This window comes from Dipteris shenzhenensis, chromosome 25, assembly GCF_047967505.1.
Source record: "Dipteris shenzhenensis isolate YYH24624 ecotype China chromosome 25, Dip_SZ_1.0, whole genome shotgun sequence".
Classification (NCBI taxonomy): domain Eukaryota; kingdom Viridiplantae; phylum Streptophyta; class Polypodiopsida; order Gleicheniales; family Dipteridaceae; genus Dipteris; species Dipteris shenzhenensis.
This window is the reverse complement of record NC_141620.1, coordinates 34,798,568-34,870,656: the sequence shown is the minus strand read 5'-3', so window position 1 is coordinate 34,870,656 and position 72,089 is coordinate 34,798,568. Positions and strand designations below refer to the sequence as shown.

The following is a 72,089-nucleotide window of genomic DNA, read 5'->3' as shown; positions in this document are numbered from 1 at the left end:
AAGCAAGCTCAATAAAGATCAACCAGAAAATGCCAGTCCCAGCAAGCTCCATGCCACATGAACTGGTACATATGGCATCGAAACGTAAGTCTCGACCCATAACCCCGATCTCTTCTCAGCCTCAGCAACCATCCCTCGACCTCCTCATCCCTACCGCCCTCTTCGACTTGGACATGGCTCCTAAGAAGAAGCTGATGAACCCCGCATGAAAGAGCCCATGCCAAAGCCCTACTGTAGAAAAATCCATCATGGTGGAAGCAAACGAAGAGACTGAGAGCGACTATGAGATGCCACAACCAGCACCAAAGAAGTAGATAATTATAGCTACCTTCCCCAGATTCAAAGTATCTCTAGACATGCAGAAGAACCAAAAATGGCTAAAAAAGGTCGGCTTGCTGCACTATGCGACACTGCCCTAGGCGGCTTCGAAATCCTTACCCAATGCTCTCAAACAGTACGAGTCTTTCCAAAAAACGGGAGGTAAGCTGATAAATACATTGATGGTTACCCCCAAAGTCATTGCTAAAGTTTTTCAATCACCATTGATAAGGGAGGAGGTAACATATCAAAAGGATATTGATTAAGAGATGCAGCAAGAGTTTGGTCTACCTGAGACAGCCAAAAAGTATTTTTTTTCAGTAATGTGCAAGACAACGAGAGAAGGTAGCAATTAATGTGGTATTTGGAGAGAATGCAATTGTTGGTCAAAACCAATACAATGAGCCGTGACTCATATGCCTTGCTCAGAGCAGCCAAAAAGAGGACCAAAATCAATTGGGCTCATATCCTGCATTCAAGGACTTAACGTTAACAAATGCACACTCGAAGATTTCGCCAATCATCACCGCTCTATTCGAATTTGTAGCACAAAGTTCGACTAAGAAGCCTCATGTGATTATCTAATATAGGGAGCAAAGGACAAAATGTGGCACAGCCAAGATACATAGCAAGAGAGCAACAGCCCGGTAAAAGATGCCTTGGTACAAGATTTGGAGGCAACCAACTATTCACATGAAGAGAGCATGCAAGCGCGGTGTATGGAACATCACTAGCAGAATCGTTATGGGATACTCCCATTGCCAAAGAAGTAGAGCTCCTAAGCAAATCAGAGAAGCCAGCAACAAGGAAGATTAAGCTAAATCCAAAAGCAAACACAGTAGCAAAACAACCATGGGTGCAACTAGAAGATGACCTCCCGAGAATCCTATTCAATACTCCTCCACATAGCCCGGTAGGTGGTTTCTCACCACTATGAAAACTTACTCTTCTTTCGGATACCCTGATCTCAGCAAAGAGGACACATGAGGATGTGTCAACAATGGAGGTAGACCATGCCTTAATCACAATGAAAGACTACTGTGATCAGCAAAGAAAAAAGAATCGGGAATTGCAAAGCAAGTATAGGAGTTACAGAAAGAAAAAGAGGCAGCAAAGAGTTTCCTTCTCAAACAGACAAAACTTGAGAAAAAGCTGGCTAATGCACATGCAGAGGTTGCAGAGATGGCTAAAGAATACCACAGCTCCAAGGAACAGCAAAACAAATACTTAGAAAAAATGACAGGGCAGGTCAAAGTACAACAAGAATGCATGCCTACTATCAAACAATGGCTGCAAGAAATGAAGGATGAGTTTTTTATTCAACTTGACAAAATGGGAGCTGATCAGAGAGAATTACAGATTGTGAATACACTCCTAAAAGACCATATCTACGCCCTTGAAAATGTTGAAGTACAACTTAAGGAAATGGTAGAAGAAGTAGACGGTGTGCTTATGACAACAGCAGATATTACTAAAATGAAGAATCAGCTCAGTAGAACTTCATAGGAAGCATGGGCCAATCTTAAAATTAGGCTTTTTGCGATTGCTACATGTTGGGGAAACTGAAAGGAAAGGAAAGAGTGGACACAAACTCAGAATACTTGCATTACTTGGTTGTTTGTAGAATGAAGAAGAGTGAGGTCCTTAAGTAGGCACCTCATACATGCTCACTGACATCACTGATGACTTCAGAGCTCCACAATCATCTCCTCAATCTGCTCCTAGATTCTCTCAATCATCCTATGTGGCTCTCCACCACCTAACTGTGCTTGTGGGCACCTAATTGTGCCTCTAGCACTCACACATAGAAACATAAGGTGTGCCTGAGGCATACACCTTGAGATATCCCAACAAACCCCCCCTCAAGGAAATGCCTCAGGCTATGTCAAGGATACATCTAGTCTCATAGTTTCTCATGCCATCTCACGGTGGTCAAGGATAAATCTATGGCTAGGTTCTCATGCTAGCAAGGGTTCCCTTGGGTGTAAGGTAAACAAAAGGGATACAAAAAGACCTTCCAATGGTTATCTCCCCTGCATGTACATGCACACAATGTCTGCAGGAGGTACCATGGAACAAAACATACACATGGCCTACATCATAAGGTGACCAGAGGTGTTTACAAAACACACAAAACACAATAGTTTATTTTCATTCATTTTGGAGGACTATCCAGGCTGAGTACCTTGACATAAAAAAGAGAGATCTAGAGCATACATAGAGATGATTTAAAATGCATAATCTTCATGGGATGCCTCATCTTGTGGAGGCAAAATATCCATGTCAAGGCAAGGTCTTACCACATGGGCAGTGTCTAATGCCTTATAAGATGGTACTATGATAGAACAAGTGGATCTGAAAATCATATCCTTCAAGAGAACAATTATCTTGTCGTCTCCATAGTTGTGTAGAGAAGCATATCTTAGGTATCTGACCTTCATCTTTTTCTTGTACTTGGAGTCAAATAAAAGTGCCATGAGAGGGTAGATCTCTGTAGTTGCTTCCTTTTTGGCAACCATTGTCTTGGCAATCTTCAAGGAAGTCAGGTTGGCATTTTCATCCTTTGTAGCATAACAAGACATTGCTTTATGTTTTGGCTTTTCACATATTTTGCATAAGCAAGCCATGAGAGGGTCTAACCCAGGTATTGGGCAGTGTCTTCTCTCTTACAGGGCTTAGAATAACAACTGAAATGCTTCAAAATATAAGCATTTAATGTAGCAAAGTCTTGTGACCAAATTTCAATCAATGATGCTTCTTCTTACATGCTTCATAGAAGAGGCTAAAATGAATACTTTCCAATCAAAAATAGGTCTAACAAATCAAAGCAAAACTGAAACCACACTTGTACTGAAGTTATTGAAAACTTCAAAAGACCAGAAATGCTAGAGTAGCATTTTATGTAGCATCATCTTCAAAAGCTTGTCAAAACTGTCAAAAACTAAAGAGCTGAACTTGGAGGGCTTATAGCTCACTCTTCAAAGCAAAAGAAAGGGGGCTTTCTAAGGCAAAAGAAAGCTGGTATACCACAGTAGATCCTCTGGGAAGAAGAGGCGCAAAAACGCGTCAGGTCGCCTTCTCTTCCTTCTACAAATTCGACTGGTTTTTCTCTGTTTTCTCCTTCAATATGCAGCCATTGCTGCTCAGATTTCAGCACAAGGTAGCCCAAGGTATGGAGAAGCTTCCCCTGAAAGGAATTAGAGAAAGAAGGAGCAGGCGCAAAGAAAACGCAGGAAGAGAAATCGATGAAAAACGTGTAATGGCGACCAGCAGAGATGGAGGTTCTTCAATTCCTTGCAGCCAGAAGTTTGCCCCTTCAAGGTGGATCTCTAGCAGGAAGGGTGTGGGAAATAGTTGAGAACCTGAGGAGAACAGGCTTAAGCAAATTTTGGGAAGAAGAGGGAGAGATGGTGAAGAAGAAGAAGAAGATGATGATGATGATGTGGCAGAAATGGGCTCAAGGGGGATCAAATGGCTCTGATACCATGTTGGGGAAACTGAAAGGCAAGGAAAGAGTGGACACAAACTCAGAATACTTGCATTACTTGGTTGTTTGTAGAATGAAGAAGAGTGAGGTCCTTAAGTAGGCACCTCATACATGCTCACTGACATCACTGATGACTTCAGAGCTCCACAATCATCTCCTCAATTTGCTCCTAGATTCTCTCAATCATCCTATGTGGCTCTCCACCACCTAACTGTGCTTGTGGGCACCTAACTGTGCCTCTAGCACTCACACATAGAAACATAAGGTGTGCCTGAGGCATACACCTTGAGATATCCCAACACTACACACCCATATGAAGCATTTGCATTAGCTGCTTATGCATATGAGGCTATGGCACATGAGCTAAAGGGTCTCAGGGCAAGAGTGAAGGCGGGAACTAAAAGACAAATGCCATTTGAGCAGAATTTTTCCATACTAGGAGAAGAACCTGTTGACACCTTAGAAACTCCTATAATGCATGCAAAAGAGGTTAATCAGTATGCCCAAGTTAAAACAAAGATGCCTGAATTATTTGAAATGCTGATGCTATGAGTAGCCCAACTCAATCATGGTGTGCTAGTCCACCTTTGACAATAGAAGTAGCAAAATATACAACAGATGCAAAGAAGCATGACAAACAGGAAGATCAGCCCACAGCTGACCCTATTGTTATTCAAAGTATACAAATTGACTTGGCAGTGACACACAGTTGCAAGCTTGATCTGAAGGATTATTTCCTGTAAAGGGTTTGAGTCTCCAACTTTTTGAGAAAAAGTCTCTCCACCGGAAGTGCCAAGTGTTGAAGACTCAATCTCCACCTATGTGGCCTATTCCCAGGGTTAGCATAGGTTAGGATAAGTAAGTCCCATTTCACAAGTCAGTTACAACATTAGCGGCAGCAAAATGACCTATAATTCCAAAGTGGGCTTCCACGAGCGAATCGATGTATTCATGTTTGCACACACATCTTCGCAGGATGTCTTCCTTGCCCCTTGTTTAGAGTGCATTCAATAAATGAAAACACAGATCACATGTCAACTCAAATGCAACAGGTGCAAGGAGTTGGACAAGAGCTGACAAGAGTCGGATTGCATGTAAACTGAGCTAAACAATGAACGAATAGTAGAGAACTCGTGAATTTGCAAAACGGATATATTGTATTATTCTTCAGCAGAGATAAACGACTCAACCTCAAAATGGGTTGTTACAGGACTTTTATAGCTGTCCAGATCCATTCCGACTATTATAAGTCTGCAGTCACTTATATCTTTTAGTAAAATAGCCCTTGTTACAAAACATCATACTATTGCATTAGCCCACTACTTATCAATTAATAGAAAGTGGTATCCACTACATACTTACAGCATGTAAGGTGCTCCAAGCTGGCCTTTGGTGGTCGAATCTCTTTGGAGATGTGGCCAAATTCATCAAACAGTGCAACCCCTACTAGCATGTCCAAATCCCACACAAGGTGGACATGATGCCCCTAGCTGGAATCTTAACCATGATCAACCCTTTGAGAAATGGGGCATCAATTTTATTAGACCCATAAGTCCAGCAGCTAAAGAAACCGAGGCTAGATATGTCATCTTGGCCACATATTACTTCACCAAGTGGGTAGAAGGGAGAGCTACCATGAAGGCAGATGCAAGATACGTTGCCAAATTCTTATATGAACAAGTTATCACGAGGTTTGGATGTCCCTTAGAGTTAGTCAGCAACCAAGGAACTTATTTCCTCAACGAAACGATAGCAATCCTGATTAGTGAGTTTATGATTATACATAGGAAGTCAACACCATACTACCCTAGAGAAAATGGCTTGCTGAGAGCTCCAATAAAACTTGTTGTAAGATCATAACCCATATAGTAGAGGCCAATCGTACCGACTAGGAGCATAAGCTAATAGTAGCATTATGGGCCTATAGGACCTCCTACAAAGTGGCCACGCAATGTATCCCCTTCAGCCTAGCCTTCGGGGTGGAGGCAATGATGCCAATGAAGTATGTAGTGCCTAGTCTCCATCTTACCATTAAGGAAAGGCTTACAAAAAATGCATTGGCGGAAAGGCTAGTTGACCTTGAAAGGTTAGAAGAGACAAGGTTGCGTGCAGCCTACTTTCTCTGGGTCGAGAAGGCTAGATGCAAAAAGTGGCTCGATCGCAACCTCAAGAACAAAGACCTGGTAGAGGGAGATTTGGCACTCCTCTACAGTGTCTGTAATACCAAGCACAAGCTCAAGTACCGAGGTATGGGTCCCTACCAAGTGGTTGAGATCCCTCCATAAGGGTCGTGCTGAATAGCCACCCTTGATGGGATAGAAATGGATGGCTACATTAACGAGAGCAAATTAAAAAGATACTATGGACCACTTACACTATCTACCCTTCAAGTCATCCATAGAGAAAAAGAACTCAAGGCCGAGGTAGCCAGGATGAAATGCCAGGCCATTGAAGAAGCCAGACCATAATGCTAAGCTCAGATAGCATAAGCAAATGACAATACTTAAGGCAATGACTAAATAGGTGGAACTAATGGATGAGCTAATAGTAGAACCAGCTAGATCGCTTGTTCAACTGCAGGTTCCGTGCATGCGCATCAGAGCACTCGTGGATCTAGGAATGAGCCACAACTTCATCTCCCGAGAGGTATGGGAAAAGCTACAGGTACCCCTAACCCTCATCGTCACTTTAGTAAGAGCTATCAATGGCCAACTCATACAAACCTTGGGTTTTGTGAATTTAAGTCTAACGATTGTTTGCCAGGTAGTAGAAATATGCTTTTATGTCCTCCCCACAGAGGCCACTGACAAACATATCATATTAGGAAGAACCTGGTGCTACTGTCAAATCAACTGGCACACTCGAATTGCTTCACTTACAAATGGTGGTAGAACAGCAATAGTCTCGCTGTGTGGACCAAGTCCTACTCCTTCAGGTCCACCCTCATCGGCCCACGACAACGAAGTTCTACAGGAGGGCGGACCGGAAGCCCCATCCACCTCCAACCCACCGACAAGAGTCCAATCCCAAAGGGAGAAGAAGGCCAACTACTGTGGCAACCCAATGCCATTGCCCATTTCACCACAATTGCCGTCCCCCACATAGGAAAGTCATGAATAGCAAGTACAAGTGGCCATCCTCTGTGCTCAATGCTACTTCAAGCAGAACCCACAACCCAAGGGGGTCCAAGCAACACAGAATTTCCTAATCAACTCCAAAGATGTCTCTTCTGAAAGCATCCATGCCAAAAAGAAGGACACGCCACCATCCTACGCTTTGGACTCCAAGCTCCAATCCACCTCCTCAACCGCAACATTCCCCCAATCGTTGGGGCCCCACCAAGCACTTGGGAGACCGAGGCAAGCAGGTCGCTTGGGTGCCGAAGCTGAAGGTACAAACCACGCCGGTTCCAAAGGTAGCAATACAAGAACCTATATTGACTGAAGATGCAGAACCACAATACAACCTGAATGTAGAAGTAAACCAGCCCCAATTACCATAAATGGTGTCAGCTCAACACAAGGGTCGCTAAAGGCAACGAAGGAGCAGCACAAGAACCAACCATTACAATGTGGGGTGTTACACAAGAACCTCCCTCCAAGTCTGAAGGCGAACCCTCGAGGGTGATTGGGATCATACCATCTCCGACGGTACCATCCTTCTCACAAGAGCAAAAGTCTATGCGGAAGGTGGTCACACAAGAACTCGCTTCCCCCGTGACCAAGGGTCATTCTGCAACAACTAGTCATAACAGCAATGTGCCTCTAGCATCCAAGGTAAGACACAAATTGGACACTTACTCTACATGGCTTTTAACATGCTATGTGGTAGCACGGCGTCCATCTACACCGCATTCCTCATAATCGTCAAGTCTAGGTCTAGGTGAGTCGATACGATAGGCATATCACTCGACGCACCCACATCCCATAGGTCACTGCCAAACACACACACACACACACACACACATCCACGATCAACACTAGGTGATTACGTCCCTTCTATAATTTTTTGCCATCTTGCACACTGCCCTCGCAAACATACATTGTAGTACGTGCACAGCCTTCCAATATAGAAGGTGTAAGATGACCCATCCCTCGCAAATGTATAAAAGGCACACAAGATTCATTTTTGTAAGCAAAGAAGAGTGAATAGTAAGAATCTTCACATGATAAAAGAAAAAAGGTAGAACTAGTCAATTGAATTGAGATAAGGCCGAGAGGACATTATAAAGAAAGTAGGCTAGCAGTTATCTCATAGAAAACAAAGATTAACTAAGCTTAAGTGCACCAAGAGGTTAACCTTATTCCATCAGTTTTTGCTACAAAATTGCATAAAGAGTTGTGTGGAAGATAGCAGTTAAAGCTTGCTTTGAATGACTAAATTTGACACTCCCACTTGAACTTTTTTCTCCTTTGGACAGATACAAAAGATTCATCAAAATTAGCTACGTACACAGGCAGCTCTATGAAAGATAGCAATCAATATTACAAGGGACATTTTTGTCTAAACTTTACCTTCTCCATCAAACTGCTTCCTCTTTTGGTTTAGCTTCCTCCTTCAATTTATTACTTTGCACTTGCCTCTTGATCGATTTGAGAATAAGAGTGTATGTTATGTTGGGGTCTTTATTTGTGGTCTAGTCCACAACATCGGAAATACATTGAGCAAGATTGATTTGACATGCTCCTATTCAACACTTTGTTTGTTCATTGCATTAGGATAAGCAACATATTCTTGTAGCAATCTTCATAAGAGACCTCCAACTAGTTGAGGCATTCATCAATGGCTATATGTACAACTACTTGTGGCCAGGAAGACGAAGGAGTGTTTATCAAGCACACTAAATATTAAATCTGAACTGCTATAACTAGCTTGTAGGCTTTAAGGAGCATATTTTTTACAAATTGGGGATTGAAGAGCTCAAGCTCCTCCTTCCACAAATCTCTTTGAACTTCAAGGATAATACTTTGAGGATCCCAAGCCGGGCGGTTATGTTCAAGCTAGGCATGCCCTCGTGGGAGGGAGGGCAGCCGATGATAAACCAATAAAGCATCTGATGAATCATATTGTTTCGAGCAACCATTCGAGCAAAAAGGACGTAGGGAGAGTAGAGAAAGAGAGGTGGTGAAGAAGATAATGGAGGAGAGAGACGGTTGCGTTCATGGCAACTGCTCCATTTGTGATCAAAGACGACGACATAAAAACTTACCTTACCATGTGATGGCGGTGAGCAGCACACACGAGTTGAAGGGTATGCAACATGTGGCTACTTATTAAAGAGCAAAAGTGCAGGAGGTTACTAATACTAGAAAAAGCAAGGGAGATAGAAGTAATAAGTGAAAAACAAGGGAGAATGCAATAATTGTATATCCATAAATTGCTAAGGAATCCATTGCAAATTGAAGGCAATTGTTTTTTGGGATCTTCATTGTTTGGCAACAAAGTTTCCACTTTAAAAAAAATATTGTAGGCCAAAATTCATGTGTTATGGCACTCATCTTTGAGCAACTTGACCTTTTTTGTAGTGGTCGACATAGAGTCACCAAAAGGAGGGTCTTGAACACTCTTATGTGTCTACTCATATACTTAAATGTTTATATACCCATGTATGAAGGTTTGGCATACCACTATGCCATTCCATTTCAATAATTTTAATGATGGTGGTCAACTTTCTCTCTGCAATCTCTTCATCTTTTGGCTGTATGATAGGTTTTCCTGCCAAATGAATTTGGACCACAAATTCCATGACAACCTTCTTCAACAATTCTAAGAGCCCCTCCAAGAATGTGTTTGAAGCTAGCTTGTGTGATTTTCTCTTCTTTCTTAGTGAGATCACCTATCTTGGCTTTTTTTCTATGATGTTCTTAAGTAGGATGTATCAATTAGATTGCCTCTTTTTGGCCTATTTCTTTCTTACTGAAGCCAGAACCAAAACTTGCGGTGTGGGACCTTCGGAAATGATATGAAAATAGCATCGACTATTTGTTTGGAGGGCCAAAGAATAGGAGGACCTCGAGGTGTTTGGTGTAGCCATCATCCCTTGATGCACCATATCTGTTAGCGTCTTCCTCTTTGAAGTCTCGAGGTACGCTTCCAAGAGAACCCTCGCATCCTTCTCGCATCCTTGTGGTATCCATTAAGTAGAGATTTTATGTCAATGAGTGGATCATCTCCTAGCCCTCTGTACTGATCATCTGAGTGAGGCTCTTGTGAGGCTGTGAACTTGAGGGAATTGTCCCATCACCACTTGGAGTTGGGACAACACCAAATTCTATCCCTTAGAGCATGAATATACAAGTCAACATTTGAGTTTCTCTAGGGGGTAGGGGGAGAAGACCAGCTATCCCATTTGTGTCTACCTCCATCCCCGTTAATAACATTCCTAAAAGAGCTAGAATTGGTATTACACTTGCAAGAATTTACCTTCAGCCTTTGGAAGCTTTGTAAAGACAACATGGTAGTAAGTGAACATGTAAGCATTTGTTAAACTCAATTGCATTTCTAGATCTCTAGTGGTGGGGTAGTACTAGTGCTCCTTTATAAATTTGCCTAATACTCATTTAATATATAGATAATGTTACACTACATTGTTATCTTGTTCTTGTATTTGTATCAACCACATTTTTAGGTTTACCACAAAGGCCGAGTATGTTGCAGCCATAGAGGGTTGCAAGGAGGCTATATGGCTTGCTTGGCTAGTGAGAGATTTGGGGATTCATGAGTGCTATTCAGTTATAGCACGGAATCCGGTCTTTCATGCAAAGACCAAACACATTGAGGTCAAGTACCATTTTATGAGGAAAGATAATCTCAAATGCATACAAAAGGAAGTGATAAAACTTTGAAATTTAGAATGGCAATTCAATTTTACAAAAAGTAAAATGATAAAGACAAGCCATTACAAGAACACCTTGAGGAAAATTGGCACTAATGTGTAAAATGCAAAACGAGAGACAAAAAAAGCCTAGGAATGGAGCAATCTCAAGTCCCACTTTCTTCAAGACTCACAATTTTGGTCCAAAGAAAGATGAATTCTTAAACAAATTTTTATCAAGATACATAGCAAGAATTGTGAGGACACAACGGAAGCTGAGAGGGTGAGAGGGAGCTTGAGAGACACAAGTTTTGGTGGGTGTTGAACACCCTAATCTTCTATTTAATCCATATTTATATGTGTTTGAGTATTGTACATAACCGGGGTTAAGGTACAGTGGCCTTTAACCCCCACAACCTCCCACTTAAAGGCCAATGTGCCCTTAAGGGAGAACAACCAATGAGCATACTATCCAATGCCCACCATCAATACATGACAATACTCAAACCGCTGACTAGGTAGACTCTTTGTTAGCATATCTGCAAGATTATCATTTGTATGAACCTTGACAAGCTCTATGTGCTTGTCCTCAAGTACCTCCTCTCTCTCTCTCTCTCTCTCTCTCTCTCTCTCTCTCTTTTGAAATGTTTAACATGTCAAAAGTGAGAAGTCATATGCATATAAATGTTGTAATTTTTCATTTGTTGAATACGAATTGAATTTATGCCTTCTCATAAAAGTTCCATTTAGGATGGAATAAGTAGTCTACAATGTTGAACCTCTCTTTGACAACATCTAATGTGTGGGCGATTCTAATTCAAAGATTTTTATATGATGAAAAGGTTAAATCACGATTCTCATTCAAAGATTTTTCAAATAATGATTTAAAGATTAAATCTCCATCTTTTATACTTCCTCAAATTAAAAATTCTCGATTGCTTGTCATAAGCAATTGATTGATGTTAACAATCAAGCTTGTCATGTCCTTTCATACACTTTTACAAATCAAGTGTTCTTGTACTTTCCAGCACTTGTTGTGCTAGCATTAGGGCTTACTATTTACTCTTTCTTATAATGTTGACTTCATATTCTACTGATTAACATGATTTTTAAAAGAATTGTTAGTTCATATAGTTGCTAGCATACATTCAATGTGTGCTCAATGTTACTAAGTAGGCATGCATTTCACTTGAGAGAGTACAAGATCACCTAAGCTAAGCCATAAAAGACTACTAATTCTCCAAGTATTACTATTACCACATTTCTTGACAAAGACTTGAATGTAGACTCTATTAGAGAATGCATGTCATTTTTGGTTTCTTACCCAATTCACACCCTCCAACTATATTCCTAGAGATGTGGGTCAAAGAAATTGGGTGCAAAAGGCCTTGGTGGTCACACATGTATGTCTATGCCTCCTTTCTCAATTGCAATTGCTTTGTGAGTGATTTATTGTAAGTATTTATTGGGTAGGTTATTTTCATGTTGCATAACTCTGAGCCATCCATGAGGCCACTCATCAACCAAGATCACGATGTTTGCATGTCGTATAACACCCTCATTCATGGTGCAAGATTGTACATGTATTTACCTGCTCATTGATTTAGTTAGCGAGATTCACCAACAAGACATTCTTAAGACATTTTCTTTATTGAATTCATGCTAGAACCTTTTGAGGAACCAAGTTTCAACTCACTCCATGTAGCAAAAGTGCTCCTTGGGATATTGGTCATACGACCTGATGACTTTGTTCACAAATGTGGTGGCAAAGTATATTAGGCACTTTTCCTCCATATTGACTTGCAAAATTGCCACCGTTCATAGAAAACTTGGTATATGAGATCAGGGATTCTCTCCTGAGTGATTATCATACACACAAGTAACTAGACAAATGCAAAATGACATGTTATATAGAAACTTATCACTAGAGCACTAAATGTGCTAACAAAAGTAGGGAAATTTGAATATACCCAATTTAAATAGGTTCCTATTTATTTTTAATCATTCCACTCTCATTGTGGGGACGATTTCATCCATGATGTAATTACACAAATATTGTGGGGACGATTTGGTCCGTGACTTAGCATTATTGTTACCCATTCATGGAAGGAAAAAGTACAAGCACCTAGAGCATGGTCTGACAAGATAGGACAGTATCTTGTCACTATTGGCTTTTAAATTTTCAAGGTAGAGTTCTCACTCTGGCTTGTCTAGTGCGTCTTCAAAGTACACTGGCTCTTCTGTAGCCATGATGGTAGTCATAAGAGCATAGTTGGTGGTTTCCACCTGAGTTGCTTTGCCTTTCTGAGCATATGTCAATCTGGCTGGTGGTCTGCTTTCCCTAGTACAACCCATATATTCTTGTCCCCTTCTACAACCTCATCAGTTTTTGGTGGACTTGATGGTGGAGTGGCTCCAAACAAGACCACTGTAGCTTGTGCTACCAGATTTGATCTTTTCCCTATGATAGTTGTGAGGATTTGCTTCCCGATTCTTCCCAAAACTTGTGTGAATTCACTGCGTGTTGGGATCCTTGATTCTCCTAGTCATTCCCTTCTTTCTCTCTTCTTTCAACATTATTTCTAGTGTACTTCCGAGCCTGATCACTTTCATTAGTCAAGGTTTCTTCTTCAATCTCACGATCCAAAAGTCATCTTGCTTAGTATTCATTCCCTACAGTCAACTTTTGTCTTTGTTTTTGTATTTTTGCTAGCACTGAGTCCTTGCATCTCTTATTTTCAACATTCACACTACAAGGTGGTTTAATACTACTCCCACCGCTGTCTTTTCTAGCATAAACCAACTCCTTCGTCAATAGGATCACAGAATGTTAACACAAAATTGTGGTTAAGCTTGTTGGTGCCTTGATTTGTCCCTTCACCCTTTGCTTCACTTCTGGCATGATGGGGCGAATTGTCTTTCCCAAATGACCAGGGGATGGTTTTGCTTTGCAGCAAATGAGTCCAAGGGGATGTAGTATATGTAAGTCACATGGGGGTGAGAGGGAGCGCACAACTTAGAAAACAAATTGAAAGAGGAAATAGAGATGCACACCAAATTGGAATTGATCTTCTTCTATTATTTAGCCAGATTGCACTCTTTGCACACATGTTGCATTGGCAACTTCTAGGACTCTAGGACTTTATATACACGACTCTCCAACGTGAGGTGGGTACTACCCACCTCCATTTACAATCACTTACATCTACCCATTAGAAGGGTAGGTGCCATTACATGTATCCATTTAGCTCCAACACTTTTAACGTTCATAGATCCTATGTGCACTAGCATCCTCTAGCGTCTATTGAATCCCCACCACCTCACCCTTGTCTTCTAGTGCATAGAATGTCGACAAAGGTCTTAACACCGACCACCAATGGCTCTTTAGGGGTAGTGTTTTGAAAGGTTAATGTAGCATGTTTAATTATCATATACACTAATATGACTCATGCTTCCATCTAATAAGGTTTGGGTTTTTTTTTTTCATTATGCACCTAAAATTGTCCATAATAGCCCTATTTTTTCCCTTTGCAATTCCATTTTTCTTGCAAAAATATATTTGGATCTTTTGATCCAAAATTTTTGGCAATAGACATCAAATTCATTTACTTTGTCCTATTGTCACATTGGACGACATCAAACTTTTGGTCTGTGCCTTCATGAGTACTTCAAACTTTTTGAATAAATGAAGGGCATTTGATATTTACTTGAAGAAATAAATCCATGACTTTTTTGAGTAATGATCAATGAATGTAATGACTCACAATTTTATGCATTTCGTGAATCAATGCTACAAAAGGCTAACGTGACCAAATCTTTCATGCCATTGGTGCTCACATTGGCATGAGCAGTGTAAGATGAGAGTTTGATATGTTGTTGCATCACGTGCCTCTCCCAACAATTGTGCCACTAGAATTTAATATTTTCGTGTCATTCTTCTCAAATTGACCTTTGAGATCCTAATTGGTGATCATTGTAATAGACAACAAGCTCCTCTTCATATCTAGCACATAGAGGACATTAGACAACTATTTAAGTTATATTCAATGAAGCATAACCACATATTTGAGAATGAATGATTTAGAGCATGTCCGTGCTCCTAGACCATGATGTGGAAAAAGGAAGGTGAAATTGATTTCCCATACAACAAGACTCACATACATCCCTTTGAAAATAGATCTATACAAGACGCTAAACCATGTTTGATCTTTTGAGAGTAGCTAAAGTCCTAAAGTTATCTCTTTATACCAGAAAGATCTCAAATTGGCATCTTGATTCTAAATTTTTATAGTATGATCTCTCTAATAAAAGATTCTATGCCATTGACAAAGCAGAGAAAGCGTTTCCAATGTTAGTTACAATTATTTCATTGCTCTGAAGTGGCATTATTCCTATGGCTTAAATTTTGTATAGGTATTATCACCTACAATTACATTTTCCTTTGCAATTTTGTTTAAGTGTGTGTCTAAAAGCAAATCCTTCTCATGCGCCATTTGGTTGAGCTAGCACATAGATCAAACCAACAATTTCTAATTAACGAGTGCTTTATTTTCTATATACTAAAAACTATAGACTTGATGCTAAACTTGACCTTTAGATTGATTCCAATTTTGATCATTGGCATTATGCACTAGCTGTCTTTGTTGCTATTGTTGATCTAGGCCTTTACAATTTTTATTTCCAATTTTGTTATACTACCCATTTGCTACATCTCTTCTTCCTGAATTCTCATTCCCAAAGTCTTGGAATGCCATAGTAATTGCAATTTCTTATTCTATTTGGAGCATTCTGTTGATAAACTCCTCTATCAAAGCTACCGGTACCTCTAGGGCTACATGTTGATAACCTCCATTGTTCTCTACTATTGATAACCTCCATTTACCTCAACCTCTAGGCTTCCATTTCCCCCTCTAATAAATATTGATGTTGATTGGAAGCATACCTACCAATTTCATGAGAGAAATCATTTTTGGCTGATTAATTGTCACGTTGGCCAAAATTGTATTGATTTGTACCTCTTCCTCTTTGAGAACCTTTTCTTGTTGTTAAGAAATCTTGCTCATGGCTATGTGCATTATACTTGAACTTCTCATTTTCTTTTGTGATAGCAAATCTGACATGATCTCAAAAGTAGGTGGTGTGTTTTTGTGATAGCAAATCTGACATGATCTCAAAAGTTGGTGGTGCGTCCCTTGTGACCATTATCAATGCAAAACAATCCTAATCTTTTCGAAACAATTCAGTGCAACTTGAACTTACCTTTGGCTTGATTTTTCACCAACGAAAAGCTAATTAATTTTTGAACCCTTTTGCAAAAGTCTCGTAGTCTTACTAAGTCATCTACAACTATTGTAGGTTAAGGTTCTTTGCCATATTCCATTGAGTTTTTAAGCATGATAGCCCGTAACATGTTTTTGGCATTGATTTTTTTTTAAATTTATTTCAATTATCAGAAGCTATTTTCTTATCTTTGATTATTGGATACATCACACTCTTGATATCGAAGTTACCCATGTTTAGTTCATCCAAGTAAGTCTTATTTTCACATAATGTCATTAATCTACTGAGGCTTTAATTGAGATGTTAGTAGATGATGCTACTGGTATTTGTAGTATTTTTAAAACTTATATTCAACTAGAATATATTTATTCAATTTCCTTGGTCGTTATCATCAAACTTGCTCTTCCAATCCAAATATGAAGCCATCATTAGATTTTGCCATAGTCTTTCCAATTCCCATAGGTGATATCATCAATTTTGCTAATTTAATCCAAAACTATAATTCTAACATGAGAATTTTGCATAATTTTTACGTTGACGTAAAATTGATCACTAGCTACTTTTTAAGTTTATAAAGGGTTAGCTCAATAAATGAAGGATACTGATGAAGGAAAAACTAAAAATGGATGAAAACTGATCAAGATATGGACAAACTACCCAAAATAGTGCTACCCTCGAATAGGCATGAATAATGATATGCAAAACCTACCCAAATTGTCCACAATATCTTGAATTGGGTTCAATTTGTGTAACAATTTAGACTCCAAAGAATTAGGTATGGCCCCAAAATTGACCCTTCCAAACTGTGGTTTGCCCATTTAGGTTACCATAGCACTAGGTTACGATAATTCGGGTCATTATGGGCCTTATAACATGGATGGATCATGGAACTAGCATGGGTTTAGGATGGGAATTATTTTGTCATCATCATTACTCCCATCCTAGACCAAGTGGGCAAAGATGGGTTTAGGATGAGAATAATTAGTTTTTCTCCCATCTTGGACCATGGCCACAAGAACTTGGGAGCTAGAATGGGATTCCCTCTTTTAAGGATTTGAAAGCAGTGAATGATGATATGTGTCCTTGTCCCCACCTCCTAAACACATGAAATGATGCCATATGCTCACTGACCCATCCCTAGTTCTTTGGACTCTTAGCACAATGTGGGAAGGGAATCTATACTTTATATGATTGACTCTTAGCACATGGTGGGAAGGGAATCTATACATTATATAATTGACTCTCTCTCTCTCTCTCTCTCTCTCTCTCTCTCTCTCTCTCTCTCTTTCTCTCTTTCTCTCTCTCTCTCTCTCTCTCTCTCTCTCTCTCTCTCTCTCTTTGTCTCTCTCTTTCTCTACACATGTCACCTTCAAAAAGCTCATTAAAAAAAAACAAAGAAATTTCAAGTTACTTGGCAAGCAAGAGGAGATGCGGACCATGTAGTGATTAGTTGTGCATAGGGACTAGTGTAGACAAGGTAAATGCATTAGCTTGCCACGTGGTTGCGTGCCACTCACCAAAATTTGAATCGCCATGCACACCTTTAAGGATCACTACATTGTAGGGCCATGACCACTAGGCTAACAAAACAAAAGTGATACTCTCATCAGCCATGCAACCTATAATGCAAGGCCATCCCTTCATTTTGTACATCCTTCACCACGGAACTCCACTTGCCACCATGGTACAATCATGTTGCATCGCAACAACGTGCAGGTCATGTACTAGTAGAATAGAAATACATTTGAATATGTATGGGACCACTTTTTCCCATTCCCATCTTATTTCCTCACATGTGCTAAGGGTGGTTACACACCTAAAACTACTCTAGTTACACACCAAAACCACTCCCGCTGCGCCCATGCCTCAATAATTTGGTTGTGGGTAGGCATGGTCGCATACACATCGCCACAACTTGGTGGCCAAAAAATTCTTTACGTGGTAGTAGGAGGTGGGTTTGAGTCAGGGTAGCTACAATCAAATTTATGGCGCATTGATATTTTTACACGAAGAAAACCCCCACCCAAGTGCATGGGTATGATTCTTTGGTGATGTGGGTGGGCATAGCCTTGATATCTAACCAACAATGTGCAAAGACCCTATAACTAGACTAGTGAGACTAAACTCAGGTTTGGTCAATTGACTTGCATTGTAGTTTGTATACGACTTAAAGATCCAACAAACTTCTAAATTTGGTCTATTCTGGCATTTCACTTTTGTATGATCCATACTTTGTACCAGGAAGTTGTATTTGTACTCTCTTGTGTTGATTCTACGGATGCTTCATCCGGTTCTGCATCTTCACCAACAAGACTATTGAATCTAGCATCCTCTGGCATCTATAGAATCTGAGGATCCTATGTGCACTAGCATCCTCTAGCGTCTGTTGAATCGCCACCACCTCACCCTTATCTTCTAGAGTAATCACTATTTTTTGATTTGGCATCATGTAGACTGTGCTTTGACTCCCACTTTGCCTTACCATTTGCCCATTTCAGTCCTTCACTCTTTGGTTCGTCATTCTCTTTTTTCTCTCAAAATCACGTTAGTTCAACCCCCCACACATCAGTTATGGGTTCAACACTTTGCTCTATGTAGTTAGCATAAATAGACATTGTGATAAATAAATCCTTAAGATAACTGGAGTAGAAAATATAATAGACATTGAAATAGGTATAAGTTGATTAAAGTATTACAATGGTTCATCAATAATCATGCCTCTAGAGACAACCCTTTTGCACAAAAGTCTTCTAGTCTTACTAAGTCATCTAGACTTATTATAGTTTAAGGTTCTTTGCCATATTCAATTGAAGTTTTAAGCACGGCATTGAATATTTTTTAAATGTATTTCAATTATAAAAAGCTATTTTCTTGTCTTTGATGAGTTGGAAACATCACATTCTTGATATTGAAGTTAACCATGTTCAAAGCATCTCTGCAAGTCTTAGTTTTACAGAATGTCATTAATCTGTTGAGGCTTCAATTGAGATGTTAGTGGATGTTGCTATTGGAATTTATAGTATTTTTTAAACTTATATTTTACTAGAAGATATATATTAGCTTGAAATTCCCAATTTCCATGGTTGTTATAATAGTGCTACCTTCTAATAGGCGTAAATAATGATACACAAAACCTACCAAAATTATCACAATATCTTGTAATTTCAATGCTTGAAAATTGGGTTCCATATGTGTAACAATTTAGACTCCAAAGGATTAGGTATGGGCTCAAAATTGATCCTTCCTAATTGTGGTTTGCCCATTTAGGTTACCATACCGCTAGGTTACGATAATTGGGGCCTTATAACATGGATGAAACATGGGTTTAGGATGGGAATCTATTTGTCATCATTACTCCCATCTTATACCAAGTGGACAAGGATGGGTTTAGGATGAGAATAACCACTTTTTCTCCCATCTTGGACCATGGACTCATGTTTTGTAAGGATTTGAAAGCATGGAAGGGTAGCGCGGAAACAAGCCCTAACTAGAGGGGAGACTAAACTCAGGTCTGGTCAATTGACTGGCATTGCAGTTTGCATCCGACTCCGATCTTTGGCTCAAAGATCCAACAGACATCTAAATTTGGTCCCTTCTTTTTTTGTACGATCCATACTTTGTACCAGGAAGTTTGATTTGTGCTCTGTTGTGTTGATTCTGCGAATGCTTCATCTGGTTCTGCATCTTCGCAGCAAGACTATGTCATTCCTCAACCAAGTATTGTTTTTGTGTTAAAGCCTGCATTTTATTGTGGTGGTTTTGCTTAGGGGACGATGATAGAGTGGCGATCAAAGAATTCGTGGTTTTTATGAGGGAATCGTCTCACATTTTGCTTTGTATCGTCTCTCATTTTGGATGAATTTTCTATCGGAGTTGTCCTAGTTCACACTGTCATGTTGACATCCTTTCTCACAGTACGATGTTGCTACAGTTCAAGATCGTTTTCCTGCGACAGAGCACGAGGCAGTGCCTATGCTGCCCATAGCATGCACTTTTTCGGGAGAAGGATGCAAGGCCCAAGACAGCGTTTTTTACAGTGAAATTGATGAGAGAACATGCAGGTCAAGTGGTTGCTTCCAAGTTGGCTGTTGCAGTTCTTGCCCTCTTCTGAGCTCCCTACTCAGATTAAATCATCGCACAGCTCTACCACTCCCAGTTCCAGCAGTTGCTTCAGCTCTCTCAAATTGATCGAACACCAGTGCAAATCAGTGCAGACGTCATATTTTAGCTCCGATCGTTATCATCTTCTAGGAAACGTGAGAGGGGCATGGACAGCTGCTGTACAAGCTGCTGCAGGATTACTGCCATGGCTAGGAATCAACGGAATATGTGGGAAAGGGCAGAGGTATGGGACTAGCAGATCAAATCGGAGGAGTTGGAATTTTCCCATTGTTGGGCAGAGGGCTCTTTATGGAAATATAGTGCCACCGGTGTCTTTGGTTTATCTGCGTTTCTTCTTCACGATCTTTGAACGTCTATTAAACAAAGCAGATCGGCTGTGCTTTCCTGCAGTCTTGGCCGTGACTACTGCAATCATGCCATCCCTTGAGAATTCGTAAGTAGGTCCCTTCTGCACTACTGTGAGAAAGTTGTGTCATGTCATACTGATGTGAAGCTGAAGCCAATCAGAAGGTGTAAGAATCTGGTTTATGTTGCAAGATAAAAATCAGCGTGAGGCTTCTGAGCATTGTAATACAGGTGATGCCTTTTTAACATAAGTAAACAGTTCTCCAGGCATTGCTGAGCTGTAATTGCATCTTATAAGATATTTTATCAGCCATTGCTGAGCTGCATCTTCCATAGATGAAGGTATATTGAGTAGAGGATGGCTTAATTTAAGGATGGTTTGCATTTTGATAATATACATGTGTCTCGTAGGCCTTCAAAGTTGGTTCCTTCTCATGTTGATGTACTTGAAGATGGGGATCCGGATAAAGAAATTTCTGTTAGCCGGGCAGCGATGATGGGTCAGGTTGGTGAGCTTCAAATATGTCATAGTGATTATGGGCTGAAAGCTGACAGTCTGGACGATGTGGTGGAACCAAAGACTGGATTCAAATTTCCTATGGTTCTATCCCGTGATATATGTGAAGACCAGACCTTGGGTGCGAGTTCACAGGTTTGAGTCTTAACTGTTCCAAAAGTTTGAGAAATACTGTTGCAGGCTTGTGGGTCTCTGTCTTTTAGGTGTGCATTATTCCAGGGCTAGGCCTGCTCATTTGGCATAAATGGAACTCTAGTAATAGGGTCAAATAAATTTGTAGTGCCTTCATTCTAAGAAGTTGCTTAGCGGACCAGACTAATGATTCTTGGATTGTCTTATGATTTTGGGTAAATTTTCTATTAAGGTTTTTGAAAGATATGATATTAAGGTTCTTTTGGAACTTCTATATCCTTTGTAAAACTTCTTTGGTCAAGATATTCATTTGAGAAATCGACATTGCATTCAGTTGAAAATATTGTTAGAGAAGTTTCTAAAGTCTCAAGTTCTTAGTCTTAAAGCGCTCACATTTTACAGAAAGAGGTTAGTGATCACCTTAGCTTGACAAGATAGGCTTAAGTTCTATATAGAAGTCACCTCAAGTTATGAGTGGTCTTCCTTAGTGGGTAAGAGGACTTTGGAAGCATCCTATGATTGCTTGGAACACGTGAAACATTAGGACAAAAGGCCTTCATTTATGCAGATATTGGTAGAAACCCCACAATGCACTAGGAAGTAAGCCATTCTTAGTAGCCCATCATCCATGTTGCACTTAACAAGTCCACCTTTGGCAGCACTTGATGGCACTACCACTTTCAGTCACGAATGCGCCTTTGAACTCGAGCACTCCAGGTACCAATACCCTCCAATTGTCCCCTCATGATGCGTGAACAGCCTGAAGTCCTCCAAGCACCAAGCTCTCAGGGTCTGTTTCAACTTGTCCTCTGTCTGGCTAGGTCTGCAACCAAATCACATACACGAGACATCATATCCCATGCATAAATCCAGATTACATGGACCGTGAAGCTATGTGTGGTTCTGTGTTGTGCCTCTCTAAGTCACAGCCTCCACCTGACTCTGTGCAATGAAAGGGGGCAGGGACAGATTTGGTGAAGGGCCAGAGATGGCAGAAAAGGGGAAGAGGGTAGGGGAGAGGATGGAGGAGAGAGAGAGAGATAGGAGGTAGAGGCAGAGGAAGAGATAGAAAAGGGGGTGGGGGGAAGAGAGAGAGAGAGAGATTGGGAGAGAAGAAGAAGAAGAAGAAGAATATATTATCGTCCTCTGAAGACCAAAACCGGCCTATGGGACCTGAGCAATACAATATCACAAGTACATGAAAGCTCCTCCCGAAGATGGGAGGGTGGAAAGAGAAACCACCTTCTAGGATTCAGGTGGATTCCTATGCTTGAAGAGCTTATACACAAATGTTCCTAAAGCTGAAGGTGACCCTTTATGCAGCAAATCAGCCAGTTTGTTATGTCCCTCAAGGAGGTGATTGAACTCTTCCCTAATGTGTGCATAGTGAGGGCATATCATTACCATGTGTTCTTCTGTTTCAACCATACCTTGATCACATAGTTGGCATATTCTACTCTCCCTTGGCATCTTTTTCCATCCCCCTGTTTCTATTTGCAGCTGGTGTGATCGGGTGCGAAGTGAGGCTAAAGCCCTCCGTTTATGCACTGCTATAGGTGTACATATGTACTTCTGCGTTGTTGTCTCCCTTCCTGTATAAATTGACCAATATTCGGGGTTGATATATGTGCGATAGTACTCAAATTTATCTTTGTTTTCTGCTGTTTGCCATTTCCTGTGTAGTGCATTCAGCAGGTCATAATGAAAAGCCTCTTCATCAATCTCCTCTGAAGAGTAGTTTAAATACTCTTCTACTTCCCACTTCTTGAACCATTTTTTTAGGTCCTGTGCCCATCCGGATGTCAAAATCTTGCCCTTGTTTGTCTTTTGAAGCTTCTGACTTTCATTCCATGCTCTCTTTGGTAGCCTTTCATTATCCATGCACTTGACCTTTGTGATGTATCTGAGTACTCTCTTCAGAGAGTGTAGGCAACAGGAGGAAGGAGGTGGGAGTAGATACGATTAGATGTCACATCAAAAGTTTACAATAAGGGGTGGATGGGGATTTATATAGTCCCTCCACATTTCCCACCTAAGAGGCCTCTAAAGGTCCTCTAAATTGGCCCCCTTTCCCCCTTCATTACAGCCATCCCTTCCCATAGAATTTTGCCCTCAAAATTTCACAGCATGGCTGTCCAAAAAGTGCAGCAAACAGCAACTACTAATCAGCCTGGTAGGAGATGGGGGTGGTCTTGGACAATGCTTTCTGGGTGCCATGAAGTCTCATCCTCAAGAAGTCCCCGCCACTTGATAAGATACTCTATATTGACCTTGTTTCGGAGTACACAGTCTCTGAAACCCATGATGTGCTCTGGAACATAGAGGATGTGGCTCTCCTCATCCATAGGTGGCAACTCAGGAAGAACATGGACATGCTGTCCCACATGTGGTTTCAGCAACGACACATGGAAAACATCATCGATCTTGGAGGTACTGGGTAGCTCCAACTGATATGTTATTTCTCCAACCTTGCGGATGATCCTATAAGGTCTGTAATACCTATGAGCAAGCTTTGTGTTGGTATTACCTTTCAGCAAGGCATACTGGTTCTTATGGAGACGCAAATGCACATAATCTCCCTCTTTGAAAGATAAATATCTTTTGCGTTCAACGGCATATTTCTTCTGCTTGGCTTGGGCATCCTGCATATTCTTTTTAGCCAACTGCAGAATGGCATCCATCCTCTCCAAGTCATTCCATGCTTGCTGATTTTTCACAGCCATGTCAGCAATTGACGAGGGCATCTCGACCTTGCATCCGTACATTGCCTCAAACGGGCTCATGCCAATGGAGAGATGCTTGGTACTGTTGTAGCAAAATTCAGCAAGTGCCAATCATTTATCCCAAGACTTGTGAGTATCATGACAAAAGTGCCTCAAATATTCCTCCACCCATTTGTTCACCCTTTCTGACTGTCCATCAGTCTCAGGATGGTATGTAGTGCTAGGTGTGAGTTAAGTACCCACTGCTGTAAATAAATCTTGACAAAAGTGACACATAAATTTTGCATCTCTGTCATTGACAATTTCCTGAGGGAAACCATGATACTTAAAGACATGCTCAATGAATTGCGAAGCAACCTATGATGCTAAATACCGGGTCTGAGTGGGTATGAAATGGGCGTGTTTTGTCATTCTATCCACCACAACATAGATGCTGTCCCCCTCTTTGTAGAAGGCAATCCTGTGATGAAATCCATTGCTATGTGCATCCATTTGCCCTCTGGAATGGGTGATGGCTGTAAGAGACCTGCGGGTAATTTGCTGTGCACTTTATTTTGTTGGCAAGGCAAGCATTCAGTCACGTATTTAACCACATCTCGCCACATGCCTTCCCAAATTTCTTTCATATGTTTTAGTGACACCTGCATGTCCAGCCATGGGGGAGGAGTGCATTTCTTGCAAAACCAACTGTTTATATTTTGAGTCTAGCACTAAATAAATCCTATCATGGCACCACAACAGCCCATTATGCAATTTGAATTCCGGATGACCTTGACAAGAAGGCTTCTGCAAATCTGAAAATATGGGAGCTGCCTTAGAATTCTGTATTTTCTTTTGTTGAATGCCATGAATCCACTGCTGACATATGGTAGAGATAGTAGACAAATTGCAAGCCCACATCCTGGACAAGGCATTTGCAACCACATTTTCCTTTCCTTTTCTGTACTCAATGTCAAAATCATAGGATTGGACTGCAGTCAACCACCTCTTCTGCTTATATGACAAATTTGGCTGGTGAGGAAGAATTTGAGTGTCCTATGATCTGTTTTCACCTTAATTTTACTCCCGTACAGATGCCATTTCTTGAAAGCATGCAAGATAGCCAACATCTCCTGATCATAAACATGGTAATTGAGTTCTTTGGCATCAAACTTCTTGCTTTCAATGGCTATTACCGCGTGTTCCTGCCTTAGAACAACCCCCAATCCTTTGCCATTGGCATCTACTTCCACAATGAAAAGACCTGAAAAATCAGGGCATACCAAGACTGGTGCTTGAGTGAGAGCGAATTTCAGGTCTTCAAAGCTGCGTTGTGCTTCCTTTGACCACCAAAAAGCAACCTTCTTCAAGAGGCCAGTAAGAGGAGCTGCCCTCTTGGCAAATTTGCGAATAAAGTGCTTGTAGAAGGAATCAAGACCTAAAAATCCTCTCAACTGGGTGGGGTTTTGTGGCTGTGGCCAATCTTTGATGCATTTCACCTTTGCGGGATCCACCCGAATGCCATGTCTACTCACAATATGCCCTAGGTACTCAACCTCTTCTGCCTTAAAAGTGCATTTGCTGGCTTTTGCATAAAGCTGATCCATTTTCAAAATTTCCAGCACTTGATTCACATGCTTAATGTGCTCTTGCCTATCCTTGCTGTAAATGAGGATATCATCAAAGAAAAGCAGCACACATCTGAAAAGAAGTGGCTGCAATATCTTGTTCAGTAGTGTCTGGAAGGTGGCCGGTGCATTAATCAATCCAAAAGGCATTACCTTGAATTCATACAAGCCCCATTTCTGTGCGGAAGGCCGTCTTGTGCTCATCTCCTCCTTTCACCCTGATTTGATGGTAACCAGACCTCAAATCTTTCTTCGTGAAAAACTAAGCGCCCTTGAGTTCATCCGACAGGTCATCTATCCTGGGGATTGGAAATCTGTTCTTGATAGTGGCCTTGTTTAGATTGCTATAATCAATGCACATGCGGTACGATCCATCTTTCTTCTTCACCAGAAGCACCGGGGAGGCAAAAGGAGAAGTACTATGAGAGATGAAGTCCTTCTTAGACAATTCCCGCATCTGCATTGCCACTTCCTCCCGCTTAACCTTAGAAAGACGGTACGGGGCTTTGTTTATGGCTTATTGCTAGGAAGAGGATTGACCTCTCTCCCAGGGGTGTGGGCTGCCAGGAGTGTTGGAGCTCGTTGAGTCTCAGCTGGCGTTGAATGGAAGAGGTCGGACGGTGAAGTGCCTTTCGTAAAAGGCAATTGCACGTTGCATATAGGTCGAAAATAGAAACAAGGACTCTCACGAGGGCGCTCTTCCCCCATTGAGGGCTAGTCAGCGATACATTTCTGCATGCATTGCACACATTTGCATTCTTGCAAGTTTGGAATAACCGTGCTTTGGTCACTCTTAGGATATAGAATAAAATAGTCCTCCATTTTGCTCAACCATTCCTCCAACTCATTAGGGGTACATGTGTCATCCTTGAACTTAATCTTGTCTTTGGCATGCTTATCTTGATGAGTGGGTCCCTTGGGATCAACAGATTTAATGCTCTCGATATATTGATGGAAAGGCATGACTGATCTGAGGTTTGCTGGCAAGGCCTTCCACTCATTGAATCTTTGACTTAAACCATCCAGCACCCTTGGGAGCATTGCTCCTTGGTGGCTCCTTACTCGTGAGCTGTTACACTGGTTAAATGGTAGGCCTTCCTTGCTGAGGACATGAAACCACTAGGGTCGCATTAGGTTCATCACTAATGTCAGCATCCGAATCTGAATCATCCTCAATGACGTGCTCCATAGGCTTCTTCCCCTCATGAATCTGGCTTCTTCTGAGTTGATCTAATCTTTTGCTCATGGTAGCAAAAGAGTGCTGCATTCTCAAAGCATTAGCCTGGTCATCTCCTTGAGTGCTTGTAATATAGGATCCATATATCCACTAGTGTTTTGCTCCTTGGCCTGAGATGCTTGGACATTGGAAGTGCCATCAGTGAGCTCTTGTCTGCCATGTCCAGGGGCATCCACCATTTCAGTGCCATCATCCTGGACTCCCTCACTAGAGCCAATGTCCAGTCTGGTAGATTCCATCACAGCATCCTCCTGTGGAATGGGATCAAGTTTCCTTATATAATGCTTTTTAAACTGATTTCCAGACCTCTTTGCAGGCATCCTGATAATCCAAATTAACTCTAATATGAAAACACTGTTTGAACAGTAAATTGAACACTGTTTGAGCAGTTAATTTACCACTGTTCAGAGGAACTATCTGGCCTTTATAGATTCTATCTGGCCTTTATAGATTCTGTCTGTAGAAACACTGTTTGCTCAGAGAGTTACTGCCAGATCCTCTGAGAAAGCACTGTTTGCTGACTCTGAGAAACATGTGTACGACTTACAAACTGCTTGAACAGTCCCTTTCTGCAAGGCTTGGCCTGCATGCCTTTTTTATATTTTTAATGGAGTGTGGTATCCGCTGGTTATATACCCGTCCCCCATGGCTGTTGGTGTCCGTTTCCAGCGTACTCTTGGCAATGGGCTAAGACCCTGAGAGGTGGGCTGCAGGATAGCCAGCGTCCTCTCATTTCAGCACCTCAAAGCTTGCTGAATTTGTATATTCTTAAAGTTTATAATAGTCGTTTCTTTTCTTTAGAGAGAGGGAGGGGGGATTTAGGTCTCATGGACTTCTATTAGGGTATTGGATTTTTGCCTACTCATGATTGAAAGCAAGCATCATAGCCAACTGTAGCACACATTATGCTTGATGGAGGTGAGCCAATGGATGCTACCCTTTATAGACAGCTTGTAGGCGACCTGCTATTTTAATGCATCTCTCAGTCCGCTGTTCATCTTCTTGAAGACCTAATTGGCGGTAGCTTGCAAGTTGGAGTTGTTGGATGGTAATCATGTGTGACTAACACGTCGTAAAAGATCTTTGGCTTTTAGGACGAGTTTCCCCTATTTGTTATACCAATTAATTGCAAGATTTTAGATGTGTGTCTGAAATCTTGTATTTTTTGGATTCATTATTGATGGTAGCTTAGATCATTGGGTCATTATGTTGCAGGTTTTAGCAGGTGTGGGTGTTCGAAGTCAGACTGTTGTCAAGCTCAAGTCAATCAAAATTTATGCATTTGGTTTCTGTGAGTTCATAAACCTTTCTATCTAGGCCATTCCTTTTAGTAGACCGAGTATGTGTTTGCTTTTTGTTGCCACTACAACTGCATGTTGTCCTATGCTTTTGAACCTTGGGAAATTACGTAGAAACAATGAAACTTCCTGTGCTGCATTTTGCTTTCAATGCAATTCATCTGAGTTGGTTTGATGAAATAACACCATACGCAAAAGATTTTGTTTGGCATGTCATGAGTTTGAATGTATTGTGATTAATTTATGATCTCCTTCAGTACTTGGCGCATTGGTTATTTAAAAAAAGAGCACTTTTTAACAGGCTTGAAGTTGATTTTCTGTACTCTTTTTCGGTCAATCAAAAATTTTTTTTTTTTTTTTCCAAAGAAATCTATCAAAATTGTTAATGTGCAGATATCAAGACCGACAGGCTCAAGGCACAGCTAGGTGAAAAATATGGTGTTGTTCCACCTGAAGAACTAAAGCATAAATCTTGTTTTTTTGAGGATCTTTTAAGGTAATACCATTGTGGCGTTTTATTGTTGCTTCTTCTATGGCTGCTGGTGTGAAAGCTAAAGGCTTTTAACAAATCTAGCCAGTTTAAAATGATTGCATGCCTTTTATTCTTGGAAGTTTTGCATAAATACTATGTTAGATCTTACTGTTATTGCTGGTAAATCCTCTTTGATAATCATGTTTTCGGACTAGAATCTCCTTACAGGAATGTGCTTGCTTGATTTGCATCATAGACAAACACGAAGGCATGATGTAGGCTTCTCTGTCAGCAATGGGCGCACGAGCTAAACTATGACCTCATTAGCCCAGAGAATTCTCTCTCTTAGTTTCCGCATGAACCGATGTGTGCAGTAGCATGCATGTGAGTGAGGATGGTGCAGCGAGCCTCACTAAGTGCAACTGACCCCCACCGTAGTGAATGTATTTGTTCTATTGATCCAAGAAGAGTGTTATAACTGTTGGTGAAGGCTGGGAGCCTCCTTTTAGGAGAGGAGTGGAGAGATGCAAAACTCCTCCTTCTTTACAATGGGGGAATATGGCAGTTACTGTTACTGTAGAACCTCACTGACTGCGGAGTCTAAAAGCTCTGCTGTGGGATTGATTTGTACGATGAAGTGCTGCTGCTGACTGATGCTGGAACCATGAGGGGAATGGCCCCTTTTAATAGCCTGGAAGGCTCTTTTAACTGCCATTTCACTGACTGCTCTGTATGTGAGCCTAATAAAGGCCCCTTCCTTGTCCTGTACACTGCTGGACACTGCTGCTGTTAGAGGTCAACATCTCCTGATGTCACCTAGAGAGAGAGGGCCTTGCTTGTGGGTGTGCCCGCCAAGTGAGTGAGGCTAGGATCTTGCCGAGTGAGTGAGGCTAGGATAGATGATTGAGGGCCAGTGTTGTGGGTGTGCCCGCCCTCCGCGAGGGTAGAGTAGGATATGCTCTCTTGGAGGCCCATCAGCAGGTGTTGGCTCTTGGAGAGGGGCAGACTAGCCATCTGGCAGGGCCTACAGCCCTCACATGGGGCTGTGCTGCTGCAGCCAGTTAGAGGCCAGAGAGGGTCGGCTTCCTAGGCTGTGAGGGGCGCCCCCTATAGGGCTGTGTGCAGCCCCTATATAGGCTAGAGTAGGGGTCGGCCAGGAGGTCCTCTGGTCGGCCCTTGAGGCAGCCTTCTAGGGCTGAGTGCCAGCCCCTTTATAGGGGGGCTGTCTGCCCTGCTAGACCAGCCGACTAGAGGAGGGTGAGGGGCTATATATAGGCCCCCCCTCACTCCTTGGTTGTCATCTCATTTTGGTGCCTTCTGGAGCCTTGTGGAGCTGTCTTGTGAGCAGTCCTGTGAGCCCCTTGGCTGTCCATTTCAGTAGAGGTTTTCCCCAGCTGGCTGGCCTGAGATCACTTGCAGTTTCTCTCGGCTGATCCCTCTCAAAGCTCTATCACGGAGTTCTTTCAGCTAGATCACATGGACCCCCACGACACGAGGCCTCGACATGACCGTGACCTGGAGCCTGTGACCCGACAGCTCAGACAGAGGGTCGACACACAGATCACACTTGGGGACATCCCCTCCTTGTTTAGAGTTGGAGCCCGACCGACGGGGTTCACAGTAGCCCTGGTCAGACGCAGAGCTACGACCAGGAGACGTGCCAGGACCGCACCTCTAAGTGACCGAGAGCACTCTATTGCCGACTTCATGCCTCCACTGCCTCATCCATCCTGATATCTTGCTGCTGCCGATGATGATGATGATATTGATGACGATGCTGATATTGATATATAGTCGACCATCGACATGACTATGTTGTACTTAGGACTTAGTACTGCATTTTTTCGTTTTACATTGGTATGGACGCTCGTTTAGTAGCTCCACTACCACAGCTTGTTGAATCAGGATTTTCACAGTTTCATAGACCCATTGGTCTTCCGAAGACTTTAATAAACTTTCTTTCTTTCTCATCTCTCTCTCCTTTCTTGTTTTGTGTGTGCGCGGTTGGCTCTCTCTTCTTCCGTTCATTTCCTCTGCACTTTTCACAGCTGCAAGGCCCTGGGCTTGTTTTGGCACTGATCTTGTATGCATCAGCTACTGGCCTGGCGACACATGCTGACATTGCTGTTGCTGCTTGTCCTCCATTGCTGTGTGGTCCACTGGGCTGCTGGAACCCTGGATCAGCCTTGTGTGCCATCCAAAGCTCTTACTGCAACATAGGTGGCATGCCATAGGGTGAGGATGCTCATGACATGCCCTTTTACTGACATGGAAACTAGGGAAGAGTAAAGGTCTCCTCATATGCTGCAACAAGGGAGGATAGTATGCAGAGAAAATTGTGTCAACCCATGGTGCCATGTGGGAACAAGAAGAGAACACCACATCAACATACCCATAAGCAAACACCCATTGGAAACCTGGACTTAGAATTCAAGAAAACTGGTTACTGAATTCACAACTCAAAACATGTTACAACTGCTTTTGGATTAAGTTTGAATCCGGACTCAATACATAAAGAAAATCGTGATGATAGATGAATCATGAATGATCCTTGATACTAGATTATAGCTTGCCAACTAGCATGCAAAAGGAAAGTCCATAGAAACATGCATAGTTGCAAGCAAACGTTTGCACCAAACGTTGTACCTATAAAATGCTTGCTATTTTCTCAGACATATATAATATTTTCCTTACTACCTGCTATTTTCCTGCTATAGAACACTTGCTGTTTTTTGACATATATAATTTTTTCCTTGCCACACGCTATGTAAATACAAGCATTAGGCACTCTTCGAAGTACATATTACACATCGATTAGTAACCAGAAAAACGCAGGTTTGCAGACTGCCACTATTGAGCCTTCAATCTCAGATTCAAATCTTAAAACTTCAGACATACATCAGCATGAGACATTCAGCAATTCAAGTGTCTACAGGCTGTAGCTTTGCATTATATTACACAATCGCATACAACTGGAATCTCCAAAATTCAAATCCAAAGTATGGCCTGAAATAAAATAGCAGCAGCCAAAATTCCATAACGATGGTAGAAAATTTAAAAATGCAAATGGCAATGCATAAAGATCACACTCCAAACACTAAGACTCCAATGCTACTCCTGCTCAAGTGTCACTTTCTCTCAGTCTTCATCATCATTCATCCCCATCACTATCTTGTGGGTCCACCTCTACGTCATTGTCTTCTGATGAAGACGCATCAGATGTGTTTTGCATTTCATGAGCAGCTGCACCGGCATGAGAACGGAAGTCCTCCTCCCCTCCCGAACTGGCTCCATAACTAGCACCTTGTGCTTATCTTTCTCCTTCTCAATGGCTTCTATTGTGACCTTTGTCTTCTCAAAACCCTTGTCCTTGATTTTTGTAACGAGGCAGAGATTGTTATGAATGTACACAAGCCTCTCCACATTAGCTGGCTTCAATCCATTGGTATGAATGCAAGAGAATGTACTCTGATTCCTCTTACATGGAGGCCTGAGGGGCAGTACTACCTTGTGACAAAATGCGTATGTCAAGACCTTGTAGCTCTGGAACACTTGAACCAAAGCTTGATTCCCATGTGCATCATGGATTCCTCTTTGGTAATGGACGAGAGAAGGAAGCCATTTTGATCCTATAGGCTATATATGTCTACCTGGTCTTGAAGCTTCCCTTACAGCTCCAAGTTATTCTTGCGACACCGTTCAATTGTTTGCATCCACCCACTATGCACCTCTTCATTTGCTTCCTAACCCATGCCTCTCCATTCAGGATGCAACACAAAACCTGTTGCATGTAATGGAGCATGCAATAGATCCCACCTTTGGATGCATAGGCCTTTAACTTCTTTTGGTTTGTTGCATCAATACACTGCATGGCACAAAGATTTTCACCATTTTGTCCATGAACTGATACACCATGTCCATTGTCGCCCCATCTCTGTCGACAATTGACAATAAGGGTTACTAAACCCTAACCCTAGAAAATTAGGGTTTGGTACATAAACCCTAAAATGACCTAAACACACATAAACTCAGATAAACTCCTAGATTGACACCTAAAACTTCGTATATCGAGCATCCCCCCCTACGGAGTGAGGGTGGAAGGTATGTGAGACACCTTTAATAGCCATGTTGACATCGGCTATAAGGACTCAAGTAGGCCATGGCTTGAAACAATCTTAGAGCCAAGTAAGCCTAGCTCAGAGGCTAGTGAGCATGGTACAAAAGACTCAGAGGCTCACCAGGCATGGCTCAGAGCCTTATCATGCATGGATGTACAAAGACTCAGTGGTCTAGTGATAACATGCCTGGCCACTCATGACAACATACATCAGTGAACTTATCATGACCCCCCTCCCCCCCTTGTTGTTAGCAAGGGCATGGTGAGCTGACAGAGCATGTTATAAAGCAAGGCAAATACAATCATTTTGGGGGACAACCCTGGCAGAGAACCATTTATTGACTCAGACACATGCATAAAATTTATACCATTCATTTCGGGGGACTACCCAGGGCATAGTACCCTTAGACTCTCACACAAGTGCACTAGAAGGCATATTCCTCATCTATCTCCTCAGACTCAAGAGATAGATTGGAAATTGTTGCATGTAAAGCCTGCTCCTGAAGCCCAGTGGAAGGTCCAACATTGTCGTCTGCATCATGATTTGCGGCTGCTACAAGATTTGCATGCTCCTGGATTGGTCCTTAGCCATTTTCTTAAAGCAACGATCTTCAGTGTGACCCAATTTCTTGCAAAAAGTACACTTGGGAGGCTTTGGAATCTTCTTGCCTTTGTCCTTTGAGTGAAATGCATGCTCTAGAGTGGCCTCCTTTAGCTCCTTAAGGTGGCGGTCTTCATCAATGAGGATTTTGCTGTCATTCTTCAAAGCTGAGGCTCGTGCCATATGGAGGACAGCCAAGACATCACCTTGGTCATCTCCAACACGAGCCATGGATGTATGCACCATAGGCACAATGTGCTGGCGTGGCTGGCCATCCTTTTGCTTCTAGCATAGAAGGGTGAATGATAGGAGTTCCATGGCTCCAGTGTTGAGTCTACTAACTCTTGCTTCCAATCAAAAATAGTCACTACCACCTTCACATTTTCAATAATTTTGTCCATTCCCTCATAAACTGCCAATGCATGGCTCATCACTATCCATAAGCTCCACTAAAGGATGATGGAGCATCTTTTGGAGGTTAAAAATGCTCTAAGGCAAGCTAGTGTTTGTAATGAGTGGGGGGCATGGAAGGATTCCACCGGTTTAGTTGCCTTGGAATGCAAGTCTTTATGTTTATTTGATGTCTTCATGGCTCATCACTATCCATAAGGCTCATTAAAACGATGATGGGCTTCACTATTTTTACCATATGAGTGACATACTCCCAAAAGACATTTGATGAACATAAAGACTTGCATGCCAAGGCGACTGCACTGGTGGAATCCTTCCATGCCTCCCATGCATTACAAACAACAAGCTGCCTTAAAGCATTTTAAACCTCTAGAAGACACTCCAACATGATGAAGTGTATGCAAAATGTGTCTTTGAATACAGCAAGAGCCTTTGGAGGCAAGCTTACAATACACTGTAAGAATATAGTGGTGTTGTGTGATAAAACCAATGACATTCTTTGCAAAATCAATTATTGGATGCACCAAAGCAAGCTTGCCTATGTCTTGCTGCAAGCTATTGAAACAATGTGCCATGCAAGCACTAAAAGGGAGCTAAGGATATTGTGCCTCTAGAATCCGACATGCTGCCATATTGGAATTCGCCCCATCTATGAATTGAATGACATGTGCAGCCCCTATATCATCAATTGCTTGAGTTCACAAATTTGCCAACGTCTCTATTGACTTCCCCCTCTCTGAGTTATTAATGGACTTGAAGAAGCACGACTTGCCCCTGCAATATGCAACTAACAACCTTCAAAGCCCATTGTACTTCTCCCCTTCTAAAATCTTGGTTCTCAAGGCTTCATAAGATGGCAACGTGTAAGAGGGTCCAAAAGCTGCAGTAGCCCTCACCATATCCACAAAACAAAATGATAAGGATTGTGGGCATTGGTTCAAGGCAATGCCACCACTCTAACAAAAACGTCCCATGGCATCGTCTACCTCTGACTTCCTACCAGGGTGTCACGTGCTAGCTAAGCCTTTCCAAGATTGGCAAATATAGAAGGCATAGTAGAAATTGGAATACTGGTAGACATTGCACTTCCAACACCCTGTGCAAATCCAGACACAGAAGTAGCAGCATGACCCATTGCTCAAGCACCATGCTTGCCACATGAAGAAGGTACATTTGCCAATTCTTTCAAATGTGTGTGTTGTAAAAGAACAGTGTTTGGCACTGCAGGATAGATGCTATTGTCTTTGTTCCGAACTCCCAACAAGTGAGCTTGTACTCTCATTGAACTACCAGTTTTTGGCTGGCCACAATAGTGGCATCTCCATTTGCGTGAACCTCTTGCAAGCTGCTCCTTGGGATTTTCAATATCCACTTCTTTCTACCAGAGTGATTGGGCATTAGGCATGGAGAAGGCATGAAGTTCAATGTAAAGCAACAAAGTGAAGGTACGTCAATTCAAATGCAATTTAATAAAAAGCACATTGCAGATAGAGTGCATGCAAATACAATAATCACCAAACTGTGCAACCTGCACAGTGCATATGTAGTATGTACCTGCTTCAATTCTCAGCCTGTAGGACCTGTCACCTAGGTGCGCAGCAAGCAAGCTGCAGCTTCAGCTCAGCTTCTCAAAGTTTGAATGTTCAGGCTTCAGCTCCAGCTTCAACACAGATTCCAGAAATGCAAAGAATGCCAAAAATTCAAAGTATGCCTCGTAGGTGCAGTGCTGTGTGTTAGGCAGCAGGGTAGCAAAGCTGCAGTGTCAGGCAATGTGCAACACTTCTGTGCATTATGCAGCAGGCTAGCTGTGTGTAGGCTAGCATTAGGTGTAGGCTGCTACATATGCTGTGTGTAGTTGGCTGCTTGCTGTACGTGGGTGTGCTGTGTGGTTGACTCCCTAGGCTAGATTAAGCCTTAGTTGCATGCAGTCTTGCAGGTCGGCCTTTGAACAACTAGCGTGACGAACATACGGGCAGCATTGAGGGGCAAAATCACACAATGGGCAGCGGAGCAATCACACGGAAAGTGCAAAATGCACTTTGTCCCAAAAGATCTAACTGATGGAACTTGCAGGTTGGGGAATGGCATACGAAACATTCCCCTGATGTTTCCACAACATTCCATAGCCGGCGTTCACTAGACATTCCAGCCACCCTTTTTGAACAGAATGCCGTTCCTAGCATTCCACAGCTAGGGAACGGCGTTCCCTGGTGACTATGACTTTCAGCCTCAGTTCTGGTTTTTTTTCTGGGTTCTTTTGTTGAGTGGGGTCCTAACCCTCCATGGTTTTCCTCTTGCTATGCATGATAAACTCTTGCCTTGAGTATTTTGCTTTTCGGCCTAATTCATACGTAATAGAAGTCATTTTCATGGAATTTTTCTAAAGAATATGCAGGCAAGCCCAAGAAGAAGGGCAAATGCCATTACTGCAAAAAGCTGGGGCACTTCATTAGTGAATGCTGGAAAATAATTAAAAACGAGGAGGGAGAGTTTGGCACTTTGGTTATAGGATTGTAGTCGTTCCAATGCAAATAAGGATGATCCTTCAGCCATCTTTGTGGCTCAAGAATGGGCTTTTCTTGTGTGGTTATGATGTTAGACAGGAAGCATAACTAAGTGTGGCTGTTGGTCTTTGATAGTGGTACATCCATGCACGGTGCACCTTACCTGCAGAGGGACTTGATTGAAGATTTGCAGGTGACTCTAGTTGGCAAGAAGGTGTCTTGTTGTTGGAAAGGTCACCTCCCCATCTGTAAGCCCCCATATGAGGAGAGCATGGGGGGGGGGAACCTAGGGTTTGAGGGAGTGCCACACGGGCAGCATCCTGGCTGCCATGTGGCTGCTAGTCAGACAACAAAGAGTGAATTACCTGGAGACATCAGCATGGTTGTGTCAAAAGACACCTTTGTGAAAGGGAGATGGCGGGGACAGGATGTCTTGGATCTGTCCTGGCAGAAAGGATCTGATGAGGAGCATGATTGCGTCTGCAAGCAGGGCTGGCAGGTGGTGTTAGAAATTACCCAATAGAGGGTATGCACAGCGGAAGACTTATAGTAATGCCCAGGAGCTCACACAGTGCGCGTGTGGGGTGTGGAATCACAAACTTCTTAACTTATGTGCATAAAATAGATTTGTAGACTCATCAATAGACAATGAACCAGCCAGATAGAGAAACCACCAAAATAATATATTTCCGTCCAAAACTATGGACACAATACAAAAGACATAGATCTAGAGTCCCACCAATGGTGTGGTCCTCTGATCTTACCACAAGGTACTCCTCCTATTTGCTGGCTATCTCTAGACTCGAGCCCGCGTGCTCCACCTCGAGCGTAAGTAGACTTTCCGTCTAGATTCCTTCCACCTTGCTGTCTTTGCACCAGCCTAGGTGGGCAGCACTCTGAGCTAGGTCTGCAGCTCTCTACAGCCCACTTGTCTCCTTCTGGATAGAGGCCCACATGTGGCTGATCTGCTGCTCCTGCTGCTCCCTGAACTGCTGCTCCAAGTGATGATGAAATGAGGCAAGTGCCTCTCCTTTTATAGGCCCCAAGGGGCTGGCAAAACCTACCGACCCAGGCCCCTAGATCTGGCCGACCTGGTCGGTTCTTCCTGCCCCCCCTGGCCGACTTTTCTGGCCCCTCCTGGGCCTCACAAAATCGCCCTTCTGGGCTCTCTTTTCCAGGGCTTGCTGGCCCATGATTCCATGCAATGGCTGAGCCCTTGGCCAGCCCTAGATAGGGCCTGGTTGGCTGGCTTTGCCCAGCCCAACCAGCCCTCCATATGGGCTGCCATGTGCTGCTCCATCCCCTGCCATGTCAGCGCCTGTTCACCCTGCTTCTGCTGCGCCAACCTATGCACCATCATCAGGGTCTGTTGCAGGCCCTTCGGCTGCCACTACCCTCGCCATATGGCTCGCCATGCTGACGCCATCTGCTGGTGTCTGTTGCAGGTCGCAATCCTGCCCACAGTCCAGCCATGACTCCACTCCTTGTGTCATCCTGAAGCTGTCCTCTGAGTGCCTCATGCCAGGCCTGATCCAAGACAATGTGTCCCCGCCATCTTCCTGCACATGAGCTGCTCCTGATGCAGCCTTTCATCCTTGGGATACCCCACCAACCATGAATGCTCCAGATCTATCCCAGATCCACACATCCAGGTAATCTCTCTTTGGGCACATCCTGCCCTAGGTCTCCCTCCCCCACGCTCTCCTCATTTGGGGGCTTACAGATGGCGAGGTGACCTTTCCAATAGGTGGCGGGGTAAGCAGTCCTAAGGGGCTGGGCTCTGCATGGAACAAAGGACCAGCAAATGGCCCTAAATAGGGCTGGATAGGCAGCCAACCAGCCAACCAACTGGGCAGTTGGTTAGGGCTGCTACAGGCCAGCCAGTCGGCCCAATTAGGGCTGGCTGGTCGGTTGGTTCAAGGGGGCCTTGAGCCCTATAAAAGGAGAGGCCCTGGGCCTCATTTCATATCCAACATTCAGCAAGAAAAGGAGCAGACAGGAGCAGCCAGCCTCACACTGGGGGTGAAGGAGAGTGGAAGGTGTGCTGGAGACTGAGTTCCCTAGAGGCTGGCACTTGGCTGTCTTCTAGGACAGCAAGGTGTTGTGATCATTATCATCTGGAGCAGCAGAGCCTCAGCAGACTGGAGCAGCAGATCAGTACCTATAGGGCCTACATCCAGGAGGTGTATAGGAGGCTGAAGACCTGCAGACAAGCTGAGTTAGGGCTGCACACCTAGGCTGGCATCCAGGGCAGCAAGGTGTAGAGATCAAGTCTGGACAGAAAGTCTACAGACGCTCGACAGGGAGCACGCGGGCTCGAGTCTAAAGATAGCCAGCAGATAGGAGAAGTACCTTGTGGTAAGATCAGAGGACCACACCATTGGTGGGACTCTGGATCTATCTCTTTTGTATTGTGTCCATAGATTTGGACGGAAATATATTATTTTGGTGGTTTCTCTATCTGGCTGGCTCATTGTCTATTGATGAGTCTGCACATCTATTTTATGCACATAAGCTGAAGAAGTTTGTGATTCCACACCCCACACCACACTGTGTGAGCTCTTGGGCTATTCTATCAGTCTTCCGCTGTGCGTACCCTTTGTTAGGTAATTTCTAACACTTGTGCCAAGAATTCTTCTTACCTGTCAGAGGAGTTGATATCATCAGTTGATGGAACTGATTTGTGTCTTTCAGATGCACTATATGTACCAGGGTTTAATAAGAATCATATTTAAGTTTCCTCTTTAAAGAGGTTATGCTGTCATCTTTGAGGAAAGGTGAGAGATGTCCTTGACAATGAAGTACACATCAGCTTTAAGCCATCAATTTGCATGGAGGGCTGGAATACAGCCTACAAAGGCTGTTTATTTTAAGTAGTGCCAAACTTCTTATGTCATGTATTGAAGATCTCAAGCAATTTATTTCAAGAAGCCCAACAGAGGATTGAAAAGAGTAACATTGCACAAATGTGAAAGGAAAAGGAATAAGGGAAAATTTTCTGAGATAGGTATATGGGAAGGTTGAGCATTGGAGAAGAGAGGCAGACATGAGGAGGTCAAGAAACAAATGCAAAGAGCCAAAAAGGAAGGTTATTGCCACACGGGGCGGGGTGGCGGGCATTGGGGAAGGAGTGGTTGTTGTAAGTGCATTGGTTAGTAAGAACTTTGTATACATGTATGCTCATGTGTATGGACTAAATGTTGGATGCTAACAAGGTTGATATGGATGGCAAAGGAGCTTGTCTATTCTATGAATTATGCATGTGATGCTTTTTTTTTTTGCGCAAAAAGTAGTGCTAGTTATATTGCTTGAAAACGAGAGTACAAGAGGGCCTAAAGGCCAGCGGGCTGCAATCGCAAAACGGATACAGCCCGAGGTAACAAAATATTAATTACAAGCCTCTCAGGGCATAATCATCGGAGTGTGGACAAACAGCCATGGTGGGGGGGAGTAATGCCACTGAAGACTCTGAGCAGAGTGCTGGAAGAACAGCTCTTGATGGTCCCAGTCGCGAAGGAAGCACCGTCTCTTCTCCTTCCCTGCCCGGGACTCCCCCTGAATCTGATCCCACTGACCCTTGATCGTGTGAATGATCGTGCTCCAAATGTCCGCTAGGGTCTGGGTAGCAGAAGAAGCCTGATCTCCTAAGGTCTGCGCGCATCTGGAAGTCCAGATATGCCAGCCTGCAATACTCATATGATCTCCCAAACTGGGTGCCGAGTCATCGCTCCTGCATCTGTCTCTGTCAGATGCCAAGGGAAGCTGTCCATGTATGCCCAGGTGGCCTGCGTGATGAAGAAAACTGGAGAACTTATAAGCCAAGTGATGTCCCATCTCGGTGCTGCACCAGCAAACGGCTCCCCAAGTGACCGGTCCTAGCTCGGGTGCAGCCCTCGCTAAGATCCCCATGACTCCCTTCCACACTGTCTGAGCATGCGAGCAGCTCCACAGGTAGTGCTTCAGGGACGACTCCTCCTGAAAACACATCTGGCAGTGCCCCTCCTGTCCCATCTGCCTCAGCCAGTTGCCAACTGGTAGCCCCTTGTGGGCCACCATCCAAAGAAAGTAAGAGATCTTCCTCGGCCGCCAGCTTGCCCAAAGAGTCTTCCAGAATGTGCGAAGAAAGACCAGAGATATCCCTTGGGCATACCAACTATGTGCCTGTGTGGGTAGCCCGCGCTGGAGAGCCCCAAGAGCATGCCTACCAGTACGCGCATTGTAAGAGAAGAAGGGGGTAGGGTTCTCTGAGGTCTCCAATGGTGGCCAGCGCCACTCCCCTGGGTCCCACTCCACCTCTGCTAAGGAACGGCCCTCCCAGATCCAGAGTCTCCAGTCCTGGTCCTGCATAATCAGGGGTCTATATGCCACGTTTTCCTTTGCAGCCCTATGATGCGAAGGCGCTGCCAGGGAAGCTGGGGGTCGATCACGGCCTCTCTGCTCTGGAGACGGCTGTCATCGGCGACGGAGAAGAAGTGAATCGAGGAGTTCGAGAAAAGGCCTGCAACCACCAAAGGAATGCCACGGGGTGTGAACTGCCCTAGCCACCTCTCATCTCCCGGGAGGAGCTGTCTGGTGATCATGGGAATCCTCCAACCTGCAGGAATGGCAGCATCGATCTCCGCTCGCCGAGCGTGGATCCCACGTGCCGTACCTACTGCTGCTGCCAGCTCGCCTGGGCTCAGCTGGCTGTAGACGTCCCTTTAAACCCAGAGCGAGCGTGCGGGCCCACGCGCCCAGAGCGCCCAAGGGATATGGGATCTCTCTCCAAGCTGGCGACCTGTATCATCTGTCACCTGGTTGCTCCAGATCAGGGGCTGTCTGTCTATCTCCTCTTGGCAGCTAGGGGGAACCTGGGAGAGGCTGTGTCGCAACTTCCTCCAGACCGAGACGAGGCTATGGAGGAAGGGGGAACGGGGCTGAGTCAGTGGGGTAGAAGTGAAAATCCACCGGATAGACGGCTGCCAATCACCCCCTCTCTGGGGGGGTACACGCGCTGAGACCATGCTGAAGCAAGAGCTTCCACGTCTGCCCTCCTGGGGTCAGACCGCGGATGACTAACTTGCCAAGTAATGCTTGACTCTGCAGTTCTGGATCTATGATGCCAAGGCCGCCCTCTGTCTGGGGCCTCTGTCTGGGGGAGAGTGACCGTCTGCCAGGCGACCCGGGCTCTGGTGGTGTTGGAACCATCTGAGCCAGACCAAAGGAAGTTCCGCACCAGTCTCCTCAGCTGGGCTACACACGATCTCGAGAAACACTAGCAAGAGGCCACGTACCAAGTGGTGGCAAGAAGGACCTGGTTGACCACACGGGCCCTGCCTGCCAAGGATAGCCGAGCCGTGCTCCAGAAGGCTAGCTTCCGTCGTATGGAGACTAGGACCGGTAAGAACTGCTGAGCCGGCGTGATATCCAGGCCTACCTGGAATCCTAGGTAACGTGTCGTTTGTCCTCTAGGGATCCAGAGAAACCCCAAGAAAATACCCCACTGCGAGCTGGCTCCCGGATCCGTAAGAAAACCAATTGACTTATGCCAGTTGATTTTCGCCCCAGCGGCTAGGCAAAAAACCTCTAAGGACAGTCTCACTCGCTCTAGTGACTCTATATCATCCTGCACATACAGGGCTGTGTCGTCTGCATACTCGAAGTCCAGAAGTTCTGCATCGTCCCGAATAGGGAGGCGCATCCCTCGAAGACCAGTGGTACGGGCTCGTAGGAAGTGAGTCGTGACCTTCGCAAAAAATAGAAAGAGGTAGGGCGCAAGCGGGCAGCCCTGACGCACCGAGCACTCGAGGGTGAATCTCTCCTCCATCCTACCGTTGATGATAACTCGACTGCAGGCCGACCTGTAGAGGCTAGCAATACCTCTGATCCACTCGTCCGGGAAACCGAACCGAGAGAGTGTACCTTCCAAGAAGGACCAGTCTACCCTGTCGTACGCCTTCTCAAAGTCAAGAAGGAGTATGGCAAGGTGCTGGCCACTGTGCTGGGCCCACTCCGTCGCCTCTGAGAATGTGAAAATGTTGTTCATCTGGAGAAGACTGTTGCATCCGCTATATCGAGGCGAGATCTCGTCTGAGACCCCTCTCCTTCGCCCAACACTGCTGCCTGACCTGAATCGCCTCCTGCTGACAGATGAGACTAGACTCGGCAAGAGCCTGAGCTACCTGTGCTGCCATATCCCCCATGGGGTCCCAATCCTGCTCCAGCCTCCCACAGGTCCACTGTCCTGCTGCGAACCGCTGCTCTGGAGTAGATGGAGTCTGGGATCTGGCATGAGCGTGGAGGTAAGGAGTGAGAGGCTGAGTCCAGGACTAGGATGACTGGGGCATGGTCAGAGAGGGTTGTCCCTGGAACCACTCCTGACTCTCCACCTTTGCCTAGCGCCCAATCGCTGACATAGAAACGGTACAACCGCTCCAGAAGTCTGCCTCCGTCCCTCCTGTAACCCCAAGAGAAGTCCAGACTCCTTGTCCATCTGCAAAAGGACGGCTCCCTCCAGCTGTCTCGACCTCCCACAGCGAACAAGAAGGAGTCCCAATCTGCCTGCTCCGCCTGAGCTATACCGAGGAACTCTGGGCCCCGTCCCTGCTGATCCTCTAAGGTCTCAAGGTTATTGAAGTCTCCTCCTACAATCCAAGAATCCATCTCTGGCAATAAGTCTGTCAAAGAGCTCCAAAAAGCGGCTCTCCGTCTGAGGTCGGTCGGGGCATAGATATTGAGGATGTCGATGCGAGATCCCTCAATATTCAAGCCCACCCAAAGCGCTCGTCCTGGGATCAGGGTGCCAAAACCACACACATGCTAAACTAGAGAAGCGTCGATGGAGGTACAGACACCCCCGCTCCTCCCCTGCTCGCCAATCGAAGGTTCCCAGTAGGTGTGGGAGCGTCCTGTGAGGACCTTCCAACAATTACTGGTCTGAGAAGCCGAAAGCTTGTGTTCCTGCAATAGGAGCACATCTACCCTTCCCACCAAGGCTGGCTGGAGCTCCTGTCTGAGCACCATCTTCTTGGGGCCGCGGGTTCCAGATGAGTGGAACCCATTGACGTTCCAAGAGATAATGCGTATACTCATGAAGAGGGGAGATGGGCCACAAACAGCTGTCTGCTTGCGGTCGATGTCGAAGGATGTCCAGTGTGCAGACGAAGGCGCTTCTGTGAGGGTTTCGAAGGAGAGGCCGGATCATCGGACCCATCCTCTAAAACCTTCAACAGAGGGGAGAGGCCCTTCGTCCCATGGTGGTAAGCTCTCTCTAACCAACTCGACGCCTCTGCCAGGGAAATACTATAGAAGCCCGCTACCTCTGAGGTCCTCCGGGCGGAGCCCTTCCGCGTAGACCCACTCCAGAGGCGGTTGAATAATGACCAAAAGGCGGAATCGTTTGGCGCTGTGGCGCCATCGCAGACGAACGTCACCCTCCTTCCACTGCTGCTGAAGAAGCTCCGCTGCTCTGCTACCGATCCAGTCCTGCACCTGCTCCTGGGACTGATCTCGAATCGTCTCCCAAACATTTTCATTCGTCCATTGCTCATTCCCGTCACTGGTGATAGTGAAGGAATAGCTGGGACCATCATGGGGGGCAAGGACGGACACCTTACCCTCCGCCCCCTTTCGGAGGAAGAAGATGCTGATGTCTAGGCTTGCAGGGAAGGAGCCAATACTCGCTGCATCCAAATAATCCCAAGGTCTTGCTCGGTAAAACTCCAAAGGTAGAGCTCTAGGAGCCAGCCCTTGGGTGTGGGGACGAGGATGAGGAGTCTGAACCAGAGAAAGTGGTGCTGGCTGTCGAACAAGCTGGAGTGGTGCTGGCCATCTGCGGGGAAGGGCCTCTCCCCTCCGCCGGGCCAGGAGGGATAGGGGCGGGGGAGGTCTGTGCTGGCTTCGGGGCCGCAGGTGGCGCAGGCGGAGGGGGGGTTCCCTCAGGATCATGCTCGAGGGAGAGAGGGGGGCTGAAACCAACGGTGCTGGGGGGGATCCTGGCGGGGGGGGAGGTAGGGGGACCGAGGAGGAGGGGGGAGGGGAGGGGGGGCGGGGTGAAGGATGAGGGGGAGGCTGGCTGATCTTCTCCTTCCCTTTCTCCTTCCCCTTACCGGGCTGCTGCTGATTGGTGACCACAGGGGGCTCTTGTTGTAGATGGGAAGGCTTTTTTGGTCCTGTTTTGTTTCCTTTCCGTTTTCTTTTGACCTCAGTCCAGCCTTCCTCTTTGGGAGGGGGTGTCGATGCCGGGCGGGGGGGATCCTGAGTTGCCCGGATGGGGGCCTTTTGAGGTTCTGTCCTCGTGAAGCGAGGGCAGGAGCGCGCTTGGTGCCCGAAGCCGTTGCATCTCAGACACTGATCTGGGCGACCAGTGACCATAATGCACTGCATCACCACACCCGAGTCCGTCTCAATTTCGAACTCCGAGGGGATACTCTACGGATCTAGGACTGCCACTTTGACACGTGGCACCCCTTGGGCTGCCGCCGCATCAACGAAGGTGTCTTGCATGAGCCAGCCAAAGTGCGCCCCCAGGTCCTTGATGATCGGGCGAAGCTCGGTTGCGAGGCCTGGGAAAATGGGGGTAACTGCATGGCGAGGAATGCGGAAGCGGGCATCGAAGTCCGCTACACTGAAACCCCTATACCATGGGACCATAAGGATGATCTTCCCACCCACAAAAGTAGGGGACCGTCTGACCATATCGCTCGCAGCCTGTGCTGAGGAGATCTTGAGCCAGAAGATACCACGTCCCATGAGTGCAACCTCCTCAATGTGCCTGTCCTCAAGGTAGAGGGTGGACTGCAACCAGTCCCTGATGTCTGCTCGTGAAGGGGCGTAGCCAATGACTCTCCCATAAACGGATGTCTGGGAGAAGTCCGTGGCGGCCTGCTTCACCAAGGAGACCTGATGCTCTATCAGCGTTATGCGGTAGGCTGATGGAGGGGGGGGGTCCGTCTGGGCCACCGGTTCCGAGCTCATGGCCGCCATACCACACCGACAAACTGCGAACGCTCCAAAAGGCAGGGGAATGAAAAGGAAATGGCAGAGACGAAGGAGGGGGGAGTGGTACGGAGGCGGGGGAGGAAAGAGGGAGGGATGGAGAGGTACGGGGAAGTGGGGGGGGGGGAGAGGTGGTGGAGAGGGAAGGAAGGAGGAGGGAGGGGGGGGGCAGCGCAGCGCTGGGCGGGGAAGAGGAGGAGGGAAAGGGAGGGGGTGTGGCAGCGCAGCGCAGCGCGAGAGGGGGCGGGGAGGAGAGGTGAGGAAGGAGGGGAAGGGGGGGGGGCAGCGTTGCGCAGCAGCGGGGAGGGGGAGGAGGGGGTGGGGGGGGTGGTAGCGCAACGCGAGGGGGGGGAGGCGGGGAGAGGACGGAGGGTCGGAGAAGGGAGGAGAGGGGGGGGGGGATGGCGGGCGGAGAGGGAAAAGAGGGGGACGGAGGGGCACGGCGGGAGGCGACGGAGAAAGAGGAGGGGGAGGGGATAGGGGGCCGCGCAGCACGAGGGGGGGTAGACGGGAGCGGGGGAGGGGAGGGGGCTTTGCAGGAGCTGTGACGCACATTATGTGATGCTTTTGTAACTTTGTGGATGAGTTTGATGATATTAAAAACTCCACATTGAAGTATCCTTTCACATGATGGGTGGGGAGTTGTTCTTAATATTATGTCTAAAAAGATTGGAAAATGCACTTACATTTTGTTTTAAATACGACAAGGTGGGGATAATTCTAGATTCATTTGTGTGAACGCGTGTGCGCATGCATGCATACACATGTACACATATGCACACATAGATCTTTTTGTGTGTGTGTGTGTGTGCACGTTTGTATGCACTCCTGCATGCCCGCATGAATTCATGCATGTTCATGTTTGTTTGCATGTTCATGTTTGTGTGAATATTGTTTCTTTTGGAGGGGTTTTTAGTGATTAGTTGTGTTAAAATCCACACCAGTCTAAAAAATTGCAGACACAAGGTTTGATTGCAGTAGTATAGAGAGACCATTTTCTCTAAAAAATGAATTAAAATCTTATTTATGTTGTATTAGAGCTTCTAGATTTAAATCAAGCATGCACACTTTCTATCAAATAGACCCTGTGAATTTTTGGGGGTGAGTAGTTAACACAATTTTGATGCCTTTGAAACTGTACAAGTTTTTGTTTACAAAAGCTAACATATTTAGCTGAATTTGCAGTCATGATTTGGAGATGACTGTGCGTTTGGTGGTACATTATAAAGGACTAAAAATGGGCATGGTGAGAAGGTGAGTTCTCTCCCCTTTTGGCCTACTTACTGTTAGACTGCTGAATTATAAAGAGTAATACTTTTGAACTGTAGCTGCAGTAAGCTCATGACTATTGAGATCTTCAAGGCCTCCCATTGATAACGGTCATGCCCAAGAGGCTTGGGAAGGGCAGACCAGAAGGGTTTGCGTACTCCGCATTGGAGGGTTTGCAAGTTTGAGAGCAAGCCAACAATTGCAAGAACTTGTGTTTCAAGTCATCCAGCTACATATACATGGGAATGATTGGAGTAAACACCGCAAGCTCAACAAAGTCCAAAGATTCAAAGTTGTCATCCACATAATGTAATCTGATTCACTCTTCTGGACATAAAGAGTGGCCTGTGTGGGATGTTCTGAAATCCAAGGCATAACAAATGTGAATCTATTCTTTTTCAATGGTCCTAGAGAGCCCAAGTGCCTAGGATGGACATCCATAAAGGATCATCGTTTGCACAAGCATAGTGTATACAAACTTTTTGATTTCCCAATTCCGTAGGTGTGCCTTCCTGCACTTGTTTTGGAGGCTGTACAAAAATTTCAAACATTCTTCTTTCTACACATGCACTCCATTTGTAGTTTGCACATTCTAGCCCCAAACATTTATGTGGTGACTGTTTCCAAGGCTTCCCTTCAAAAGTGACATCAATTTGTTTATTATGGGTCCTAATAACCGTCACGTTTGTCTTTGCTATCTTTACCTGCATACATGAGCGTTTGCGAAAGTTTCCTAGTGCATCCAAATGTGCTTGCATGTCCTTCTTGCTCCTTGCGAAGACCACATCATCCACATAAATGATCATTAATAGAGCATATTCTGCAATGTGGACTCCCTCTTAGCTGTGAGTTCTTACCAGTCTTCTAGTTCATCGATAAAGAGGCCAAAAAGATTTGGTGAGAGGGGCCGCCTTGTTTCACTCATATGTTAGTGCTTATGATAGCTTTTCCTTTGGAGCATGACCCATCTACACAAAGAGAGAGAGAGAAAGAAAGATGTATTAACATCTTCTGGAGACCTTGCGGGCCTTTGAGACAATACAATCATAAAAAGTAACCCATACAAGCCATTGTGGGTTGAAGCAAGGGGCTAAGGCCCTTTGCACAATACTAAGCACTAAGCTAAAACAAATGCAACAAAAACTAGTACTCAGACTCAAGATCAAAATACATAGCCCGGTGCTAGGGTGGGTCTCCTATGAGCTGCGAAAATAACTCGTATCTGTTTCTGCCGGGTCGTCTGTCTTGGTAGTGGGGGTGTGGTCTCCGTGATCTCTTTATATGGCGGGCCATGTTGATAGTGACCGCTCTGACTGGGCGATCCCCCCGAATATGGCTGTGATGGGTTGGACCTCCATCGTGCGTGCCCTGGTCCGTCTCTACATCTTTGGTTGCATATTTCTTACCATGCATCATGCATGAGTGTTGAAAAATATGCATCGGTGTACTTTTAGCCCATGTGCATGTCTTCGATGGGTACGATACTTTTCACAGGCCTTAAAATTACTTAGTTTAAGCCTATGCAAAGAATCTTACCCATCGGATATCAGTTGCACGGTTTGGAAATGCATATATATGACCCATGTGCTTGTTGCCGTCTCATCCCACTAACCCATTCAGCCCCCATGTCAGCTATCTCCTCCTCCTCAACTCCGCTATGTCTAGGGGCAGCCTCAAAAGTGTAAAAATCTGTAACGTGTCGCTGGGCTCGATCTAGCTTGTCGCAGGTATCATTGTCTCCTCTTGCTCTCTGATGTGGCGCATCAAGGTTTCTCTATGTCATTGCATCTCCATCAAATAGAGACCAACGTAGCCTTGGTCCTAAAAATGACTCAATTGCGATAGAGGCCCAAACCTATGTCCCTCTTGAAATAAGGAATGGTATCATTCTCGGATCTCATAGTATATAGGGCAAGTACACATCAAGTGCTCTTGTATCTCCACCTCATCCAATCTGGATAGTCTACAGATCCGTTGCTCTCTAGGTGTGCGTGTGGTCTCAATCCTCAATTGATGGGACAATACCAGTGGGGGAGAGGCCCAAACCTGTGTCCCTCTTGAAATAAGCAATGGTATCATCCTTAGACCTCATAGTATACATGGCAAGTACACATGAAGTGCTCCTTTGTCTCCACCTCATCCAAGGTGCATAGTCTACAGATTCGTTTGCTCTCTGGATGTGTCTATGGCTCTCCCTTTCTCAATCCTCAATTGATGGGATGAGACCGGCATCTGTTTGATGGCGATCCTAAAGGCATGTGAGACTTGTGTGTCCTCCAAGTACTGGGGTTTGATAATCACTCCATCCACCGATCCTTTGAGGAAATGATCACGGTAGAATAAGATCTTGGTAGGTTCCCCCCCGCTCCCCCTCCCCCCAAGTCCGCGATGTGTACAGCTGGAGTAGGTCCAACTGTATGATATGGTTGATCTAATCTCGTTGAATTAGGAGCATCTAAGCTGTACTAAAAGGGGGGGAGACGGTCCATTTGGATGTCTTGGTTGTGAAGCCATTTGGATATGCGTGCGTACCTGAGAGGGGGAAAAGTGGAGAAAGGGAGCAAGAGAGTGAGAGTCAGAGAGAGACACACTAGTGTGTGGGTGTGAAGTGATAAGTGAGCCACACCACAAACTCACTTATATTTTATTAGGATTAGGTTTACCCTATGACTGTCTTAAGACAGTCATAGGTGTCCTATCTTTAATTCTTTAATTAAGGGTAGGCAATGTGCCTTTACCCCAACAACCTCCCACCTAAAGGCCAATGTGCCTAAAGGGGAGAAAAGAATAAAAATACAGCAATATACAGTTACTGTATACAAGACCATAAAGTAAGAATGGTCTCATCCTAATCCCATGATGTGGCGGCAATGTGCAAACCGCTCTGTAGGCAAGCTCTTAGTGAGCAAATCTGCAGGATTATCATCAGTATGTACTTTCACAAGCTCAAGACGCTTGTCTTCCAGTACCTCCCTGATGAAATGATATTTCACTTCTATGTGCTTGGTCTTCTGATGAAAGACCGGATTCTTTGCCAACATGATAGCACTCTGACTATCACAATGCAAAACTGGCATATCTCCTGTAATGCCCAAATCTTCCACCAGCCGAGTAAGCCATATTGCCTCCTTGCAAGCCTCAGTGGCTGCAACATATTCAGCTTCTGTGGTTGACAGTGCAACGCATTTCTGCAACCGAGACACCCATGATATAGCACCTCCTGCAAAAGTGAAAATATAACCGGTAGTAGACTTCCGGTTATCGGCATTCCCTGCATAGTCTGAATCTGTAAAACCATGCACCAATGCATCCTGCCTACCATAGCATATGCACAAGTCGTTGGTACCTTTGAGATACCTCAAGACACCTTTCACTGCTTCCCAATGCCGCTTGCCTGGATTTGCCATATACCTGCTGATGACTCCCACCGCAAAAGCAATATCCGGACGAGTGGCAACCATGGCATACATCAAAGATCCAACTGCAGATGCATACGGAATCTTGGCCATTTCAGCCTTATCATCATCTGATCTGGGGCTGTCCTTACTGCTGAGTTTTAAATGTGGAGGCAACGGGGTACTAATGGACTTCCCCCCCTCCATTTTAAACCTCTGCAGTACTTTGTCAATGTACTCTTTCTGTGACAGAAACAAAAGTCCCTTGGACCTGTCACGAGTAATACGCATGCCAAGAATATGATTTGCATCACCCAAGTCTTTCATGTCAAAAGACTTATGCAGTTGTTTCTTCAAAGCACTAATCTCATGCTGAGATTTACTGGCAATAAGCATGTCATCCACATATAGAATGAGTAGCATCAAACTGCCATCCTTTGCCCGTTTGGTGTACAAGCAATGATCGGTCTCACACCGATGATACCCTTGGGACTGCATGAAGGCATCAAACTTTTTGTACCATTCCCTTGGTGCCTGCTTGAGTCCATACAAGCTCCTCTTGAGCTTACACACAAGCTGTTCTTTCCCATTAACAGCATATCCCTCTGGCTGACTCATATAGATTTCATCATGAAGATCTCCGTGAAGAAAAGCTGTCTTCACATCCATCTGACATAAATCCATGTCATCATGAGCAACAAGAGCTAACACTGCTCTCAAAGTAGTCATCTTGACTACAGGTGAAGGCATCAAACTTTTTGTACCATTCCCTTGGTGCCTGCTTGAGTCCATACAAGCTCCTCTTGAGCTTACACACAAGCTGTTCTTTCCCATTAACAGCATATCCCTCTGGCTGACTCATATAGATTTCATCATGAAGATCTCCGTGAAGAAAAGCTGTCTTCACATCCATCTGACATAAATCCATGTCATCATGAGCAACAAGAGCTAACACTGCTCTCAAAGTAGTCATCTTGACTACAGGTGAAAAAATTTCATCAAAGTCAATGCCCTTCTCCTGCTTAAATCCCTTGGCAACCAATCTGGCCTTATACCGAGGTAAAGCATTTGAATCCACTTTGACTTTGTAAACCCACTTGCATGGCAAAACCTTTCTGCCTGCAGGTAACTGCACCAAGTCCCATGTATCATTCTGAAGTAGGGAGTCCATTTCTGACTGCATGGCTTTCTCCCACTTCTTTTTCTCTGTTCTTCCCATAGCTTCCTTGAAGCTGGAAGGCTCACCACAATCTGTCAGCATAATAAAATCAGCCACATTATTGGCTCCTGGAACAAACCTGGCAGGAGGCCGTTGTGCACGGGTGCTCCTCCTCACAAAATGTTCCGGATTAGGCTGCTGTCCAGCCTGTTCTTCATGCATGACGGGTGGCTGTACCACCATATCTGGCTGTTCTACAGCCCCATCTGTTGGCACATCCAGTGGTGCATCATTGGCAAAATTATCTGGCTGATTTTCAGCCTGTATACCCTCTTGAACAGGGTGATCTGCAGCAGGCTGCTGCTGCATATAAATGGGCATTCTTTGCTGTCCAACATCATCATAAATAACCCTCCTGTATTCCACAGGTTGCACGGGTTCCTTGTGTACACTATCTTCTTTAAAGATGACATCATTGCTGCGTATAATCTTCCGTTTAACGGGATCCCATAACCTGTACCCCATTTCACCTTCGTCACCATATCCCATAAAGATGCATCTGATAGACTTTGGATCTAGTTTGGTGCGGAGATCTTTGCGTACATGAGCAAAGCACTCGCAGCCAAATACCCGTAAGTGCTTATATGAGGGTGGCTTGCCAGACCACACCTCCTCTGGCACTTTCAACTCCAAAGCCTTATTTGGTGACCTGTTAATAATGTGAACTGCTGTTTGCACGGCTTCTGCCCAAAAGCCATGGGGTAATGCAGCATAAGACAACATACATCGAACCTTCTCCTGAATAGTTCGATTCATCCGCTCACTTGCACCATTTTGAGATGCATTATGAGGGGCTGTGAGTTCCTGTTTAATGCCCTTAGCTTGGCAAAACTGCACAAAAGCATGTGACACATACTCACCCCCATTATCGGATCTGAGGCATTTCAGCCTACGACCTGTCCGATTTTCAACCTGAGCGACAAACCTCTTGAAAGCATCTAGGGCATCTCCCTTATGCTTCAAGAAATAGACCCACACCTTACGTGTGGCATCATCAATGAAAGTAATAAAATATTTGGCACCCCCTAGTGATAACTGTGGCATCTCACACAAATCAGTGTGCACTAGATCAAGTGGTGCTCTATTCTGGGGAGTTCTCCTCTTATGAGGAGTCATAGAATGCTTGCCAAAAATACAATGATCACAAGTAGGCAAATCTGAAAAAGAGAGAGACGGCAGATAACCCAAACGTGACAATTCTTGCATTCCTTTAACAGACATGTGTCCTAACCGGCTATGCCACAATGAAACCTTTGGCAGCTCGGTTATGGCAACAACATGATTACCCACACTGGAAACATAAAGAGGGTACAAGGTGTCACTCTTAAAACCCTCAGCCACTACAGTCTGGCCATCAGTAATCACCCATTTGGAATCCCCAAATGTGGTGTGGTAACCACTGTCATCTAATAAGCCAGTGCTAATCAGATTTTTCTTGATTTGCGGCACATGGCGAACACCATCAAGCATAAATGACTGTCCATCAGGAAATACTATCTGTATACTGCCAATCCCTGCAATTTGACATGCATAGTTGTTCCCAAGATGAACAACTCCATGAGTACCTGTGTAGGAAGTAAACCACTCCCTATGAGGTGTAACATGAAAAGAAGCACCTGAATCCAAGAGCTAGGTGTGCATGTCATGGCCATCAATAACCAAAGCATGTGCTATTACAGCAGAAGAGCATAAAACATCATGTATGTCACTGTCACTGTCCTCTGCTGCAACATTCACTGCATCCAAGTCATCTGCCTTGGCCTTGCCTTTGCCTTTGCTTGCATTTCCTGCATCCTTTGTTTCAGCCTTCTTGGCTTTCTGATCCCGTATGAACTTGAAGCACTTCGACTTCACATGTCCCTTCTTGCCACAATAAAAGCATTCAATGTCCTTTTTGCCACGGGACTGACTACGGGATTTGGACTTACTAGCAGATCTCCCCTTCTGCTGAGTCCTGCCTCTGTCCTGTACCTGCAAAGCATTTGAAGACTTGCTGCCCGCATTATTCTTCCTGCTCATCTCCTCCATAAGAAGAGAGCTCTCTACATCAGCATAAATAAGAGTGGCATTTGAGTTTGACAGGGTGGTCTTGAAAGTGTCCCAACTCTCAGGAAGAGTACACAACAAGAAAGTAGCCTTGAACTCCTCATCAAGGTTCAACCCCTGTGCAATCAGCTGTGTAAAGATAGCATTGAACTCACTCAAGTGTGAGGTCATAGCTGTACCTTCCTTCATGCGAAGATCAACCAGCTTCTTCAGCCAATAAACCTTACTGGCTGAGCTCTTTTGGGCATATAATTCTTCTAGTCTTTGCCATAGACCGTAAGAGGTCTTTTCAGCCTGTACATTGAACACAAGAGTGTCTGAAATAGTAAGCATGATAGCTGCCCTCGCGGACAAATCAAGCTCTTCCCAGTCATCAGCTGCCATATCAGATGGCTTGACACCCTTTACCCTTATGGGCTTAGCAATCTTCTTTAACAGAAGGACATTCAAGCACTGTTCTGCCCATAATGCATAGTTATGTGCTCCTTCCAGTTTCTTTATGTTCAGAATTGAAGAATCACCTCCTCCTGATGCCATATCAGATGAGGAAAGTACCTGACTCCCTGGAAGTAAAAAAAAGACTGAATAAAAGTTCTGATTTCTCAGAAAAGCCTGCTCTATTCAAGAGCCAGAAGCACTCTCAAAGGTGCTGTTTTTACTGTCAGTAAAATCTGCAGCAAAACAGTAAATGTCCCTGCAAATACTGTACCTTCTGACAAACTGTTCTGAGCTCAAAGAGGCATAAAAACAGTAATTTCAGACTGCTGCTGCTGCTCAACAAGAGCTTAACAGTGCATAATTATCTGACAAAACCACTCAGACTGCTGTAAACACTGCTGTACTGACTGTACTGATCACTTCTCCCACCTCAGATGAGGTATATCACTGACTCAAATTGCAGAAACCACTTGACAAACACCCCAAAAAAAAACAGTAAATGACCCTCCAGCCTGTCACAAAACCTGCAACAGTAAATGGGATAAATCCCAAGCAATCACCCTTATACCAAGGGGAGAAAATGCATCTGAAGATCTCTGTTGGTAACCCAAGTGCTATCAAACAAAGTCTGGGCAAAAGCTCCTTGATCTGACACCTGAATCAAGTGGAGAACACCTCAACACTGAGGTAGCATGCAATATGAAATCTCTCTGACACTTGTACCTGACAATGTGTAATGCATAGGCTGCCCCTGTGTACTCAGTAACAACACAACTCACAACGTACAGACACCAAGAAGAAAATCTTTTGAGCACTGTCAACGATGGGCAGTTAGGGACCGAGTAAACTCGATGCGCCCTGACCAAGCGTGGCTCAACTGAGATTTTCAAAGTGCGTACAAAGAATGTGACCTGCAACAAATGTCACCAAATGCTCAAAGACCTGCAAAAGGTGCAGCTGTTGTACGAAATGCGCCGAAATGCGCCCGCGACCACGCCTTGCAGCTGCCGTACGAAATCGCCCGTGACAAATTGCGCCGCCTGCGATGCACACACCCGCGACCACCGTATCCCCTTTAAAACGCGCCGCCGTACGGCTCTGCGCCCTGGTCCGTACAGTCGTACGGACGACGTACGGCAGTACGGAACTGTCCGTACGTCCGTACGGTTTGGATGAGGATGAGGTAGAGGGAGAGAAAGCTCGATGGCTCTGATACCAGTTGAGAGGGGGAAAAGTGGAGAAAGGGAGCAAGAGAGTGAGAGTCAGAGAGAGACACACTAGTGTGTGGGTGTGAAGTGATAAGTGAGCCACACCACAAACTCACTTATATTTTATTAGGATTAGGTTTACCCTATGACTGTCTTAAGACAGTCATAGGTGTCCTATCTTTAATTCTTTAATTAAGGGTAGGCAATGTGCCTTTACCCCAACAGTACCAAGACATGCTAATCCCCCTCTCAGCTAGGCGTATAGATGTCTCTTAGTGCTAATCTCGGTAGTCTCCCTCTAGGTAAGGCTTGGACCTTGTGGAGATAAGTGACCATCTAGAAGATGGCATCAACCTAGGGCAGTGTCATGCTGAACTTTGCCTATATGATGCTGGTGGGGGACAGAGGGTTTGCTTTGAATCATCCTGGATCCCATCATCACCTGCAACCCGTCGAAACGCCACCACTTAGTCATTGATAGGTCACCCCCCCAGAAGGGTGTTGCATACATGGCAGTCGGTCTCACTAATGTGTCAAATAGCCATCCCTTCGTTGGGGGGTCCTGGAAGTGTGCATGAAAGCATAGTGTCTCTAGTCGAGCTAGAGCTCCTTGCCCTCGCGCAAGTCGTGCTCTAGATATATAAGTCATCATGAAGACCAGATGGTTTAGTTTGCTGGATGCGGGCAGCAAGCAAGGACAATGCAGTTCATTTATTTGAGGGAAACAACATATAGAAGCCTTTTCAAAGCAGGCTGACTGGTGGGCCTCGAAACCCTATAGATGATACACACGGATCTCTGTGGTTATATGTAGGTCCCGACTCTAGGGGGATCACTTTACTTCATGCTGCTATGACTTCAGCAGACTCACGTGCGTCTATTGGCTTTTCTATGGTTTTGAGAGGCTGTCCATATTGTCAACTGATCTCCAACAGCCGCAGTTCCTAAGGTAACTCCATTTGAGGCATATTTTGGTTGTAAGCCTGATGTGTCTCATGTCGGGGTGTTTGGGTGTGATGCGTACGTCCATATTTCCAAGAAGCAGAGGGGGAGGATGCATGCAAAATCCCACAAGATGGTCTTTGTTGGATACAATAGGATACAGATTGTATGATCCAGTTCAGAGAAACATTGTGGTCAACCGGGATGTCATATTTGATGAGCGTGTGTGTGTGTGTGTGTGTAGAGACCATCCTCACTTATAGATCAGCCACCAATTCTTGGAGAGCACGGAGACTATGAAGACCGGGCCATTGTTCCCATTCCTGAGATAGAGCAGGGACCTGAACCAGATCTAGATGTTGTAATGGAATCTGATTCTGAAGTTGAGGAGGAGCACCTATAGGATGAGGGGGCTTTTAGTTCTCAGAGGATACCAAGATGGTTTGACTGAAACCTTGAAAGATTCTAGAGGACGGTCCCCCGTAGATCATGCCATAGCAAGGAAATGGTTTTGAAGCTTCACCCTTACAAGTTAACTATGCCTTGATGTCTCGCATCATGCAGGGTAAGGCAACCTTGGTCAAGGAAGTGCTCTCTCAAGAGACATGAAAGAGAGCCATGGAGGTTGAGCTGGAGTCTATTGGGAAGAACGAGACCTGGAGCTGGTCTACCGGCCTTTGCGAGATGGGTAATCAAGTGGGGTCTACAAGACTAAGTACATGTCGGTTGGGGCTCTGGACAAGCATGAAGCTAGACTTGTGGCTAAAGGGTACACACAAGACTCTGGGATTGACTATGAAGATACCTTTGTTGCCACCACACGGATGTCCACAATGAGGACACTGTTGGCGGTCGCTTCTCACCAGCAGGGGCCAATCTTTGAGATGGATGTGAAATCAGCCTTCCTCAATGTAGACATGAAGGAGGAGGTTTATGTGGAGAAACCACCCGGCTTTGAAGTTCCAAACTCAGTAGGGATGGTCTACAGGTTGCGTAGGGCGTTGTATAAAACAAGCACTACGGGCATGGAACCATATGATCGATGCATTCTTCGTAATATGCAAGGGATTTCGGAGGTCCATAGTAAATATGAACCTGTTTATCTTCTGTGAGAAGTTTCTTGTGACCCTCAAAATCCTCTACGTCGACGATCTCATCTTGACAAGGAGCCATGTGGTCCACATAGGCGAGACAAAGGTCGCCCTATTGACAAAGTTTGAGATGAGTGGATCTAGGATTGCTGCATTTCTCCCTCAGCTTGGAGATCTGGTAGATGAAGAGGGGTTCTTTGTCTCGTAGCAGCATCAGTACGTCCATGAGTTGCTGGAGGTCTTCGATATGCAAAATTGTAAGCCCATTTCCTCTCCCATGGATCCGAACACCAAGTTGTCTTAGCATGATCCGGTGATTGGGTGAACACAGCATTGCCGGAAGTTGATTAGAGAATTGACCTGGCTTCTAAACATCCAAGTGGATCTCAGCTTCCATGTGCGGCTATTGAGCTCCTTCATGTAGGTACCACTATAGACCCACTGGGATGCAGAGATGAGGCATCTTTAGGGTACATTGGACTTCGGATTGTTCTTTGTGGCAAGTTTAGGGATCAAGACCAAGGTCCAGTTATAGGGATGGAGCGTCTACGATTGAGGGGAGTTCTGTATACACGGAGATTGACGACTAGCTACTACTTCACCCTCGGATCAGCAGTGATCACGTGTAGTAGTAAGGAGCAACCCATAGTGGCCTTTTCACAAACAGAGGCTGAATATAGGGCCGCATGTTCAGGTACCTATGAATTGGTGCCTATGAAGTGGTGTGGCTTTGGAGATTGCTTGGCGAAGTAGGGTTTCCATACCGCAATCCGACCATCAATCAAGTGCGACAACCAGAGCTGCATAGTAATTGCAAGAAATCTAGTGTTCCACTCTTGGAATAAGCATATTGAGATCCAATATCACTTTGTTTTCAAGAAGATACTTAATGGGGAGATCCCACGAATCTAGTGTTCCACGCTCAGAGTGAGCATATTGAGATCCAATATCACTTTTTTCTCAAGAAGATACTTGATGGGAAGATACTTGTTGACCTTCTAGAATCTATGCGACGAAGGACAATGCGGCAGACCTATTTACGAAGCCTCTACTGCAGCAGTTGCTTGGAGAACATTCCAGCTCACTCAGGTCGATCCAACATCCAAAAGCTGAGATGGGGTGTTAGAGTTTGACATCTCTTGATGCATAGTATGAGTGAGGGCTTCTTTGTGTGAGCCCGCCCAACATGAGGTTACATCATGAGGAGGATGGATCCATACCAGGGCCATGTGTACAGTTAGTGGCCTTGCCACTTGTCTCATAGACATTCACTCATCATCTCACTTGCTCTATGGCAGCCAATCAGTTTCATGCATCACATCCAAAGTATGTGTCTTGATTGGGCACATTGTGTCAAGGTGCCACATTGGATGGGGCTGAAGCCTTGGCTCCTGTGAGAGCCACCGAGAACCTTCTCCTCTCCCTCCTCACGTCCACATCTGGGTTTGTATTGCATGAGGATTAGATGCTCTTAATTGGGTCAATGAATAACTCGAGAGATGCTCCACTCCTCACGTTGTCTCCACATTTGTACACAAGTGTGCTTACGTGTGTGTATTGGACTCTTGCCACTTGGTAGCCTTCAAGTGTTTGGTGGCCACACATTGACATATTACAGACTCTTTCTTCCACCATTTGCAAACCCTCATGCACTCTCTCTATGGCCTTTGGGTCTTGATGTCAGGTGTTATAAACATGGTGGAGAGAGAGAGAGAGAGAGAGAGAGAGAGAGGTTAGGGTGTGAGGAAATGATGCTCAAATGAAGACATGACAAAGGCTTTCATTCATTCATCAAGTATATCATGACAAGTGAAGTACAAGCCTTATATAGGCTACTCACTCACATACTAGCACCTAGTGCATATGGGATGAGGCTAGAGAGAGAAGAGAAGAAGATTATTCACGTAGAAAATTTGAACGAAGATCTCTGTCTGCTTGTTAGCCTCAGCGAGATATGGCTGGGAGGTTATACATGGTGCTACTCCCGTGATACGAAATAGAGAACTAATCAAGAGATGTGTTTGACAATTGATATCAGAGCCGAGGCTACGAAGGGGATGGAAGGATAGAGTGGGATCGTCGAACGACCTAAGCGCCAAATCGACGGACTGACTGTTGGTGCTACGTGGTGACGACGGACAATTGGCCTACGTATCGTTTGGCGTGGACTACCTTGACGGAGATCCCATGTGGGCATTCGATGAATTCGGACGTTTTCTACGACGGACGGAGGCTTCTGAATTGTGTCTGGAGTACAGGTGGAGCCTGCGACGTCCATGAATTAGGAGCGGGACACGCAGGCGGTGAAGCTGTGTTGGAGCGAAAGGTTTCTGGATGGTTCTTTGACATCGGTACTTGGTGGCTGACCAGATAAATAGGAAGCCCAAGGGAAGGTGATGGTATGGACACGCAGGCGTCTAAGCTGGAGCGCAGGTTGACAAGGATCGGCGTGGGCGTATGATGCATGTGCGTTTTTTCAACGGAAGTGGATCTGGTCGTCTTCTCCGTTGACGCTAGGAGTTCGTGGGCAGAGGCTTGTTGACTGTTTCGTGGGAGCGATTCGCCTTCGACATGTTACGTGGCTGACTGCAACTCGCTGGTCGTTGGTAGAAGGTGTCGCTGCTGTGTCGAGGTGACCTTGCTGAAGGCTATTTGGTGCATAGAGAAGCCCGTGGAGAGCTATTGGTAATAGCTGTCGACTGCTTCCCTGGCGCATATACAGTCAGAGATTACGGATGACTTGTGAGACCATGAGGCCAGGCGACAGGTTGACGATCAAGATCTGAGAGCAGGCCGTACGTGCAGGCTGCAAGCTGCGGGGAGTTTCCAGGGAGCACTTTATCTATTTTCTCTTTTGGGTTTTCGTTATTCTTGTTTTGTCAGAAGCAATTAGACTTTTGTGGTTTTAGCAGAGGTCGCAGTTTATGATGCTATAGCAAGGACAGATTATGCTTGAGGATATGCCTGTGTGCTTCAGTCAGAGTTAGTTGCAGGAGCTTCCCTAGTAAAGGGAAAAGCGCTATTTGGGTTATGCATATATCAAATGCCTAGTCAGTGTGCATGTGGGATTGCAGGAATTCCCTAGTATAGGGAATTGTGCCAGACTGTTAGTACACTGAATTGTGTCAGCCTGTAAATACAGTTTCTAGTGGTGTTTTAAAAAAAAAAAAAAAAAAAACAAAACACCCATTGAACGGAATGGAAGCAGAAGAAGGAGCTTCCAGGAGGGACCCTGGTGAATCAGGAGTCCGGTCGACCCAGCAGGGATCACGCCCAGTAGCTCACACTTTATCTGGCAGGATTGCATTGCTGGAGGATGCCTTGCAACAGTTGTTAGCGTAGCAATTACAGGCCAATGCAGGGCAGTCCGAGCTTAGGAGAGCGATACATAGCATGTCTGCCAGACCTTCTCGAGAGGAGAAGGGAAAGACTCCAATGGAACCGGAGTCTAGTGTCCATACGGTCGAGCCTAGGAAGGCTAAAGTGCCAAATATTGCCAATTACAGACCGGAAAAGTATTCTGGTCGGATGAACGATCGTAGCTCCAATGTCATTGAGACCTGGTTACACAAATGGGACGAGGCGTTCGCCATTTGTGAAATCAGAAATGACATCAAGAAGATCCGTGAGGCCACCCACATGTTTAGTGAGGCAGCGGATCGGTGGTGGATTAAACAACAAAAGGATGGTATAGCATCCACCACCTGGGAAGGGTTTAAAGCTGAATTTAAGAAACACTTTTTCCACCTGATGAAGAATCCCGAGCTTGGGATGCTTATAGAAATCTTCGTCAGAGGAGTCTGTCAGTGGCAGAGTACACTGACAAATTCAGGGAATGTGTCATGAAAATAACAGACCCAGTTAAAAGACTATATCTATGGACTGAATGACAAGATCAAAATGGAAGTTCGGGCTAAATATGTGACTACATTAGATGAATCTATTGCAGTAGCCCTGAACTATGAGGATGCCAAGGGCAGCAAGCCAAGTGGGTTTGCACAGGTCGGAACCCAGTATGGGTATCCGAAGAAATCTGGGTTTAAGAAGAAGTGGGCTAGTAGAGGGAGTGGTTCGCAGCCGAGTGGTCAAGCCAAGCAGGCGAGACAGGCTGAAACTCCTAAACCAAGTACCACCATTGGAGTGAAAAGGAAAGTAACCCCAATGGCAGCCCGGGCTTGGTCTAAGTCTCCCTTGAACCGAGAACAAAGGAAAAAAGCGAGGAGAGAAGGCTTATGTTTTGGTTGCCTTCAGCCTCATCAGTGGAAGCATTGTCCACGTAATAAAGATCGTCGGATGGCTGAGATGGTGATCTCAGAGTGCGACGTGGAGATGGAGGGAAGTCCCAGAGCGGAAGAGATGCAGATTCAGCTAGTGGGATCTTCTCAGAGGTTAGTACCTTGTTTGTTATGTGTGTCTGTTGCTAAGCTAGTGACGAGTGCACCTGATAACATCCTATCTAAGCCCGCAGCAACGGGGTATAAGCCTTTAATGATACGGAGTTAATTAAAATGAAAGGGCAAGTGGCCAATCATGATGTCATTGTGTTGTTTGACTCGGCGTCAACTCACAATGTGATTAACTCCAAGCTCGTGAAGAGGCTGAAATTAAAGACAAGTCCATCTGACTATGCGTATACAGTCAGGATGGCAGATGGAAGTTCAACTGAAGTATGGGACCAAAGGGTTACCCAGTTGGAGCTTCGTATTCAGGACTATGCTGAGAAGCTTGATTTTGAAATGACCAAGCTTGCTCATGCAGATATAGCTCTGGGTATGGCGTGGCATTCTAGGAAGAATCCAGCCATTGATTGGAAAAAGCACGTATATCAATTCAAGATGAATGATGTGCTTTATGTCTTGCGAGGTGAGAAAGATATACCTCAGGGACCGTTGGTTTCCGTGATGGAAATCCGAAAAGCTCAAGTAGAGTTTTTATTGCTTTGCACAGCATCGGTAGAGCCGGTTGATGATTCTTGGGCTAGCACTGATGTTACGCAAAGTGGTGAGATGGCCAAGCTGGCTAATCTTATAACAGAGGAGTTCTCTGACTGTTTTAGGGATGAACTACCTTATGGGTTACCTCCAAAGCGGAAAGTTCAGCATAAGATTGAACTGATCCTGGGGGCAGAACCTGTAAATAGACCTCCCTATAGAATGAGTTTTACTGAAGAGGCAGAGGTGCGTAGACAACTGGAAGAATACCTCAAGTTGGGGCAGATTCAACCAAGTTTCTCACCTTTTGCTTCGCCAATGATATTAAAGAAGAAAAAGGATGATACGTTTCGCCTCTGTATAGATTACAGAGCATTGAATAATATCACTGTTAAGCACAGGTATCCGATGGCTCGGATTGATGATTTGCTAGATGCATTACATGGAGCCGTGATTTTCAGTAAGATAGATCTTAAGTGCGGCTACCATCAAATCTGGATTAGAGCCGAGGATGTGCATAAAACTGCTTTCAGAAGCAGGTTTGGTCATTATGAGTTTTTGGTAATGCCCTTCGGACTTACTAATGCTCCAGCGACCTTCGTCATGCTTATGAACGATTTGCTACGTCTGTATATCGGAAAGTTCGTAGTACATTTTATTGACGATATCCTAATATTCAGTAAAAGTATTACTGAGCATCGTGAACACTTAAGAGTAGTGTTCAGTACTTTGAGGAAAGCCAGTCTTTATGTAAATAAAAAGAAAACTATACTGTGTATGGTTAGGCTTGAATATTTAGGATTCATAATTACTCCAGAGGGGGTAGAAATGGATCCGAAGAAAGTGGTTGCGATACTAACTTGGCCAATCCCTCGACCGCGTTGCGATCATTCTTGGGATTTGTCCAGTTTTATAGAAGGCATATCAAAGGATATTCCGGAATAGTATCGCCATTGACTGATCTGACCTCAGATAAAGTACCTTTTATATGGGGACAGAATCAACAAGAAAGTTTTAACACCATAAAATAAGCTGTGGTCAAAGGACCGCCGGTGTTAAAAATAGTTGATCCCCAGAAACCGTTGTTCCTAGAAACCGATGCTAGTGGCATTGCGGTAGGAGCAGTTCTCCTTCAAGAGGGAAGGCCAGTAGCCTTTGAAAGCAAGAAGCTTTCTCCCTCTCAAAGGAATTGGCCAACTCATGAATTGGAGTTGTATGCTGTTATCCATGCTTTGAAAACATGGAGGCATTATTTGTATGGTTCAGAGTTTTATGTGGATGTGGATCATGATACTTTGAAACATTTTTGTAAACAGCCTGACTTGAGGGGCCGCCAAGCTAGGTGGGCAGAGGTCATGCAGGAGTTTAATTTAACGATTCGGTACTGAAGAGGAAAAGACAATAAGGTTGCTGATGCGTTGTCTCGCATTATGCACAATCTGAGTTTCACGATATTAGAGAGTGCTCTAATGACCGAGATTAGAGAAACTCAAAAGGTGGACGAGTTTGTCCAGAGCTTATGGCCTAAGGCTCATGTGTTAAAACCCGGGGAAAGTGAGAAGGATGACCTGGCATCCAGAAAAGGCCAAACTTATGCAAGATATACCATAAGGGATGGTATGCTAGAAAGAAATGGCAAGATTGTAGTACCTAGTCAGAATGATCTCAGGTAGAGAGTCATTCGACAGTGCCATGATAGCCCGTGTGCGGGACATCCGGGGGTCGAGAAGACGCATGATCTCGTGAAGCGAGATTTCTTTTGGCCAAAGATGAAAAAGCATATTCATGAATATGTGACACGGTGTTTCTCGTGTCAGGTAAGCAAGGCCGAACGGGTGAAGCCACCCGGACTTTTACAGCCCTTGGAAATACCACTAAGTAAGTGGGAGAGCATTTCCATGGACTTTATTGTAGGGCTACCTACGACACAAGGAGGGTATGATTCTATCCTTGTGGTGGTTGATCGTCTAACCAAGATGGCTCACTTCATTCCGACTAGAGAGTCTGTTAGTGTCCCGCAAGTAGTGGATTTGTTCATCAGACATATATTTCGTCTGCATGGATTGCCTAGATCCATAGTGTCAGACAGAGATGTCAGATTTACCGGTCATTTTTGGACTGCGGTATTTGAGACACTAAGGACTGAGTTGGGAATGAGTAGTGGGGATCATCCTGAAATGGATGGTCAGACGGAGAGAGTCAACCAGACTTTAGAGGATATCCTGAGGGCATATGTGTCATTGAGGCAACATACGTGGGACAAGTGGTTGCCATTGTTAGAGTTTGCCTACAATGATAGAAAACATTCCTCTATCGGGTTCAGTCCGTTTGAGCTAAACTATGGTTATAGACCAGCAAATCCAACTATAGTTGGAGTACCTCAGAAAGTGCCTAGTGCCGCGAACTTTGTGGTTCAGATGCGGGAGATGCTAGCACTTGCGAGAGCTAATATCCACCAGGCTATGGATAGAGCCAAGGTGTATGCGGATGAAAACCGGTCTATAAGGGTATTTAAGGAAGGAGAAAAAGTTTTTCTCAGAGTTCCTTTGCACTCGAAGTCGTTGACTTCAGGAGAGTGTGCTAAGTTATCACCTCGATACTGTGGGCCGTGGTTAATTCTAAAGAGAATAGGCAGTGTAGCCTATAAATTAGAATTGCCACAGGGGTGTAAGGTGCATCCGGTTTTTCATGTTTCGCGCTTAAAGAAATTTTTACATACTGGTGACTCACTAATCGAAGGTGTGGTTTTGTTTCAGGAGATAGAGGATATTGCAAGGCGCAAACCAACAAGAATCCTGGACCGAGGAACAATGCAAATACGAAATCGGAAGATACCCACGGTGTTGGTTGCATGGCATGGTCAGCCTCTATCCGAGGTACCTGGGAATCCGTATATCAGTTGCGGAGAGTGTTCCCAGATTTTATCATCGAGGATGCTGATGTCTGAAGAGGGAAGGATTGTTACGCTCTAGCCGAGGTAGCATGACCTCGGAAGAATCAGTCGACATTTCCCTTAAAGGATCTATCTCTGTAATATATGTGTTTGCGCTTCATGTAAATGATCGGGAGGGATTTAATGTCAAGGTCCTAGGTGAGGGCTGATAGCACCAGACTAGGTAGATCTAAGGCCAAGGGCCTAATGCAAAGGTTGTGCCTAGGGGCAAAGAAATTTAATTCATCCCAAGAGAGGGGTGAAATGTTGCATTAGGAAGGCCCTATATGGATGACATGTGGCATCTAGATCTATCTAGGGAAATGGGGCTTGTTGAGGCTAGAGAGAGAAGAGAAGAAGATTATTCACGTAGAAAATTTGAACGAAGATCTCTGTCTGCTTGTTAGCCTCAGCGAGATATGGCTGGGAGGTTATACATGGTGCTACTCCCGTGATACGAAATAGAGAACTAATCAAGAGATGTGTTTGACACTCATCCCTAGATGCAAGTGGTGCTGATGAATCTTCACCACAAGAACTAGGCTCCATAGTAGCAAACTGAGGTAATAGATTTCACAGCAGCAAATGAAGAGCCAGCAAGCTAAAATGAAGAATCAGCAAGTAGAGGGGCTGGTCTAGGGCTCTGAAATGGATCAGCAGTCTTCACAAATGCGAGGCAGTTGAAGAAATGCATGAATAAACGTTTCCAGCAGCTGGTTGATGAGGCTCTAAAATGCAAACTCTAATGAAAACACAGCAGGAATATGCACCGAGATGTAGAACTGAACCAGAAGAGAAGCTGTTGAGGTCGTTATAACTGTTCGAAGTGCTGGAGCAGAAGTGTAGGTGTTCCAAAGCACAACAGCAGGTCCGAAATCAACAAGGCGGTAGCTGTAGATGCTCCAAGTGCGAGGTAGGTCTCAAAATCTGTAAGGCTGCTCAGCAAGGTACTCTTAATTGCTGCAGCAAATCACCAAGCTGAAAGTCGGCTGGTATTTGTATGCTGGAGCGCTGGAAATAGCTTGGAAGTGACTCTGTTGAAGGCGGATATGCAGCAGCAGCTCAGAAACCCTGATTTCGGCGATGGAGAGCTCAAAAACGTCCTTAGGGAGCCACACGTGCAGGCGCCTCTTGCAGGAAGTGCCGACTGGCAAGTAAAGAGGAAGCCAAAGGCCTAGCTACAGCTCCAAGAGGGCTTGAATGAAGGTGGCTGGTTGCAAGGATAGAAAACGGAGGTGGAGTAGCTACGGAGGAGGTAAAACAGGGCAAAAATGGAGCAGGGCTGAGGCGGCTGCAGGCTGCAGGAAGAAGGGCTGAAGCAGAATTAGGGTTAGGGCAAGGGTGACAAATTAGGGTTAGGGCAAGGGTGACGTGGAAGCTATGGAGGCTGGCTCTGATACCATGTTAGAAACATGGTGGAGAGAGAGAGAGAGAGAGAGAGAGAGAGAGAGAGAAGGTTAGGGTGTCAGGAATGATGCTCAAACGAAGACATGACAAAGGCTTTCATTCATTCATCAAGTATATCATGACAAGTAAAGTACAAGCCTTATATAGGCTACTCACTCACACACTAGCACCTAGAGCATATGGGATAAGTCCCATGATGACACGTAGCACTCACACAAAGCTCACACACATAGACTAGTACTAGATCACCTAGTACTACACAGCAACACACTCTTTGACTATGATATCTCCAACATCAGGGTGAGTTTAAGCAGTACAAGACCTAGACTGAGAGTGTCATATGGCATACTCTAAAGTTGAGCGAGGCATTGCATGACATACTTTTCTTTGGAGTGGCTTTTCATAGCCAAGTCAAGAATTACTCTTTTGTTTTTTTTTTAATTTGGTTTTTTGTTGGAGTCTTAGGTTGTGACTGCATGTGGCCTGACTTTTGACACTGTTTACACTTGGTAGATGGATCTGTTTTACAAAAGGAGGAAAAAACCAGGGGTTCTTACTTGTATAAGAAACATGTCATTTTTTCCCCCAGTCGCAATATTTTTTTGATATCGTTACTCATCTCCTCACTTACCTTGTCTCACGTCATAATCCCTTTTCCAGTCTACCCAGTGCTTGGGGCTGGTGCTCCACAGCGTATAGACAGTCTTACATCGATTTCAGTGTCAACTAAGTAGAGGATTTTTCATACTGCCTGGAACATGTCGAGGTATTTACAACTTGGCTAACGGATTTGAATGTGATGATTGGATGAATGCAGTGCTTTTGACACTTCTCTCAAAAATCGGCTGAAAAAGGTACCTTCTTCTATAAACTATGGTTTGTGATGGTTTTATCATCAAGTTCCTATTGCAAAGTCATTAGAGTGTGAAAGGTCTACAATTTATAAATGTTTGGTGTATGTTGTTACAGATAAAAGGCGAGGAAGGTGATGACGGGCTAGACATTTTCAACTCCTACTTTTCAGAAAATCTATCCTTATCGCGGGTACTGTTTTAGCTTTGTAATCATTTTCTCTGAATTGTCTTGTGGCTATGTCTGTTTTTATGTGTTTATGTTTGCATTTCCACTGTGAAGTCTGCAAGTATGGTTCTGCTTCCTTCATTCTTTCTATGATTTTTCTCCTCTCTTTTGGTTTAAATTTTGTGGGTGGGGAGGTCTAGCAATTGCCATTGCAATGTGCTCCTTTCCCCTCCTTCACCCTCCTTGCAATATCTGTAATAAGAAGACGGTCAGAATGTTGGAGCTTTGCCTTTCAGCACTCAGATGTTCCATTAAGTCATTTGTGTAGACATATTTTCATAATGCGATGTCAGGACAACTGAATCTTTCATGATTATTTGTGAGTTCAGGGTACTGTTATTGATTTCCAGTGGCTGCCTGGTGGTCAGCTTAGGACAGAGAGTAAGTTTTTCAGAGTAAGCTCTCTTTGGAATCAGGAGCATTACATTTGCTGGACACTCAACAATTGCCGTTTGTGTTTTTGTGCAGTTGATGGCAAGTTGATAGGAACTATACACAGTCATGATTTCTGTAGTAAGTGTTCCAAGCCAGATGGTTTTTGTGATCTTTTTTTTCTCTGGGCGCACTGCTAGATTGGAATAATGGATAAATGTTTGTAAGCAAGGTTATCAGTGATAATGTTACTGATTTGAAAAAGAGGTTTTTTTAATTAACCCAAAAAAGAGTGAGGTTCTGTTAACCAGTGCCTACACAACATTGCAGAATAGGCACTTTATTCATTTGCTTGAATGGTTTTGAACAGGGGCATTTTTTGACATCTACATTGGAGATCCACCTGTGTCCATGAAGGTGAAACAGGATATTGGTGAAAAGTTGGGTCACATGCTCAGGATGAGCTAATTCTGAGGGTTTTGGTTTTTCATAGCAAACTCTCATTCTTACAACGAAACAGAATAGGAATAGGTTTCGCTTTTCACATTCAATATCAGAGAATAATTTCTATGCCATGTTCACATTAAATGCCAAGAAAATTATCAGGATTCACCTCTTTCTCTATACCTGTGAAAACTTGATAGATGTAAGCACATCCTGGTAGGTGTGTGTGTTCCTGGATGTTTAGTTGTATGTTTCACAGGGTTTAAACATGTCCCTACATTTATGAATGAGACAGTAAAGGGGGACAGTCTCTCTCTCTCTGTCTCTGTCTCTCTCTCTCTGTATGGGGCATGCCACCGACTGGGGAAGAGGTTGGAGAAGGAAAAGAAAAAGGCATTTTCTGTACCATCTGGATGAACGGAAACATTCTAGCATTCTGGCTCGAGCCAGGTATGCCTGCAAGGCATTTTTTGCTGGTTAGGTGCTCTTAAAAAATTAAGGTGTGTGCAAAGAGGAAAAAAAGAAAGATAAATGAATAAGGTGATGGCAGTAGGAATCTAGAGGAAGTAGTCATGGGAATAACAGGGGAGTTTTGGCTGTGCACACGCTAAGGAATGCAGGATGTTCTGAATGAGTCTCTCTCTCCTTCCTGCACCCTTGATGTGTTTCTGGATTGTTAAATTTAAAAAGTCTCTGGCATGCGGTGAACATGGAGGCTTGGGTCAGAGGGAGAGGTGTTGAATAGATTGTGGTAACGTAGATTTTGGAGCTCGTAGTGGAAGGACAGTATGTGTGACGTTCCAGCCGCTCCTAACTAATTCGGATAGGAATGCATACCTGATTATTATGGGGAGGCTATGACTGCGTCAAGTGAAGACGGTACAAAAGTGGTACGAATAAGGTGAAGTATAATTTACATGATGGTCCGAAAGGTCTAAAGAAGAAAGAAGTCGAAGATACATCCTACTATGATTCGGTCTTGCGGAAATCTACATCAGAATGATCTTCAACTGTGTTGGCCTTTGACTTGACTTTGCTTAGCACCTCACTTGGAGGATGCTGATAAAATGGCTGAAAGAAGGGCAGCAAATTAGAAAATGTTAAATCGACGTTGAGAGCCTCTGAGAACGAGAAATGCTTGATGACTTTCCTCAGCTTTTTGTCACAGATTACTGGCAGATGCACAGTGTGATGATAAAGCTAGTTGAAGCCTGATGCGAAGCTGGTAGTTCAAAAACTCAAAAGGTTGGGGGTGATTTAGGCAGATGTGATAAAGCAAGAAATAAGTAAACTTTTGGCTGCTGGTTTTATCTTTCCAGTGGAAAATTGAGAATGGGTGTCTGCTGTGGTAATGTAATTAAGTGTGGGTTGGAGTCAATCATGTTTTTATGGGGACGAATAGTGGTTAGGTGGTGTAAAAAAATTAAGGGGTGATGGAAAGGGGGGAAAAAGAAAGTTGAATGGATAAGGTGACGGGCAGGAGGATTCTAGAGGAAGAGGCAATTGTGGGAAGAAGGAACATAGCATGAATGTTCGAGAAAAGAGGAGACGTATCTGTACAAGGGAGTTTTGGTTGTGTGTGCACTAAAGACTGCAGGATGTTGTGGACGAGTCTCTCTCCTTCCTTAACCGTTGATGTGTTTCTGGATCATTAATTTAAAAAAGTCTTTGAAGCTACATTGGTGAGAACCACACACCAAAGCAACAAGAGGAAAGAAGGAAGCTGAATGAAGCCTGCAAAAGGTAAAGTATAAAAGGTTTAGCCATATATGGAGACGTGGCACTTCCTGCTAGAAACAGGGGAACACGATGCATGCCACATCCTAGTGAAGGCTACAATGAATGCTCCACTTGGCAGCCATCTAAAGGTAACCAAGGGGTGAGATAATGTGCATAGTGAAGAAGACACTATAGAACATCATGTGATTAGTCAAATACGATCCTCATGAACCTCAAGCTTATGTAGTTGGGTGCCACATCCCACACGATTCCAACTACTACAAAATCTTGCTCCTAGACCAGTCGGATCCCTATGCAGACTTGGGGCAGCTACATTGCTAGTTTTAGTAATTGAGGAGACGTGATAGTCTTAGGTGACCTTAATGCATGTATTGGAAACATGTAAATAGCGCTATTGACATGTATTACTTCGGGTAGTACACCTATGCTAGTGATGAACGGTGTGACACCATGGCTAGGTACATGGGAAGCCACTTGCAATACATGTGGAGGAGGAAAAAGTGAGGCTAACCATGTCCTAATTATGAGGGTGTCTTGTCATAGATTGCATCATTTGATGTTGAACCCCTTACAATCAACTTAGAACATTTTCCTCTAGAATTCGATTGACATGCAATATGGAAGAGGCATGAGTGATGCAACACATGGAATCACCTACTTCAGGCTAAACCACAAGAATGCATCTGATTAGGTTGAAACACTGGATGTCCAACTTTGAGAGGCAAATATGGAGGAAAGATTGTCAATAATACGAGAGGCTATCCTAACCAGTTTCAAAATCTTCATTGTTAGCAAAAATTGGATTTAAAAGAAAGCCTCCTTTCATGACAACCAAAGGTTTGATATGGAATGCATAAATGACAAACATGACTTTAATAAGTTACCAGGAGGGAAGGCACAAAATGAAGCTCGTAGAACCTATCACTCCATGACTAAGAAAAAGAGGTGAGAAGCATCCCAAATAACATTTGTATAGTTCAAAGCATCCAAGAACATAAGCATGTGACAATTCAAAGCATCCCAAGAACATAAGCATGTACACACTTGTCGACCATCCTAGGAGACATATACAAAGAAGGAAGGATACTATGCGGGATTCTTGAGACATATATAAAGAAGAAAGTATACTATGCGGGTTTTGTTCAAATTCAAACGTGTTGCACTATGCTTGAAGTCTCTATAAACGTGATAGAACTTGGATTGACACGAAAGATTTTTGAGACATATACAAAGAAGAAAGGACCTAGGAGACATATACAAAGAAGAAAGTATACTATGTGGGTTTTGTTCAAATTCAAACGTGTTGCACTATGCTTGAAGTCTCTATAAACGCGATAGAACTTGGATTGACACAAGAATACATTTTTACTTGGAGCCATCATGGAAGGAATGAAATGAATGGAAGTGGAAAGGTAGTACATACAATACACAATTGTTTTGAATTGTTGAAATGGTTTGGTATTTTAGCATCACAATAGATTTGCGATCTCTCTAATCAAGCAATGCTACAAGCTACAACATAACTTCAAAGGGGTGACACACCACCTTCCAAAGTATAGAACCATAATTGTGCTTTGCAAAAGCAAAACACTTTAGCACCAAAGTAGAATTGAAGCTTAGCAAATGGATAGAGTGTATGGAAAAGAGAGCACTTAAACAAGCAAGATTTAGACTCTAACATAGCACTACTAATCACCTTATTACCATTTTGTACTCGAGTTGTCTCAATGGAAAATAACTATTTTATTGTTTTGTTGCCTTTAAAAAGGCCTCTACACAATCCCTCACAAAAGCATATGGACATGAATGGAGAATCTTAGGATACTCGAGTATGAGTGGCGGTGGCTCGCAAATTCTACGGGAAGGTAAGATCTTAGCTTAAGATGAGGGAGAGAATGTTGGAACCCTTCCTTGGTAACATGGGAGTCAAACAAGGAGGGCCACTCTCATCTACTTTGTTTTGACTGTGTATAAATGAGTTGGAGTTAATGCTCATGGATTTTTCACAGTATGAGGGGATGGAGGGGTTCCTAGGTCACACGGGTCATATTTCAAGAAGTGGAGGTGTGGGGCAGGAGCATCTCCAAGAGCACTTGGAATGACATTGAGAAAATCCAAAAGACCTTTCTAAGAAGATACATGGGGGTCACAACCACTATTCCCTACTCTATCTTCTTGTTGAGACAAGGAGCACGTCGTTGGAAATATCCGCCTTGGAGAGAGTATATTGATACATAGCAAAGATGAAGAACATGCTCGATGATAGGCTATCGAGACTCACTTGGGGAGAGGATGGGAGGTTGCATCCACCGTGGAAAGTGTCTAAAGGAAATTTTTTTGCCCAAGGAGGAGGTGTGACATTACACAATATGTGCTTTGATGTCTACTATGTTAACAAATAAAGTATGATCATGGAAAGACCTCAAGAAAATTATAATCACTTTCGATTCTATGGTGAGAAATTGCTACGATTAAGAAATTAAAATATGGCAATTGGCATTCCTAAACTTCAATTTCTTGGAAAAGTTTGCAAAGCATGTTGCTTTGGTAAACAATCAAGAGCTAGCTTTGGAAGAAGCGCCTCTAGAGCAAGAGGTACCCTTGATTTGATACA

At 44.5% G+C, this 72,089-nt stretch overlaps 1 protein-coding gene across 1 annotated transcript; it reads left to right on the top strand.

Moving 5' to 3' along the window:
• Nucleotides 1-19,342: 19,342 nt before the first annotated feature.
• On the top strand, nt 19,343-68,304 carry LOC147885798 (fatty-acid-binding protein 2-like). The gene is made up of 11 exons (XM_087397014.1): nt 19,343-19,616; nt 19,831-20,454; nt 20,778-21,018; nt 27,798-27,873; nt 28,274-28,376; nt 46,147-46,215; nt 66,657-66,693; nt 66,809-66,883; nt 67,249-67,300; nt 67,388-67,432; nt 67,662-68,304. Exons 2-11 carry the CDS (start codon nt 19,955-19,957, stop codon nt 67,757-67,759), a joined length of 1,296 nt encoding a protein of 431 aa, XP_087253140.1. The 5' UTR covers nt 19,343-19,616; nt 19,831-19,954; the 3' UTR covers nt 67,760-68,304.
• The last annotated feature ends 3,785 nt before the right edge of the window (nt 68,305-72,089 follow it).

Excerpts from the sequence above, each read along its gene's own strand:
- LOC147885798 (XM_087397014.1), top strand. The coding sequence starts at position 19,955 with ATGCAGGTCAAGTGGTTGCTTCCAAGTTGGCTGTTGCAGTTCTTGCCC. Across the intron at positions 28,377-46,146 it reads TTTTTTGAGGATCTTTTAAG|TCATGATTTGGAGATGACTG; the intron begins GTAATACCATTG and ends CTGAATTTGCAG. Across the intron at positions 67,301-67,387 it reads TGGTCAGCTTAGGACAGAGA|TTGATGGCAAGTTGATAGGA; the intron begins GTAAGTTTTTCA and ends GTTTTTGTGCAG.